Source organism: Cupressus sempervirens, chromosome 2 (assembly GCF_028749045.1).
Source record: "Cupressus sempervirens isolate cs-2001-9-10 chromosome 2, ASM2874904v1, whole genome shotgun sequence".
NCBI classification, from domain to species: Eukaryota; Viridiplantae; Streptophyta; class Pinopsida; order Cupressales; family Cupressaceae; genus Cupressus; species Cupressus sempervirens.
Window position 1 is genome coordinate 762,632,957 of NC_143119.1, and position 72,089 is coordinate 762,705,045.

At 34.1% G+C, this 72,089-nt stretch overlaps 2 long non-coding RNA genes and 1 pseudogene across 8 annotated transcripts; 1 reads left to right on the forward strand and 2 right to left on the reverse strand.

Annotated features, from left to right (window-relative positions):
* Positions 1–7,144: 7,144 nt before the first annotated feature.
* On the reverse strand, positions 7,145–8,272 carry LOC149575680 (uncharacterized). Of its 2 annotated transcripts, XR_016360199.1 has the most exons (3): positions 8,149–8,272; positions 7,814–8,014; positions 7,145–7,652 (listed from the first exon to the last, which is right to left on the reverse strand). It is a non-coding gene; the product is annotated as an uncharacterized LOC149575680 (long non-coding RNA). The 2 variants fall into 2 exon arrangements; XR_016360198.1 differs by lacking the exon at positions 8,149–8,272 and having other exon boundaries at positions 7,814–8,124.
* A 31,652-nt stretch (positions 8,273–39,924) lies between these two features.
* LOC149575681 (homeobox-leucine zipper protein HAT14 pseudogene) lies at positions 39,925–40,637 on the forward strand (annotated as a pseudogene).
* A 14,460-nt stretch (positions 40,638–55,097) lies between these two features.
* LOC149575682 (uncharacterized) lies at positions 55,098–59,962 on the reverse strand. 6 transcript variants are annotated; one of them, XR_016360202.1, is made up of 3 exons: positions 59,595–59,940; positions 56,596–56,890; positions 55,098–55,291 (listed from the first exon to the last, which is right to left on the reverse strand). It is a non-coding gene; the product is annotated as an uncharacterized LOC149575682 (long non-coding RNA). The 6 variants fall into 6 exon arrangements; XR_016360201.1 differs by lacking the exon at positions 55,098–55,291 and adding an exon at positions 55,695–56,010 and having other exon boundaries at positions 59,595–59,937; XR_016360203.1 differs by lacking the exon at positions 55,098–55,291 and adding an exon at positions 56,019–56,255.
* Positions 59,963–72,089: the final 12,127 nt, after the last annotated feature.

A 72,089-nucleotide genomic window follows, 5' to 3' on the forward strand; every position in this document is an offset into this window, starting at 1 on the left:
GTCCTACTGAGCAACAAGTAGCAGACATCTTCACCAAGCCTTTCACAGAGGTCAAGTATATTCATCTCTGAGATCTCTTGGGGGTAAGGGATTTTTCACTAGGGGGGTCACATGATCCTTCTCTGCTATATTGTACATATCTCTCTTTTTGAGGGAGGGTTTTTCCCATGAGGTTTTCCCTCTTTCTCCGATTACAGAGAGATTTCATGCATTTCAAAATTGCATTGTACTTGGGTACCTAACATGGCCTAGTAGTCAGGACACATTATGCATTTCATCATAGCTTTTGTAAGCTTAAGTGTATTCCCCTAAGTTGCACTTAAGGGGGGTGTTAGTGTAAATAATTATCATTTACGCTTTACTTATGTTTACTTAGATAAATGCATTATTTTATTATTTCTTAGGTTAGACACCTTGGAGTTTGAGCACTCATTTGAGTTGTCATGTTGACAACACTGGAGTAAGCAACTCTATTTAGCACATGGTCTCTACAAAACTAGAGTTTGCATAAACAGCTGAGTTGTCATGTTGACAACACAATTGTTCGCACTGTTATTTTAACACATGGTGTATACAACATAATTGTATGTGCTACAACTTTGTAAGCTTATCCTCTCATCATCACACTAACTCATGCTTAATGGAGGATAATCCACACCTAGTGGACAAATGTCTGGTTGTAAGACTTTTCATGTTGCTAACTCCTAGGCATTCTAGATGCATCATAGAGACCTTTATAAACAAGCACCTCTAGTGTACTATACAATGGAATTGAATACCATATTGTTATTCTAATAATACTCTGTTGGTCTTTTGTGCAAGTTATTATGCTTCTTGGTCTTGGGTGAATTCTGCCCCAAGGCAAATTCTTACAATCCCTTCTCTCACTCTCCCATTGTGGAACAATGGTGTATGGATTTTCTTCACATTGATTGGGGTGTTTGGAAAGAAAAATAATAACAAAGTAATCAGAGACAAATTACTTGGCATCTACTTGTCGAAACCATTATTACCTCCATAAAAGAGAACATCAACGGAGTTTTATCTAAAAAGCCTTACCTCAAAGTGTGGGATTCAACAAGGCCTTAAATTGGTCTACTACATATTGGTCTCCCTAGCCCCTAGTTGGTTCAAGATCAATTTTGACAATTCTTCCTCTAGTAATTCAGGACTTGCAAAAGTGGGTGTTGTTATGAGGTTTCATTCATGTTTTCCTTTGATATCAATTTAAGGGTGCATACCTTGAACTATATTGAGGTAGTCAGGATTTACCATGGGATTATTTTAGCAAAGGACAAAGGCCTAGATAAAATCATGTTAAGGGGGATTCTTGAACGTTGTTAATGTGTTGATAAACAGATAAAATCATGTTAAGGGGGATTCTTGAACGTTGTTAATGTGTTGATAAACAAGAAAAACACTAGTTACACTATCTGTGATATGATTATCATGACCCGCAATAACTTATCTTCTTATAGAATCAAAATGTTTGTAATGTGCTTAAAGAAGGAAATCAAACTACAAAATGTCTAAGCTAGCAATGCAAATAAATAATCTCGCCAACTAGGATTATTAGATTTCACATTAAGACCAAGTGAAAAATAAATAAAATATGAGGCTAATTTATCAAACTCATAATTTGAGTCCCCTACCCACTTCTTACTGATGCAGTTTTGTTGTGCTCATTTCGATATATTTGCTATGTTCTTGAAGATCTTTTATCGTTCTCGACATCACAAAGCATTTATTTTCATCATTCTCTCTTGGCTCTAATTATTTACTTGATTCCTGTTTAGAATTGAAGAATTTTTGCTTATTGTTTTTTGCTAAAATGGGTGGAAACCTACTCCAAATTTAACACACGCATTATAGATTATTGATAAGTGGTCTTGAACTATAAAAGAGCCTTATGGCAAATTGTCCTCCCTATATCAAACCTTAGAGTGGTTCAACAAACATTCTTTTCGTGTAGTTTGCTAAATCTTGCAACAATTGTACGGTGATTCTATAAGGTATGTCATTCTTCTTTTTGGTGGTTGTTACTAAGCTACCCATTAATAGAATTCATTTGGTGAAGATGACAAAGGGGGTTATAGAGATGCCATGGAGAGTTAATCAATAGATGGGGAGAAAATAAACTAGCTTCAAAATGGTTTTAATAAGGACCTTCATAGGATCCAAGCTAAAATTGTTGCAATACTAATGATGTATTTTACCCTTAATTGTTGTTGTGAGTGGTTTCAAGATTTCTTTTTCTTATACTCAATTACTTCAAACATAATGCCAACAAAATTTTGCCTTCTAGATAATTCTCATTTCTCAAAAAAAAAATCTATTTAAAAAGTTGTTAATACAAGTAAGATTGCCCTATCTTCTAGGGGTTAATCAAGCTTTTTCGATATAACCTAGTTCTCATCCTTGCGATCAATATCCTTCCCAAAATTATCAATCATGTTATCCTTGCGCAATATAATAGCTCAATTCTCATTATGGACTCCTTTGAAGATTCCTCTTCAATGGCCCTAGTAGCCCCCAATCTTTAGTTGGGCCCACAAATCCCCTATTTGAACTTCAACCCCACTCAATTGGTTGAGGAATGTCCTCCTAAGGAATATTCTATTGTTTGGAGTCCTTGCAACCCTAATTCTAAAGGTAACAAAAGTTTGGTTCACAAACCCCTCATGATGATTTGCATGCCTCCAACTTTGATTTTGATCCTAACTCTTCAACTTGTTTAGCTCCAACTCCCCCTCCCAATTTAGATGGTTCTCTTTGCCCCAACCCTTAATCAGAACCCCCTCCTCAGTCCCCCCAACATCTTATCCCAAGAATCAAACATGATCCCTATGTTTTAGCCTATCAAAACCCAATTCATTCTCTACATCACACGAACCAAAAAAAAAAAAGAGAGAAAAAAGGGCTTTACTACCCACATGGTGGCCCACTCAAACTATGAGGAATAGCAACTCAAAACAATTGAGCTCTATACCAAATGAATGTAAAAACAACATTCTTAATTTCTTACAAGAAAAAGGTTTGTGAAGCATGACAACAAAATTTATAAACTTAATACAGCTTTATATGGACTAGAGCCCCAATAACTTTGTACAACAAAAAAAAATCTTTTGCAAAATTGTTTCACTAGGTGCAACTTTGACATTGTACAAGCAAGGTAAGTTTATAATTTGTCATTTGTTTGATGTTCTCGAGTGATAATCAACTACATTATAGATTTTGGGAGGACTAATTTGGGTTTCATGTACTCAATCATACAATCAAATGATATTTTGAAGAGTGTTAGTATAGTGAATTGCAAACCAACCCCAGGACATATTCTAACAAGTTTTGAAATCATGAATAAATAGATCTAATAAGATCCATCTTCATTTGAAAGACTTAAAGCCTTGCCCATAGTCTCATGTATGTAACCACAAGTCCAAACATAATGTTTGCAATCAGTCTTATTTCAATGTTCAAGTAGTCTCATGCCCACAAGTCCAAACATAATGTTTGCAATAAGTCTTATTTCGATGTTCATGTAGTCTCCTAAAAATACTCTCATTAATAAGAAAGGAAATAGTTATAAAATATATTATTAGAACAAGAAATTATGGAATTCACATAATATATCATTAGGAGAAGAAGTTATGGAGTTCTCTGTTGTCAAATGATTTCAAGTTCATGCGGTACACTAACAATGATTGTGTGGGATCTATTAATAATAGAAAGATGCTTTTTTAAAAAATATATCATAATATCATAAACATCAAAGAAACATTAAATTGTCACCCTCTTGTCTGTTTGAAGCAGAGTATACAGCAATAAGAACATCATCTCACACAATTTGGTTCAAAAAAAGTTTAGGGTTAAAGAATGAACAAAAAGTAACCAAGGTCTTTTGAAAAAACATCAATCTCTAAACATATTGATACGCGATATCATTTTATGAGAGGTCAATTATGGAAAAAACTTTTTGAGATATTGTATGTCATGAAGAAAAACATACACATCTTCCCCTCGGCATCAAGAAAAAATTTGTACATCAAAGACACAGTCCGGATAGTTGGCGGGGCTTGTGATTATGTAAAAGCGTGGAAGATTGTTGGTTTTAAGCACCATCTAACACCATTAATTCTACGTAGAATTCACTCTTTTCCCATTGCCAAATTTTCTCTGCTTAGAGTATAGTATTGAATGAGCATTGATCTCTTCGTCTCTGATATGAGATTTTCCCATTGTAGTTAAAATTGCAGAATTAATTGCACATAATAAATTATCTGTTGTGTTCCTGAAATATACGTTGAATAGAGCAGCATGTTTTTGAGCATATATTCAAGAAAAGTGAATGTTCTGCTGTGGCTATAAAAAGGGGACTTTGTTTTCAGTATATCTGACTGATAAAAAGCCAACAGCTCTGAGAATGGAAGAATTCTTTATCAACCTTTAGTTTATTTTTTAAATATGTGAAGTGTACATTGGTTTTATTATTTGCAGACAGACCAGATTTCCACAATCCATGAGAAATATGTATTTTCTGGATTTGAAAGAGTAAAAATAAGCTATATTTATTTTACTTTCTACATCTAGCCTTCAAGCATGCCGCTATATTTTAGACAGCGAAGTAAGGCCCCAAAACTAACGATGCCTGCTTCATGAGTTGTCACAGCAGTTGAACAAAATCCAAACTTGCGCATATATGTTGGTAGAGAAACTAGTTTGTCAGCATGATTCACACCGTCTAGAACTAGCATAATGCAAAAATGTCTGAAAAGACCCGCTGCAATCCCCCTTTGTACTCATGAACATATAAATTTGTAATTCTTTGATATAATTGTCCTCCAGGAGTTTCATCTAAGTGTTAGGCTGAGCGTATTTGGCTACAGCATCTTGCAACATAAATTAAAAGCTTAACTGTTTTATATGTAAAAGAAAAATATATATATCACTTCAATGCTAATGTCAAAATGGAGGAGCATTTAGTTGTAGTATAATTTGCCATTTGAGGTTTGAAAAATAATCCATCTGAACAATATATATATATTTCAGAATCTTGAACATCATCAATTCAAAACTTGATGTTTGGAAACTTAAAAGCTTTACTGTTTTATATTTAATGGAAAAAAAAAATCACTTAAATGCTAATGTCAAAATGGAGGAGCATTTTGCTGTAGTATAGTATAATTTGCCATTTGAGGTTTGAAAAGCAATCCATCTGAACAATATATAGATATATATATATATATATATATATACCTGCTAGACAGAGATTACTGAGTAAATTTTCAGAATCTTGAACATCATCATCAATTCAAACTTGATGTTTGGATACATCTAATGGAAACATTTTCATTACCTTTAATGCAAAATTCACACCTCTTTAAGAGCCTCCATTCATCATTTAAAATCCAGAATAAAATAAAGAAATGAAACAGATTTTACTTCAGAAAATGTCACCAGAGCACAAAATCTTGCCGGTGGAATGAGATTTAAGATTTGAGGGTTAGGCAGAGCATTCAATTCTCAATTCATGAAACATGTGGCAAAAATGAGATGAGACGTTGTTTATTCCATATTCCAGTTCACAATCATCAAGCTTTCAAATTAATTCGAAGAATTCCAAGACTAGCGTATCAGTGTTAAGCAAATGAAATATTTTTCAGACTGCCTTAGATCAGAATTAGTCAGCTTGGACCATATCTCACCCCCCAAACCACTTGACTGGTCAGGCATCCAAAAATGTCCAATCCTTTACAATTAATTTAGCTGTGAAATGCTTTTAATAAATGCTTCAGTTATTATTCAGTTGATTTAAAGAATCAAAAATACTTAGAAACACCACAGCCTCCGACAGACAATTTAACTTGAATCCATACACCAGCTTAAACGAAACTACCAAAACCTTTATTCAACTAATTAGAGGAATCTGACAAATTTTTCTCTTCAAGCAACACAATGAGTCCTAATTCCAACAATTTAGAAAGTCAAAACTGTTGAGGGATACAATCTTTTCACTGAAAACCAACAGTCAGAAAGTTTATTCCTTTTAAATGCTTCAAACATCATAGTAAACTTGGGCACACCTGAAAACTGAAGAACAAAGCTATTATTAGCCCTCTCTATTGCCAATGAGGCTGCATAGTGGATACTATTGTAGTTTAAAAACCCCAAAGAAAATGTTGATTCGTGGACGTTTTCGGAGCCTTTTAAATATTGATGACTACTGCAAATTAAGAGTAACAGGAGTTATACAATACAAAAAATTAGAAAATATGGTAGATTTAATTTACATTAAAAATAAGTCACCCAAGAATATGCCATTACAGTCTAGCAGTCTCCACAACCAATTTCTGATGATCAAAACCTTTATAGTGGCTAAAGGCTAAAGCAAGCTATAGGGTTTTAACATTTGTTATTTTGTATTTACATACCGATAGATCTATATCTCTTCCCAAAAGGTACACTAATAGATCTATAACTCTTCCCAAAAGATTTAACCATTTGTTTTCTATCTTTATACTGATAGATCTATACTCTTCTCTTTGAAAGATTTAACTATTTGTTATATTATCTTTGCACTCTAATTCTTCTCACTAAAAGGTACAGCCACTTGTTGTTTTGAAACATTCACTTTCATTGTAGCTAGTTCAAACATTAATTATCAGAAACATACAAATAATTAAAAATCTCATAATTTTTCATTCAGTTCATATTTTGATGAAAAGTCTAAGTTGCCAATTAAACAATTTAGCATGCCACATATGGCAGCAGTACAGGTTATCATGTCAACTCAACAACTATGCAAGCCAACAAAACAGAGATTAGCATGACAACTTAAAAGCTAAGCGTGCCAACAAAACATATAAGCATGCTCTTGAAAATGCTTTGGATTCTTCTTATTTGTCAATCTGATCAGGTCGGGAATGAAGATTAGGATGACCAAAGAAGGATAGTACTCACTAAAGAGAAGATAAATATCATCAATAATGTCTCCCAAATCTGCAATCTTAAACTTCACAAACAATTGTGCTATGTATGTCAATAAGTCATCTGTCAAGAAATCATCCCAAGGATCTGAGTTCAGAAGACAATGAAGATTTTGTAGCACTGAATCACCCTAAAACTGATTCTTAGTTTTGGTTCCAAGTTTGAAACATTACGCTTGTATTATATTATTAGACATGTTACATTTGATAGCTTTAGCATGTCAACAAAACAGCTTAGCATGCCAACTAAACAGTTTTGCATGCCAACTGCACGGCGCAGCGTGCCAACAAAATAGCTTAGCATGTCAATTGAACAGTTTTGCATGCCAACTGAACGGCTACGTGTGCCAACAAAACAGCTTAGCATGCCAACAAAACAGCTAAGCGTGCCAACAGAACAGCTTAGCATGCCAACAAAACAGCTAAGCGTGCCAACAAAACAGCTAACACTTATAACAAAAATTCAACCCTACCACATAAGGTAAGAAGAATTTGTATATCTGTATTCCAGATCTATATTTACCAAAACCACCCATCCCATCATAGAGGCATAAGAATGTAAATATGAAAATAGCCCTTCTTTGCATAGATGGCTACCCCCATCAGAAAGCTTCTCATCCCCAAAACTGGAGCCTCTCCAAAATACTCTCCACCAGAAAACACTCGTGACTTCACATGTAAAACAAAATACAACCCACAGAACAAATGAAACAACCAATCAACCCAGAAAGATAAATGAAACAATCAATCAACCTTTAAAAAAAGAGAGATAGCAGAGCAGGAAATTCATATTATGGAGAAAATGGAAAGGCCGAGTAGCTAGGGCTTACCGTGAATGAGATCGAAGGCGTCTGCTGCCATTTTCCCTCTCCCCGCTGAGCATCTGGCCGCAAAAGTTCTAACAGCTTCCTGAGGTATACATTGTTCAAGATTGCCTTCTTGAGGGCGTAAAGATATTAGGTCAAACCAAACCCTAACGCATTGTTCAAGATCGCCTTCCAGGGCGTAAAGATATTAGGTCAAAACGAACCCTAATTTGTGCAGGACAAAAGAGGAAAAAAATTAGCACAAGAAAAGAAATGAAGGCTTGTTAACAAAGGTATTCAAGGTGATCATAAATAATAGATCTATTATCTCTTTACAAATAATTAGACCACCACCTCACCATTAACACCACAATGAATAGAAAGTAGAATGTATGCCATGAAAGGGTTACAATGTCCAAACAAACGAAAAAGAGAGAACACAAAGTATTAAAGAGATGCTTCCTTGCAAGAAAATGAGTCAAAGATGTCGATTTGAAGAATCTCATTCTTCTTTTAGTGTGTCTTGACCCCTTCCTAGGCCCTATTTCTTAGATCCATATATCACCCTTTTCCCCTTTTATGGATCTTTATCTCAGCTTTCTTGCTTCTTTCACATTTAAGCTATAAAAGGAAGCAAAAGTGCAAATTACACTTCTTAAAATGATTCACATATGAAAAGTGGTATGTGTACATATAACTTGATTATATAGCTAGCACTTGTAACCAAAGGAGGTGCAAGGGATATGTCGATAGGTATTGAATTTGAAAGCATAAATGAAGATTTAGATAATAGAAAGGAAATGTAAGTCACAATCTACAAACAAATACCATTGTAGAAAGAAATTGTGTGCATAGCACCATCCATTTTGGATGAATTAAAGTTATAATAGTGTCCTATTGTAAAAATATATTAGGTCGCCCTAAGAAAATATGGCATTGGAGTGCATAGAAAACTATTTTTTAGATTAAAAGACTTAAGCAAAAGCTTCAAAAATCTAAAGTTTTCATACATTTGTATTGCATTAATGAACAAGATTACAAGTAAAAATAATACACAAAAGAAAGACTTTACTACCTTCTTCTTTTTTTATAATTAAGTTTTCAATATATAAGATATGATATGACAATAATACAACTAGTGGAAACTATATAGATACAATAGAATAATAATTATGTGTGTGGCCAAACATAGTGGCCTTAGTCAAATCATAGATGGACAATCTAGAACTCTATATTATTCAAATATCCCAAAATTATGATGTTGTGAAAGATATGGATGGGTGGGACAAAGCAACAATTGAAGATCTTCATGAACAATATCAGTTGGTCCATGAGGAAAGAGATAAAACCTGAAAAAAGGTTTTTCCAAACAAGGGAGCTTATAAGCCTAAAATTAGATCATAACACTACTAAACTATAGGAGACCCAAAACTTTGCAAAAAGCCTATAGATTCCTACCACAGTTTAAGAATTTGAGAAGCATACTATACAATTCTCCATATTCACGTTAATCAATTCTAATCAATGATGAAGCAATAGGATGATAACATTAATTCTCTTTTTGAAACTACAAGGACATCCTTCTAGTAAAACAAACTAGCCCTGAAGACATGCCAAAGTTTTGAATAGTGTGGATAGTGTTGGTGGGGAAAGATGACATGAAGATAAATTTAGAAGTACTTAAAATATAAGATTTAGAATAGAGAATGTAATCTAGGGATTGTATCTAAGGGGCACATCTCATATTGTAAATACAAATACATTGTAAAATATATTCACTAATAGTATGGTGAATAGAAGAAGTTGAGGACTTAGAAGTGAAGATAGTAGTTAACATATGAGTTATAGGGATACATAATAAATAATAATTGAATAATATTGAGTATAAATACTTTTGAGGTTTGATCCATAAGGTTGTGTGTGATATTACTAGTTTGATCTGTAACTAACCTTAGATCTGGATATAATTCCTTGTTGTCTCAAAAATATTGAGTCTGTGATAAGAAGACTACAACACCAAAATCTTAAGTGTACAAACAAATATATTTCCTTGGTGTCTCAATAGTATCGAGTCTATGATAAGAAGACTAAAACACCAAAAAAAAAAAAAAAAAGTATAAAACTCTACTCTGTATCCCTTAGATTTCTTGATAACAAGTATAATTATGGAGACTATTCTTATTAAAAAACATTTCCCTGAGGAGGTAAAGCAATTAGAGGCATTCTTGATAAAAGGTTTTAAGGAGCTAAGATACCAGACCAAAAGAAAATTTATTGGTCATGAAACCATGTAAAAGCTTTTCGACCCCACACTCTATAGGTTGAATCTAATAATTATGCTTGTTATGGTCATATAAGTTTGTACTACCAACAAAATAATTAATAGAGAAAATTGAGAGTACAAAATTTTGATTACATATTAGATATTTAGTTGTGTTTATTCTGTATGGGCATTATTCAAAGGAAAGTGAAAGTGAAAAGATTTCATTTTTGTCTATAGGAAAATAATTTGAGAGAAACTGTTTGTAGGAAAATGAGTTACATAATCTTCAAGTACCTTACACTACTTTCTTAATTTATAGAACATTTTCTTTTATTTATAGTATTCACTACATATTCTGATTTGGATATATATATATATATATATATATATATATATATATATATATATATATATATATATATATATATATATATATATATATATATATACATACATGTATATATGTATGTATATATACATGTATATATGTATGTATATATACATGTATGTATGTATGTATGTATATATACATACATACATATATGTATGTATGTATATACACATACATACATATATGTATGTATATATATACATACATATATCTATGTATATATATATATGTATGTATATATATATGTATATATATATATGTATATATATATATGTATATATATATATGTATATATATATATATATGTATATATATATATATTCTTATTTAAATTATATTTATTGTATTCACTACCTATTGTCATTTTGGTTAAGTAATCTACATATGCTAATTGAAAAACTTGTCTTATAATTTGGATAAATTTAATTAAGATATATATGTTAGTTCTTATAGATTTTTAGTGTATGTTGGTTGGAATAATTGTGGGTTATTTCCTCAATGTGGAGTCCTTTCCTTAAACTATTATTCTTTTCTATTTATTGGAATAAGTAAATTAATGTTCAACAATAAATTGTTTTTTTCTTTGTGAAAAGAGAAGAGAATTTTTTAATAATCCACCATACAAGAGATCTGTATATAAGTCTAAATGAATATAATAAATACAAATTTAAGACCACATGGAACATATCAAACTATTCAAAAAGCATTAAAACAAATGTTATTCATCTTCATGAGTAAGAGTCCACAAGTTGAAGCTTCAAATCAAAACTAGAACAAGAGGAACTTAAAATGGTAGAGATTTGCATTCAAACACACATAGATAACAAAGATTATATAACAACTTTTCTTAGATCATGAGGCAACTGGAATGGACAATATTACATAGGACTTGAAGCATTTAAGTAGATAAGTGTGTTCTATCTCCTTCGGTTGAACACAACATTGTGTCTTTGTTGTTGATGTTTGCGTTGTTGAATTGTGGGACTTTTTTGGGCATTTTTGGGTACGAAATGTACCAAAATCTGATTTTGAAACAAATCTCTTGTGGGCACACACTTGGGATCTATGTTTTTTAAAGCTAAAATGTTTAACAATTCTAGTTTTATCTTTTAGACATTTTTAAGACCTAGATTGTTGATTAGTGAACTCTGAACGTATCTATCATGAGATTTTGGTAAGATCTTTTTGTTAGAGAAACCCAAATTTAAATTAGAATAATGTTTAAAATTTTAAAATTTCTAATGATTTTGTTTGACTTATGTATAGATATATGACATTCTAAACTTTATTTTTTAGTTGTATGTATATATATATATTTGTATGAACGTACCAAAATACACACGATCCCCTACAAAAAATTATGTTGTGCCAACATTTCCTACCCACATACCAATACCCATTCCCATTCATGTTTCAACAAATTAGGTTGCAATGCATTGGTAGGACAAAAGCTACAACCTACCAAGGCTACAACTTGTGATTGGTGTCAATGACACTATTGCCAAGTTGTCATTGTCATACACCTCAATTGTGAAACCATCTAGGTCATGAAAGAAGAGTTGATCTACAATGAGATTTACAAGTTTTTTGTTCATATCTTCAAGTTTTTTTCTCAACTTCCTTCATGTCAACACACTGAGAAGTGAGAAATGAAAAAACATCAAAAACCTCTTTTAGACCTTTTTGGGAGAAATCTTCAAATAATGATACCAAGTACCTAAAAAGAAATGTGATTATCCATGGGATTTATTTAAATACTTGTGGATATTTTTTAGGCTAGATGCTCTAGAATTAATGAATTCATAATCCATACTTGGAAATCCTAAAGAATGCCACACAAAAATAGAACTAGTCATTACTTGAAACACACATTAAACAAATAAATAAAGCAATAATCATTTATCATCCTAATAATGGACCAAAAAGTGATCAATAACATCTCTTTCTATTCTAAGTAGGTTTTCTAGAAGCTTTTGATTTCTAATCACCTAGACTCTAGAAATTTGGAGCTATCAAAGAAAGAAATGTTAGTTTCGACAGTGAGTTAGATGCATCAATGAGACTTATAAGGATGAAAGATTGAGAACCTTAAAATCTTTAGCTCTTAATTTAAAAAATAATTTGATTAAGACTAATGGAATTTTTACTTTCTTAAATTTCGGTTGATTCTCACTCAAATCCAAAGGCCCTTCCAATTAGATACAGAGAGGTAGGGCTAATTAAGGTTTAGAATTTCACCTATCAAGGCATAGAAAATAATAAATTCCATTCAATTAAATAGAAAGCAACAAGATTATTAAGCTTTACTAATACAAAAATTGCCTATCAAAAGTAAACTATACAATTCCATTATTGGTGATCACCAAATGGCCTTCACCTACTTAATAGCTTGATTTGTTTTGCATATAAATAATATTTAGCGAAAACTAGGTATATTCTTTTAATTGAATATCTCCTTTGACTATTTAAGAATTAATTGAGTATGTTTCTTAAACAAGTAGGAATGGATTTGCATAAGAGGGTTCTTGGGATCGTATTTTTATTTTGAGGGTAGTTCCAACCCCATAAAAAAATATATATATATGTATTTTACAAAAAGAAAACTAAGGGTAGTGAAGTTTGAAATTTTTCTCTTCCAATTTTATTATTTTCTTAGAATGAACTTAAGTTCTTATTAATTTCTATTCAAACTTTTATTGAAAATAATTTAAAGAAAAGGAAAACAAAAAACCTTTCTTATGAAACTGCCACTTAGGAATAACCCCAACCAATTAGGATTTGGAGATCTCCTCCAAGCAAGCTAGGATTTAGCATAAATTAAAAGTTATTCTTATGTAAGGTCCACAATTTCTACTTTTCTACTACTTAGTTAAACACAATCTCCCAATACTCTTTTATGGAGGCATCTTCCAAGATAAGGTATGGATATTCTAAAAGTGCAAGGAGTAGATCTACTCCAAATCGACCAACTTTTACTATGATAATCTAAAATAAGCTCTTCCTCATGTTAGGTGTTGTTTTAGTTTATAAACATGTTAAGGATCATCTGCAATTTATAGATTGCAAACCCCACAAATAAGAAGTGACAAAAATATATTATGGGATTTATAAGAAGGTATAGCAAATCAAAGGTAGCGACCTTCTCTATAACAAGCTGGAATGAGAATTTGGTGCTTTTTCCAAGATGAATATCTCATATTTTTAGGTTCCCCATGAAAAGATTTTAGCTACATCAAATAACCCTAACACTAGATTTCCCCAAAAAAGAAAAATCAAATCAAATCAAAATCAAAATACCTAAGAATGAATATCCTACAAATTTTTTCCTCCTCAAATTAAAAAATGAGGACTTAGACCTTTGTCAAAAAACCTCCATGTCACCCACAATAACAAAAAAAAAAAAATTGAAGCAAACCCTAAAATCAACTATGTTATATATCTTATTCCCAAATTACAAAACTAGCATTACCATGCTAATAATATTCACTTGTGATGAATTTACTTCACCATTAAACTTGTAAAATGTGGGATTTTTAGCAAAAATATGGGCATGTGATCCCAACAATCTTTTGATACATTTAGTTGATGAGCCTCCAACACTTGCTTTCTCATCCACTGATTCTACAAAATAACATGAGATTTATTTTCCTCCTTGCATCTAGCCACCATACCCCAACTTAGACTCAAAATTTTCACCCTTGTTGGATATATAAAGAAGGGCTCTAGCATGGGAAGTTGGACAAGTACTCTATCATCAAGTTTGTTGGTCATTATTGTTAGCATGAATGCTGATGGTATTCCTCTAGGGGAGTATCCTAAGCATTAAAGAGCATGTGGCAATATTGACATGTTGCATTCATGACTATGTTTGTCATTGATGTCAACACAGCAGTAATTTTGTAAAGATTAGCATAATAGCAGATAGAGATTGTGGTTGTACAGATAGAGTTTTGATAATCACGTGACGCAAAGTTAAGGACATGTTCCACATTGTGTCCTAATGATAAGGTTAAGTTTGTGTAACGTAAGTCGAAGACATATGACAATTATAAGTGATTTATAGAGAGTTGTGCAGAAATAGAGTACCCGTGAAACAATTTCTTATGAATGTATTATATCTTCTAATAGAGATATTATTTGGATATGCAAAGTTATACAATGGCAAAGGATAGTCTGATGATGACATCAGAAAGTGCGCAAGTCTTAAAGTCACACGTGTGAGAAGTTGTGTAGACTGTGAGTTGACAGTCATATTTTAATTATGAAATAATTAATTATCTTATTGTGGTTTTATTGAAATTAATTGGGAAAGCCTCGAGGCCAACTAAAGGAATTGTTTTGAGGACTTGGTATAAAGGAAAGTATTTTCCTTGTTTTTTAAAGTGTGTGTGAAATGTGAACTATTCAAGGAAGTGCGAACAAGAGAAAACTATTTTGTAAATGCAAGTAAGCGATCCAAGGGATTGTTGGATGTGAAGTTTATGATCTAGTATCAAGATCAGAACAAGTAGAAGTCTAGTTAACAAGACAAAGAAAGAGGAAGGAGTGGAATAGTTCAATTACATTATTTTGCAAGGAATAATACAGAGATCATTTGGATAGTGGGTTCATTGGGCTTTCTCCCAAACCTGTTTGGACAGTGGGTCCATCTGCCTTCTAGAACTCCTAACAAGGATTCAAAGTAGCCTAACAGGGACTGATATGTATTGAATGTTTTTATAGACTCCTAACAGGGTCCATGCTCTAACAAGGAATATTTTATTAGTACATCATCTTGTGGGTATCATCCCCACCAGGTTTTTCCCTCTGATCAACGGTTTCTCTGGTTAACATATCTAGTGTTATTGTGCATGAGTATATTGTTGTGGTTTACGATTATATTTCTCATATGGTTAAGATTTAATTAGGTTGATAATTGTGATAATAGTTAGATAACTAATTCACCCCTCCCCCTCTCAGTTATATTGGTATACAATATATTCTAATAATTGGTATCAAAGCATCTGGTCCTTGAAGAGAAAGCTTAAGAACTTTGGGAGTACAATGGCAAGTCATTTCAGAAAAGATAGTCCCAAGTCAGATAGAGGAAATTTCGACACCCAAAAGATGAGGATTCTTGGTGAGTTATCAAATTTGTGTAAAGAACAGAGCATTTAGTTTCCAGATCCAGAATCCTTTTGCTGAATACAAAAGAATAGAAGCACAAGTAAAGATAGATCTGAATCTAAAGAAGACATAAAGATTAAAGAAGGTATTGATATGCTTATGAAAAGGGATCCATAAGGTATGAAAATTTTCATTTGTTGGACATGCAAGGAGTTTGGTCATTTTTCCATCCAGATGTCCTAAGAGAGTAAGAAAAATTAGAAAGAGTTCACTTTCTGAAGAAGATGAAGAATTTAAAGCAAGTATGGAAAGATTCTTGAATGACTATGATGATAAAGATAATGAGCTTGAATTGGTTAAGAAAGAGGAAGTTACATAAGAGATAGCTTTGGTAACTATCATTGATCCAAAGGCTAACTATGAAAATGTAGAAGTTTTCTTTGAGACTAACAATGATCTGTAGAATGATGTTGAGCAAAGAGGAGAAAGATCTGAACCAAGAGAAGAAGTAAGAGTTGAGTTGGTAACTCCTACCTCTAATAGGAACCCAACAAAGAATCACCCTCCAGAGTAGCTAATTGGAAGCAAAGACAAAGGAGTGATGACAAGAAATAGAGTTAATGATGAATTATGTTTGATTTCTCAAGTTGAACCTAAGTGTGCAGATGAAGCATGTAAAGATGATCATTGGATTCAAACAATGAAGGAAGAATTAGATCAGATTGTGAAGAATGATACATGGAAATTAGTTCCAAGGTCTAAAGACAAGAATGTTATTGGAACGAAATGGGTATTAAAAAACAACATGAATGAACAAGGCAAAGTTGTAAGGAATAAGACTAGACTTACATGCAAAGGATATTCATAACAAGAAGGAATAAATTATGAGGAGACATATGCCCATTCAGCCATAATGAAAGCAGTAAGAATATTCTTAGCATATGCAACAAATAAGAAGTTCAAAGTGTATCATATGGATGCTAAATCAACCTTCCTAAATAGAGAACTTGAATAAGAGGTATACATTGAACAACCTAAAGGTTTCCCTCTGGTAGGAGAGAAAGATATGGTATGCAAATTGAAGAAAGCTTTGTATGGTCTAAAGAAAGCACCTAGAACTTGGTATGCAAGGTTGGACAAGTATTTGGCAAAGCTTGGATTTGCTAAAGGTATGACAAATAGTAATTTATACTTGAAAGAAATTGAGAATGGTTTGTTGATAATAGTATATTTGTTGATGACATAATTTTTGGAAGCAATGATGAAGCAAGTGATAAGTTTGCTGAAGAAATGAAGAATGAGTTTGAAATGAGCATGTTAGGAGAGATGGAGTTCTTTCTAGGTTTGTAGATTGTGCAAAACATTGATGGTATTTTCATTTTACAAGTGAAGTATTTGAAGGACTTGTTGAAGAGATTTGGCTTGAAAAGTTGTAAGCTTGTTGATACACCAATGATAGTTGGTCACAAGTTATCTAGCAAAGATGAGACACCTACAGTTGAGCAGAAGAAGTACAGATCCATGATTGGAGGTTTGTAATATCTGACACACTAGACCAGATATAGAAGATGCAATTGGGATTGTAGCTAGATTTCAAGTTGATCCTAAGGAGTATCACTATGCAATAGTAAATAGGATATTCATATATTTGAAGGGAACATCTGACTATGGAATATGGTATGATAGATCAAATGATTTCACTCTATGTGCTTATACTGATGCAGATTGGGTAGGCAATATGGATGACAGAAAAAACACTAGTGGTGGAGCATTCTTTCTTGGAGGAAGATTGGTTTCTTGGCTAAGAGAGAAACAAGATTGTATTTCGTAGAGTACAACTGGGGTAGAATACGTAGCAGCAACAAATAACTATAATCTAGTTATGTGGATGAAGCAGATGCTAAATGATGTTGGGATAGAATTTTCAAAGCCTGTTATCATATACTGTGACAACGCAAGTATAGTAAGTATGTCTAAGAATCTTGTATTGCATTCTAAGACTAAGCATATATATATATATATATATATATATATATATATATATATATATATATATATATATATATATATATATATAAAGTATTATGTATTGAGAGAGAAGGTGACAAAGAAAGAAATCAGGTTGGAATATGTCAATACTAAAGATCATATTATAGATAACTTTACAAAGCCCTTACCTAAAGATATATTTGAGTACTTGATAGATATGCTAGGGGTTATGCCCCTACCTATTTCAGAGTAGATGATGCAGAGATTGCATCATTCAAGTGGTACAGAGCACTATTGTTTTACTAGACTGAATGTTGATGCTTCCTGTATGGGGAAGTATTTGTGATGGACAAAGTCATTAAGGACTCTTGGTAATTGATCTTGAACAGTGTCTTTGGACACTTGAGCTGGTTGAAGACTTAAAGTAGATGATTGAAATAATGAGGCCTTTGTCATTGATGTCAATGGGGAGAAATGTACATGAAAAACATCCTCTAGGTGAATGGAGATAGACAATTGAATTCTTTATTAGGGAGTTTTAGAAAGTTTGAATAAGTGAAGATATATGATAACTATAAGTGATTTACAGAGAGTAGTGGAAAACCATAATACTTGTGAAATAGTTCCTGATGATTGTATTATATCTTCTAAAAGAGATATAATTTGGATGTGCAAAGTTATACAATGATCGAGGATAGTCTAATGATGACCTCAAAAGTGCACAAGTCCTAAAGTCACACGTGTGAGAAGTTGTGTAGACTGTGACCTAACAGTCCTATTGTAATTACAAAATAATTAATTATCTTATTGTGGTCCTATTATAATTAATTGGGAAAGCCTCAAGACCAACTCAAGGGATTGTTTTGAGGATGTGGTATAAAGGAAAGTGTTTGTTTTCCTTGATTATGAAGTGTGTGTCAAATGCAAAGTGTTCAAGGAAGTGCGAACAAGAGCAGAGTATTTTGTAAATGCGAGTAAGCAATCCAAGGGATTATTGGATGCAAAGTTTGTGAACTGGTATCAAGATAAGAAGAAGTAGAGGTCTAGTTGACAGGACAAAGAAAGAGGAAGGAGCGGTATGGTTCAATTATACTGTTCTACAAGGAATAATATAGAGATCATTTGGACAGTGGGTTCATTGGTCTTGCCCCTGAAGCTGTTTAGACAGTGCATCCATCTACCTTCTACAACTCCTAATAGGGATTCAAAGTCGACTAACAGGGATTGATATGTACTAAATGTTTTCATAGACTCTTAATAGGGTCTACTTCTAACAAGGAATATTTATATTAGTACATCATCTTGCGGGTACCATCCCCACCGAGGTTTTCCCTTTAATCAAGGGTTTCCATAGTTAACATATATGGTGTTATTGTGCATGAGTATTTTTTTGTGGTTTATGATTATATTTCTCATATGGTTAAGATTTAATAAGGTTGATAATTGTGATAATAGTTGGATAACTAGTTCACCCCCTCCCCCTCTTAGTTAAATTGGTGGACCATATATTTTAAAAATTATAGAAAAAATAATGCATGTCTTTCTTCTGCTAAAAAGGAATCCTATGACCTGTTAAAAAATATAGTTACTACCTTTACTTGTCATTTAATGTTTCCATTGCAAGTAAAGAATATGTTGATTAGATGACATAAATAACATGTGAAGGGAGATTGCAATGAAAGGCATCATAAATTAATTGCAAATGGAATATACTTTTTTTACTAAAGAATTGATTTACAATTTACTCCAAACTATGATTAGAAAACAATATACCAACAACCTTTTTTAAGTATGAGACAGATTCCAATTGCATGCAACCTCTTAGGAGAAGATTATTGGCTAATTATAATAAAAATAACACAAATAATTATACAACAAGACATTGTTTTATGCAGGTAAAACTGATGCAAGAGAATCTTGCATGGAAAAATTATTGAAAAAAAAAAAAAAAAATCTAGAAGAGAGAGAAAGTGACGAAAATTAGAGGAGAAATAGTTTTTTTTAAAAATAAAAAGGGGAAAAAAAGGAGAAAAGAAAGGAAAAAGGGATTTCTATTTTCGAGATGCATAGGTGGCATAATAGAAAAAATAAAAAATAAATGGTTGTCATTCCATTTATCGAGGTGTGTGGGAAGAATTCTAGAAAGTTATGAATATTGTAGAAGGTTGTGGAAGTTGTAGAAGGTTGTGGAGGAATTCTAGAAAGTTGTGGATAAGTCATGCATGGGGTGGTAAGTGCCTATTTAAGCAAGGCATATGAGCATTTCTAAATCAAGCTCAAGGAGAAGCTTGAGAAGGAGAAGCTCAAGGGGAAGCTCGAGGAGTAGAAGCTCGAGAAGAAGGTGAAAGCTCAAAGAGAAGCTTGAAAAGTGGAAGCTTGAGAAGTGGAAGCTCGAGAAGGAGAAGCTCGGGAAGGAAAGCTTGGAAAGTTTCAAAGTGTGAAAGAGAAGGAGGAAGTGAAGAGTGAGTTTTCCTTAGTCTGTGGACAGAGCGTCGAATGTGAGGCAGTCTACAGCAGGATTGTGATGGAGTTGTGAGTGTGTAGACAGAGCGTCGAACGTGAGGCAGTTTACACTTGGATCTTGGATTAGGTTTGTGAGAAGAGCTAGTGATTGCGATTTAGAAACAAGGAGGTTGCTTGGTGGCTTGCGAGTACAAGTTGAGATCTTAGAGGTTTCTACCAGAGTGTGGATCTGGACTAGCTTGGGTTTGGATTGGATCTTGAGAGATCTTGTAGAAATGTTATTGTAATTGCTATTGGATTGTCAAGTATAATAAAACTGCTTGGGAAGTATTTTGTCATCTCTTTGTTTCCTTATTGTTGCATTCTGGGTTGTGAATTGGTAGGGTGGTGTGGCCCTTCATCAGTGGTATCAGAGCGTACCTTCATTAGTGGTATCAGAGCATACCTTCATCAGTGGTATCAGAGCAGGAGATCCTGAGTGTACAAGCAGATTGCCAAAGTGTGAGGCAGTTTGTACCAGGACCTTGGTTGGGTAAAGTTTATCAGAGCAGGAGTTCCTGAGTGTACAAGCAGATCGCCGAAGTGTGAGGCAGTTTGTACCAGGAATGGTTGGGCAAATTTTATCAGAGCTGGTGGATTGCAAATCCTTTGTCCTAGACTTGTGATGTGGTTCCTGATTGTTCATGCGAGGTGGCAGGTTGTGATTTGACTTGCAAACAATTTGGTTGTCACAAGGAGCATGGGAAGGATTTGTTGCAGAGAGTTTACGAAGATCTTGGGAGATGGCTCCAAGAGGATTGGACCCTATGATGATTGCGAAAATCCATGATATAGTGGAGAAGAATTTTTCTAAGATGTTTGCTCGATTGGATGCTAGATTGGCTGATCAAGCTAAGAAGGTCAAGGTGGAAGAGGTTGGTTTTGCTGATCAGTTTGTGGAGTCTGATGCAAAACTTGCAGAGCAACTAGAGGTTGTTGCTGAAGATATTCCTAATGTTGTTGATGTTGGGACAGAGGTTGGTTTTCATGATCAGTTGGTTGAGTTTGACATGGAGACTGTAGAGCATTTGGTCATGGATGATCTAGTTGATGTTGGTGGTGAGTTGAATGTTGCAGAGCACTTGGTCATGGATGATCCGGTTGTTGGAGGTGAGTTATGTATTGCAGAGCATCTTGTTGTGAGCAATGAGGTTGCTGGTGTTGAGAGTTTGGCATGTGTTGATGGAAATCTACATGTGGCTGCTGATGTGGAGCTTGTTATTGCTGGTATGGATTCACTAGTTGTTGATGTGAATGGGAGTTCGATAATGAAGAATTATGTTCAGTTTGTTCCTAGGAGTGAGCATGCTAATTGGATGGTTGAGATTCTGGTGTTTGATAGAGTAATGCAGATGTGGAAGATTTGCATGGTGGTTTTCTTGTCCCCGTTGAGGTGGAAACCTTTGGTGAAGATGAAGATGGTGGTAGATCTTTTTTCTGTGGAGTCAAAGTGTGGGACACACTTTTCTATCTACCGGGGGAGTCTGATGTAGGAGCATCTTGCATGGAAAAACTATTGAAAAAAAAAAAAAAAAACTGGAAGAGAGAGAAAGTGACGAAAATTAGAGGAGAAATAATTTTTTTTAAAAATAAAAAGGGGAAAAAAAGGAGAAAAGAAAGGAAAAAGGGATTTCTATTTTTGAGATGCATAGGTGGCATAATAGAAAAAATAAAAAATAAATGGTTGTCATTCCATTTATCGAGGTGTGTGGGAAGATTTCTAGAAAGTTATGAATATTGTAGAAGGTTGTGGAAGTTGTAGAAGGTTGTGGAGGAATTCTAGAAAGTTGTGGATAAGTCATGCATGGGGTGGTAAGTGCCTATTTAAGCAAGGCATATGAACATTTCTAAATCAAGCTCAAGGAGAAGCTTGAGAAGGAGAAGCTCAAGGGGAAGCTCGAGGAGTAGAAGCTCGAGAAGAAGGTGAAAGCTCAAAGAGAAGCTTGAAAAGTGGAAGCTTGAGAAGTGGAAGCTCGAGAAGGAGAAGCTCAGGAAGGAAAGTTTGGAAAGTTTCAAAGTGTGAAAGAGAAGGAGGAAGTGAAGAGTGAGTTTTCCTGAGTCTGTGGACAGAGCACCGAATGTGAGGCAGTCTACAGCAGGATTGTGATGGAGTTGTGAGTGTGTAGATAGAGCGTCGAACGTGAGGCAATTTACACTTGGATCTTGGATTAGGTTTGTGAGAAGAGCTAGTGATTGTGGTTTAGAAACAAGGAGGTTGCTTGGTGGCTTGCGAGCACAAGTTGAGATCTCAGAGGTTTCTACTAGAGTGTGGATCTCGACTAGCTTGGGTTTGGATTGGATCTTGAGAGATTTTGTAGAGATGTTATTGTAATTGCTATTGGATTGTCAAGTATAATAAAATTGCTTGGGAAGTATTTTGTCATCTCTTTGTTTCCTTATTGTTGCATTCTGGGTTGTGAATTGGTAGGGTGGTGTGGCCCTTCATCAGTGGTATCAGAGCGTACCTTCATTAGTGGTATCAGAGCGTACCTTCATCAAAAACTTTTTAAAAAAATCTAAAACAACACAAACAATTATGCAATTAGACGTTGTTTTATGTGGACAAAACTCTCTTAACAATAAAAACATACTCTAAAATAGGCACAACTATCTTACATACAAAACGTATCATTTATCATTTTTTTTTTTAAAACACAATAGATTTTCGTAAAATTTTGGACATTTGTTCTTCATGAAATATTTTGTGTTAGAAAATAATATACTAGTTGTCTACAAATAACAACATAATTTCATACAACTCCACGTGCCCTAAGAAGCCAATTACCACCGTCAATTTCTAAATTAATTTTGGTAACATAATAGTTCGTGCAAATTCACTAAGGCCCCGTTTGGTTGGCGAAGATGAATTTGGCTCAAAACCTTTTTTATCTCATAACCAAGTTTTCAAAAACTTGGTTTTGTGTTTTGGGAAGATAGTTGGACCATTTGGTTGATACGAAAGATGAATATACAAATTCATATTTTGCATTTGGTTGCCAATTTAGAAATTGGAATTGGAACGAAATATGACTAGGAATATCCTTTTCTTGCATTTGGTTTTTCATTTTCGAATTAGAATTAGAATTTGATGCAGTTTTTTTTAATCTTATTTTATTATGAAACATAAGTATTATAAACAGATACCAACATTCAAATTACAATGTGATTCTAGAAAAGTACAAGACACTATTAATTTGATATTTGACTCATTTTATGTAGCTCCTTCGATGCACGAAACTACACAACATCGCAAGCTCGCAACAAGGAGTCTCTTTGCTTCAAACAGTCATGTGATCCTACACAGGCACGAAAATGCACCACAATTTTTGACCTGCGAATGTTGAATGAGTAGAAAGACATTCATTCGATATTTGACTCATTCGATGTATCTCCTTCAACACACAAAACTACACAACATCATGAGATCACTATCAACAGTCATTTCTGGTAATTACTCACCCACTCCATGAAAAATATATTCAAATAAATGATTGTTGTAACTCCTGGCGAAAAACATGTACACACCATCGAATGCTTTACCTCATTATTCCTAATAAGGATCTATTACATTTTTCACTTTTATCGCTATAGAAATATCAGTAACCCTAACACTCATTGTCGTATCCATTTTCCTGTAAAAGAGATCCATGATCAAAATTGCATTATCGCTATAATCTACAGTGATCCTTCTTATAGCCATACTACTTTGTCATCATAACACATAGTGATATACGTCTCTTCATCGCTTATCACTATATCATGTTTACACCAAATGGGTCGCACGATCCTTTTGACCTATCACTATAATATATAGCAACCTATATTGCTTTGTTGTCATAACACATAGTGATACACATGTCTTCATCACTTATCGCTATGTAATGTTTACTCCAAATGGAACGCGTGATCCTTTTGACCCATTGCTATATTATATAGCGACCTATATTGCTTTGTCATCATAACACATAGCGATACTCGTGTCTTCATTGCTTATCACTATGTCATGTTTACTCCAAATGTGACATACAATCCTTTTGACCCATCGCTATATTATATAGATACCTTTTGAGAGATCATACCACCATCGCCATAAGTTATAATGATCATGTATTTTCTATTGTTGATTGCTACAACACAATCCTCCCCTTTCCAATCACCGAAAACACTTATCATTGAGACATATAGTGATATAATATTTTTATCACTCATTGCCAAGATGATTATATTTCATTTACGCTTGTCGATAATCACTAGGTGTTATAGCGAATGTCGAATGAGTAGAAAGATATTCATTCGATATTTGACTCATTCGATGTATCTCCTTTGATGCATGAAACTACACAACATCTTGAGATCACAACAAGGAGACCTTTTACTTCAAACAATCCTGTGATCCTGTGCAGGCACGAAAATGCACCATAGTTGTCAACCTACAAATGTTGAATGAGCAGAAAGATATTCATTCGACGTAGCTCCTTCAATGACAAAACTGCACAATTTTTTCATGCATCCAAGAATTCCCAAAACTGCACAACTGTATATGGTCAAAAAATATGTCAGTTTTTCTTTAGATAAGTATTGTGATTTGAGGTATTTGTTATGCTAATATGTTTTCACATGTTGTATATTGAGAAAACCATGATATACTTTTATTTAAATAATTATTCTTAATGTATTATTATTGTTTTAAACAAATAATCATTTAACATGTTCAATCATATACAAATTTGAAAGAATCTTATTTAATTTTTTAAACTATAAAACAAAATAATTTGAAATTATTTGTAAAGAATAAGAAATAGAAAAGTTCATAGTATCCATAAAAGAAGAATATTGATTTAACATTATATTGAATTTTTTATTAACTGTTGATCTCAGGTTGGTTTTGACAATTGAGTGTCAACACACTTAAGTCATTTACTTAGTTCATGTTGAACTAGTAATGCATGTTGAGTACAACACGTAAATATTAAACCATGTTGAGTAGCAATGAGTGTCGAGTCACTCATATGCCGAGTCACTCAAGTACCGAGCATATAGACCATGCTAAGTGATTCAAGTGCTAAGTAAACAATAGATGCCGAGCACTTTAGGTGCCGAGTCAGAACAGTGTATGCTGAGCATTAGTAACTTCATATGTCGAGCAACACAGATTAGACATAGTTGTTTGTTATGGCACAAACAACTATGTAAATCATTTTTCAGCCAATCTAAGGATAGTTTTCGATCTTTTGGAGATAAGGAAGAATCTATATATGAAATCCCTATGCAAATTACATGCAACCAATCAAAAAATGGGAAGGTTTAAGCAGAAAAATGGATGAATCTCAACCATAGATTCATACCTAACCCTAAGCCACCTCAATCTTCTTAATGAGGACGAAGCCCTAAATTTTAACGAGAGTTGAGAGCATTACAAAGGGGTGAATGATTGAATTGGAGGAGCAAACAAGATAGTTTGCAAAGCATTCAAGGTGACTTAGCAATAAGAGTGAATTGCATAATCAATTAAGTGAAGAATAGAGGATAGAGGATACATCATTGATACATTAGATCGTGAAAGATTAATCAGAGATTGAATAGAGGTGATCTGTTATCAGGCATTCCAAGTGAATGACCTGAAGTCCTTTAACAAGGCACACTTCTAATAGGGCATTGAAATCCTCTAACAAGGTGCGACTTAACAGTCTTTGTAAGCCTTTAATAGGGCAGGCCTTTCACAGGGCAGATCATGATTCACAGTCAAACCATTGTAACCTTAATTGCCTACACTTTACAACTGCAGTAGTGAAGATTTGTGGGTGTCATCCCCACCCCAGTTTTACTTTCTCATTTGGAGGGTTTCTGGGTAATCATATCTGGTGTTAATTATGTGTGTTTGATTACATGTTTACATTATTGATGCATATGCTTTATATGTTATTTCAGTTTATTATGCATGTGATGTATAAAAGATGAAAGTTTTATGGGTCCTAGTTTAAACTCCTGATTCACCCTCCCCCCTCAGAAGTTTACTCCTTTCCCACTTGTAATTCCAACAATTGCTATCAGAGCCAAGTCCTCAGAAAGAGAAGCTTCACAGCTTAGAGGAAAGATCTTGAAATGGAAGTCTACAATTTTAGAAAGACTGTTGAGAACCATGAGTATGAAATGCATCTTATACTACATCAACTGAATGAAGCTAGAGATTCTTTAAAGTGTACCTTTAAGAGAAGGAAAAAAATTGCGATTGTAGAGAATGACAAACTATACAAAGAGATAGACACCACAAAGCTATTTGCAGATGCTAACTCCAGTGAATTTGATGTAGTAGTTGTAGATCTAATGGAAAAGATTAAAGAACAAGCTAAAGAAATTAGAAATCTCAAGTTGGAGCAAGAATCACAAGCTATATTGCTATGTGAGGTGACTGAACAAAAGAAGAAAGCCATGGAAGACAAAGTCATGATTGAAGAAGGCAAAAGAATTCTGGCAAATAGACTGGAACAGAAGTCAATAGAGTTAACCAGGATCTCAAACATGCAATTGGATACCTTGAGCCAAATGATGAATGCTCATCATGAGTTGAATGTCAAGGACATTGAGATAATTACATTGAAGTTGTAGAATGACCTAAAAGAGAAAAAGTAATTGCTGAAAGTTTCAACAAGCCAAATGAAGCCATCAAATACTTTGAGCAATTACTTAAATCCCCTAGATCCAACAATGATGTAGCAGGATTAGGCTCCACAAGCACTGAAGAAGGAGAATCATCAAAAGTTGTCAAAGAAAAGAACATCAAAGGTAACAACTCCAAACCTACTTGTCACTTTTGTGGTAAGAAAGGACATACTGCTAATGTGTGCAAGAGCAAGAATACAAATCAGAATGCTAAGCTTAAGAACGTGACTCATTATCATAAGTGCAACAAACAAGGTCATCAAGCACATGAATGTAGAACCAGAACCATGCATGCACCAAGATTTGAAGGATGTTGCTACAATTGTTAGAAGTATGTACATAGAGCCTTTGAATGCAGATCCAAGTCCACGTGGTCATCAAACAAGCCAAAAAAGGTAAGAAGCTACGAAAACTCTTCTAATTGGGTTTATAATACAAGATGTAGTTGCCACTATTGTCAAGAAAATGGACATATACCTAATAATTGTATTAGGACTCACTTCAATGGTAACAACAAAAGGTGGTTAAGTCAAACCACATGCTTTAGCTGTTTGAAGACTAGTCATATTAGTAAGCATTTTCCAACTAGGTCAAAGGCACCAAGTTGTGAATTTGATAAAGGCAAAGGCAAGGTAGATGTTGAACACATCAGGAATGAGATGAATAAGACATGGGAGAAGAAAGATGGTTGTAGTACATCAAATGGAGAAGGGACCACTTCACCGAATGGGTCAGGGGTCACACCTCATCAAACTAAGCAAACACAAGGTATGTAGGACTAATATTTAAAGTATTATATCATACATCAGTTCCAAAAGACCATAGTACTGAAAGAACTATAGTAGCATGAATGAAGATGCAAGATGCTATTGAAAATTCAAGATTAAATTTTTAATTTTTCATGTTGTTGCCAAGCATGAAAAGTTTTCAATGGATGTTGAGTGGAATGCTAGTTGATGTCGAGCTGCCAGATTAGCTAAATTGATGTCGAGCTTGTATTAGCTGTCGAGTGATGGTAATATCAATGGATGTCGAATGATTCTGAAATCAAGTTAATGTCGAGTTTAAATTTGTACAAGCACTAAGCATTAATTGCAAGGGTTTTTGAAGGGTATATGGTTGTTGTTCACTCATTTTTCATCATTTTGAATTTGAGCAAGAGCGAATAGAGTAGAAGGTGATTCATAAATTTGTTTGAAGCATTCGCAAAAGATCCTAGCGACGATTTCACTCCAGTTCTTCAAATTTTTAAAAGGTATTTATCATAAGTAGAGCTACGCAGTTTGCATTTATGAAAAGCCCTAGTTTATCACAATGGTGTCCAGCTTAAGAAATGTAGAAGGGAAAGAGGTCTTGAATGTCCAATTAGTTTGTAACGAGGTGAAACAGCCAAATTTTAAAGCAATTCTAGATGTAGCTTACAAACAAGATCCTTCAAATGCGTTGTCCATGATTCCCCCAAATGTCATTATGGTTCAAGATGTCAAAAAATGCTACAACTATAAGATATGAGGAATAGGTGACATGGAAATAAGGGAAGCCTATGATAGATTATGTGAAAACAACATCTTGAAAGAAGAATTCAAAATTGTTGAAAGGAAGGGTTTGACGCATGCCCTAGAATTTCCTAGTGTATTCAAGACAGAATGGATAAGAATAGTATTGAGTCGAATACACGATGGATCCTTATGGTTGGAAGGTGCACCAATAAAGATCACCAAAAGAATAATCCATAGGGTTACTGCTTTCCCAACCCTAGATTGGCCAAAGACTCTAAGGAGTGATTCCAAAGAGGTAATAAAGAAGAATACTGGAGCAAATAAACAAACGAGGAATGACAATAGATACTATAACATATCCACTTATAAACTTTGCAATAAGGGTTATCTCACACAAGTTTTATCAATCTAATAGTGTACCCTATATTGTAGTAGATGTTGGTTACAAAATTGTGAAGAAAGATCATACTTATGATCTAGTTGAGCTTCAACTGCAACAATTAATGGAAAACCTTGGAGCAGTAAGGAAGACTAAGAGTGCACAGTGCAAATTTGGATCAATTCTAGTTTGTATATTTTTCTATGTACAGAATACATTCCTATCTTTTGGCACTATAGGATGGAAGACAAATAGGCCAGTTGTTGTTTAGATAAATGAGTACATTGAGAAAGACGAGAGAAAATTTTGAAACTATCATGACAAGCTATTTTGAAGACTTTAAGAAATCTATGAAGCAAAGGATAAGGATAACTGTTTCTTTGGTTAAACAATATTACAATGATATATGTTTTCTTGTAGACATTGATTACACATATGTATTGATTGCCACACCTGTGGTAAGAAGGCTAAGACCCTTAGGTTATGAGATCAATGTTGATGAAGTCTCAGCAACCATCACTACACTTCTACGAGAGGAAGTGGACAAAACAGCAAAAATCTTTGGAAACTATGATGTAATGAAGCCAAATGTAGAAATGGAATTGAAGATAGCCTTTACACTAAAGAAGAAGGAAAAACTAGTGAAGAAACTTAAAGTTAAATTTGGTGAAGGTGTTGAAGAGGAAGAAGAGGAAGGAGATGAAGAGGATGAAGATGAAGAACAAGAACAAACCCCAAAACCTCTTGCATTAACCCAAGGCATGGGTGAGGATAAAGAAGAAGAGGAAATAGAGGGTGTCAAGGAAGAAGAAGTTGAGGAAGCACCAACACATGCCGAGCCAAAGAAGAGAAAGGCCAAGGCACAACCTATGGCTAAAGCAAAGAAAGTTGCTAAACCAAGCCCAACAAAGCCAACAACGCCTATCACTAGAGTGAGCACACGAGTTACCACACAAAAGGCCAAGGAGAAAACCAAGCAAATAGAAGGAGGCCAAGTGTAAAAGAAGCATGGAAGGAAATATATTGCACAACCTGACTCAGATGAAGAGAGAAATGAATTAGATGATCTAAGCCAGTTCAAAATGGTAAGTCATACACCACTTTCTGATCTTGAAAATTTATGTGAAAATATAAAAAATAATGTAGATCTATCTAGCCTTAAACATGTAAATTTTGATGATTTGGGAAAAGAGGAGAAAAAGTTAGTAGAAGAAGCCCTATATGCAATAATGTCTAAATTTAAGACTACACCATTAGAATTTGCTAACTTGGTACGCAAAAAATTATATGATTTAGTTGAGTAAAAATGGCATTATTGTTTAATTTTGGAAAAGCAAATAAGGAAAACTACTTTGGCCCAAGTAATGCCAGAACTGACACAAGGGAAAATTGCTAAGGCAAACAAGAAATATGGAGGAAGGTTCACGCCAAAGTATAGAGCCTTCAACATTCTCCAAAACAACATTGAAGATATTATTAATAAATCCACTCAAATGTGGAAATTAATCTATGGATTAACTACTGTGAAGCAAGGAGGGAAGGACCCCTTTGAGGGAAAAAATGATGATAAAGAAGAAGATGACAAAGGAGACAACAATGAAGAAAGAAATATAGTTGAGGAGGAGACTAAGAAGATGGATACTAACACGAAAACAACTGAATAAGAGCAAGAGGACCAGAGTGTGCAACACACAAATGTTGAGTGTCAGTCCTCCTCATGACATTAGTACAACTGCATAAACTATTATTGTCAAGGATGTCTCTGATGCATCAGCTCAAAACATCAATCCATTGACTACAAAAGATTTGAAGAAGATTCTAGATCAATCTACATTGCAAGCACAACTATGTGTAAATCCTATTTTGATCAATGTAGAAGAACTTCAAAAGGCAGTAACTGAAGTCCCGAGGGATAAGGTGAATACACAAGAACCTCCTTTTGTCATCCCTTTAGTTACTAGTGATCAACCTCTGATTCAAATAACTATAGACAAATCTATTAAGATTGACACACGTGTTAAAGTAGACATAGTTGAGCAGAGGTAGACTGCCAAAGCAGAAAAAGAAACAACGATAGAGAAAACAGGACAGATAGATTCATCTGTACCTGAAGCACAAACACAAGGTCCATGACAAGTCATTGTCATAGATCAAGATAACCCAGAAGACCAGGAGCAATCACTGAAGGTAAAGGAACAAGAGATCATCCAAGCATTGGTAACTTTACCAACATCTGACTCTTCACCTACAAAAGCTCTTCAGAAGCCAAGCATAGAAGTTATACCCCTACAAATCTCAGTGCTCGGCTCAAGCTCTTCTAAGGTTGAAAAGGTAATTCACTATGGTGATATTACTTTAGATGAAGAGATAGTGATTCCTAAATTTGACTATGCAACAATGACACTAGAGCAAATAAGCATTTTACAACAAGCCTTAGATAAAAAGAAGCATCAAGAACTGTTTAGGAAAGAATATAGGTAAAAGCAAGCACTGCAAGAAATTAAAGACATCTTTTTAGATGCATCTAGCTTGCCACCTCTTGAAGAAACCAAGCCACTATTGGAACAACTGTCAGATATTGTGGAAAAGGTTAATAATGAAGACCTAGATACAAATACAAATGCTAAACTTTTAGAATGGTCTGAAAGAAAGTTTCAAGGGAAAGTAAATGAAAAGATATCTGGTGACATAACACTGACTCAAGTTGCATTGGCAACCAAGGTTGAGGGTGTGAAGATGGTACTTGAGAATATCTTCTCATTGTACACCAAATTGTTGATCCCACACTCTTCACCCAAGAGATCAGACATAGAATTCTGAGCTTGGCGAGGAATCTAGGCATATCAGGCACACATCTACCTAAGAACCTAGCTCAGAGTGAGAAGCATTTCTATACATTGCTTCAATCACAGAGTCAATTAGTTGTGTTAACAGCAAAAGAGGCTAACATGTCAAATTGACAAATATTTAGGCGTCTATCACCCCACACATGGAAATCCTCCATAAAGAACTAGATCATGCAGAAACTCTACTAAAGAAAGACTCCAATATTTCTACTCTAGATGGCCTAGTACACTTTGCAGCAAAGCTAGCTATCCAAATAAAGTCATTGGATGTTGCATGTGACAACTAGCACTACTACATTTGACCTCGTTTTTCTACCAAAATTTTTTACCATCAATTAAAAAGGTTTAGGTTGGTCGGACTGTAGAAGGAAAAAATTCTTATTTTTTAAATCTAAGCCCACGTTGGTCAAAATTTTGACCAACACGAGCTTAACTTTAAAATGAAAAAACATTTTCGATTTCATTAATGTTTGATGGAGTATGCAAAGGAGCTAGATGGAGTATGGTGTAAGGGTTTCCTTGAATTTTCCTAAGATATTCAAAATCTCTACGCTTGAATCCTCAGCATACTTACCAGTATCCTGAATTGATTTGATTAGTATAAAAGGTTACTAAAGTCTTACCTATGTATCTTCTTCAATTGTTTAAATTTGACTTGTGCAGCGAACGCTCCATCAAAAAGATTCAGAGAGGATACCATTTCAGATTGGTTTACAAGATCTAGATTGACTTGTTCGTAGGCCAATTTCAATGAAAGATCATCATTACTGAAGAATAGAAATAAAAATCTCTATTTGGACACCCTTGATTACCAAACTGGGTATATGTTTCAGCACCCCACAAATTTGAGCTCCTTGGGCTATCGGTCTAAAATGAGGAGGGTATTCTATTTTCTCTCCTAAAGTTCATTGTATGTGATACATACATGTTATTCTTATTAATTCAAATATTTTAGAACCTTAGATATTTTAATACAATAAAAATTAAGTTTAGGGTTTAAAATTTTGATGGTTGACTATTTGCATTTCCTGTAATTTACAATCTCTAAGATTTCAAGGCCTTTATTGATGATTCAGAAAGCAATGTTCATGAGCATTTAGATCCTTAAATAATATTGGGTTTGATCCCCTCAGCACAAATACTTGTAGAGAAAGTGTTAAATCAAATGTGTTTTATCAGTGGGGTGAATCAAGGAAAGTAAAAGTTGAGGGAAAGGCTAGGCATTTGATGCCCCTTCAAGTATCAATTTTCAGGGTCATCAGAAAAAAAGTAAGTGGCAATTAGGAGTACAAGAACAACTAGCTTTACAACTACAAGTAGATATAAATCTGTTCACATATGACATATGAATCTAATTGTTTGCATGTTGTTTATCAAACATTATTTTCTTGTGTTTCATGATGCATTTATATATTTTTTAATTAATGTAGCTACAAATAGGAATATCAGCACAGAAAATAGATAAACTTCAAAGATTCTATCCAGCTGAAGAAGGAGAGAAGAGCAACAACTTATCTCTTTCATTTTATTTTTCTCTGCATTTGTTGGTCCTTATTTTATGCTTATGCATTTTTCAGTCCTTATTGGAGTATCTACTATTTGTTAAGGCTTAAGCACATCTACTATTTGGTGCAAATTAATTAGTGTATTATGGCCAACACTTTAGGATAATTATATTGTGTAACTTAGTTTAACCTATTATGCTGGAGGACTACCTAGGATCCATTGGGTCATGTTGCAGCCACTGGGACACTTTCTAGAGAATGTTGGGAGGGGTAATTAATGTTGCACAGAAGAATGCACTCTTTTATCAAAATTCAATTGTTGGAACTGAATTAAATTAAATCATATATATTCAATAACGACCAATCTAAGCCAACAAGATTATGAATTACAAAAATACATCACGAGGAAGTATGCCTACCTTAGTAGATTTTTTTCTATAGAGTTTGGCATTAAGGTAAGTTAAATTCTTAAAAATAGCAAAGAGAAGGGCATGGTGGAGCTCCAACAGTGGCTGTTGATGTAGTCAACTAGAGAATTGTTTTGGATGAATGAAATAATACCAGCTTTCTAAAGAGAGCTTTTTATGCTTTTGCTTAAGATAACAAAATGTCCCAATCCAAGACATCATCCAATACCATTAGAATTGTATTGGCTTAGATCAAGAGTCTTTTGGGAAATTTATCGTTGATGCGTGGAAATTTTGTTTTCTAGGCTTGATAACTTTTACGTTATTATCTTTAACACACTGCAACCTTTAAGTTTGGAGTTGTTAAAGCAGTAATAAAATATACACTGTATCCAAAAAATATCTATCTATAAGGAAACATGATTCATGTGGCCAGAATTAAGGAGCACACTCTAGTGGTCATAACCCCACCTCTTTGTTGTTTTTCCATTTAAGTTGTAATTATAATATTTTTGACAACTGTCTCATATTCACCTCAACATCATATCTGAAAGTTCCTTTGCTGCATTATAAGAAGGCATATGAAGGTGCAGGTTTCCTCAAGAGTAGCCAAACTATGCATCTGACCATTCACCATAGCAATGGCTTGTTGCAAAATGGGAGCCTCATGAGTAGCCAAACTGTGCATCTGAACATTCACAGTAGCAATGACTTATTGCAAAATGGCTTGGGAACATAAAATTGATTTAAACATTAAGGGTTTTGTAATTGTGTCAGATATTGCTGGAAATTCTATTTGACATGTATGAAAATTGTAGTTGCAAAGACAACGCACATGAAATGTTGTAAAAAAATGCTCCAAAGAAATTTGTTCTAACGGAATGCCTTGCTTGCTGGGTATTCACTAAATGGATATGTCAAAACTTGAAAGGGCTTTAGGATTCTATAAGAAAATACAATTGATAGGTTTGAAAGATGAACACTACAACCTTTGTCTTCCTCTTAGTAGCCTGTGGATGGAATAGGGTATGGACATTTTGTGCATAGTCTTGTGTGGGCTGAACTTATAAGGAAATGCAATTATTGACTGGTGTAAAAAATGAACTTTAGAACCTTTTTCTACTTTCTTGTAGTTTGTGGAGAACGGAAGCTTTGGAACAGGGTATGGATGTTTTGTACACCAATTGGCACAACCGCACTCAAATTACTTGTATTAATGTAGGCCTTGTGTGGGCTGAACAAGCAAATGTGATTATTGATTGGTGTAAAAGATGAACTCTACAACCTTTGTCTACTTTCTTGCAGGTTGTGGAGAGCGGAAGCTTTGGAGCAGGATATGGATGTGTTGTGCACCAATTGGTACAACTATGTGCTCAAATTGCTTGTATTAATGTAGCACTATAGAATATATACCACAATTATAAGAATTGTATGTGTTTTATGTGTATTCAACCATTCAAGTTTAGAGGGTGAGGATTGTTATTTAAATCACATGAAATGGCCTTAATTGCAACCCTACAATGCATGACCTTTATCCAACGACCTTTATTTAGCTTCTTGCCTATGATGAGTAACTCAAAGGACATCCTTACCTTAATCATCAAGATGCTAATCAAACCCGTGGTAGTTGGGGTTGAGCTTCTTACCCATGATGCGTAACTTATAGGACATCTTAAACTTAATCATTAAGATGCTAGTGAACTTGTGGTTAGTTACATGGGTGTGCTTATAGGTTTATGAGTATTTGGCATTGCCTTATTTGGGTAGGTGGTGTAAGGTTCAAATGCTATATTATTACATCCACAAGCATAAGAGGATTAATGTTTAAAGGATGAGGGTTGCTATTTAAATCACACATGAAATGACCTCTATTGCATGACCCCTACAACTGATCATTGTGTGCATGGCTGAGCTTCTTGCCTATGCTGAGCAACTCAAAGGACATCCTAAACAAAATCAATAAGAAGCTAATCAAACCTATGTGGTAGTTGACGTGGTTGAGCTTCTTGCCTATGCTAAGTACTCAAAGGACATCCTAAGCTTAATCATTAAGATGTTAATCAAACCCGTGGAAATGGGGGTTGAGCTTCTTGCTTATGTGAAGTAACTCAAAGGACATCTTTAACTTAATCATTAATATGCTATTCAAACTTGTGGTTGTTGCACGCCATGTTTTTTAGGTTTTTGAGTATTTGGCATTGCTTAATTGGGCAGGTGATGTAAGGTTCAAATGCTAAATCATTACGTCCACAAGCACAAGAGGGTTCATGTTTAGAGGACAAGGGTTGGTATTTAAATCACACATGAAATTACCTTTATTGCATGGCCCCTATGTCAAGTAACTCATTGTGTGCATGGTTGTGAATGGCCCCTATGCTAAGTAACTCATTGTGTGCACAGTTGTGTTTTTTGCCTACGCTGAGTAACTCAAAGGGACATCCTAAACTTCATCAGTAAGATGTGTGATCAAATATGTCGTAGTTACGGGGGTTGAGCTTCTTGTGTTTACTGAGTAACTCAAATGACATCGTAAACTTCTAATCAAATATGTGGTAGTTGTGAGGGTTGAGCTTCTTGAATATGCTAACTCAAATGACATCTTAAACTTAAATCATTAAGATGCTAATCAAATTTGTGGTAGTTGTGGGGGTGTTTTTAGGTTTCTGAGTATTTTACCAACCTTAGCTGGGTAGGTGAGGTAAGGTTAAATGATATTATTACATCCATAAGCACAAGCAAGCTATGATATATTACTAAGAGATTAACTGGGCATATGAAAGTAGGGTATTTCTAGATTGAGGACATTTGCGTAGCAGTGCTGAGTAGCAAAAATGTTTTTTTCCTTTACTACCATAGATGACATTTTTTCACTTGATTACACATCCATAAGCTAACTGCCACATTGCAATAAAAATAATCTCCATAACTTTTGCAAGAGGATTGGTTGAGAAAAATGTAAACACTTCTGTCATTTTAAAAAGGGAAAATATTTTTTTGAATATTATTGGAGAATAAATGAGGTAACTCAAATTTCTAGAAAGCTAAATCTGGTTGTGTTTTTGTTTTTGGTTTTAATAATAGCAACATTTTTTCATAAACCTGTTGTAGGTAATCATGCTTAGGGTCGTTAATGTGCCATCTATCCATGTGATTTTTCACTCAAATTTTTTTGACCTATATAAGCATATACCTAGGCCAGTACACCTTATGATTGGCCTTGAACATATATCAAGATGGTTGTTGAATAGTGAATGCACATAACCTTGTACATTCAGACATATTGATTTTTGAATTGTGAATGATAATATATTGAGACACATTTTGCATGCTTTTTGCTAGTCTCATTACTAGACTATATTTCAACGATTCCATTTTTAGTTCATGATCCATTTAATGAATATATTTCAAGTGTTGGAAGTGGCTTGATCTCAATAGGGCCTAAGGGATTATTATAGGCTTATAAATCATTTGATATGATAGACAGATCCAAAACCAATCATAGTCCAAAGTTTGGTTTTTTAGAATGCTTGTAAAAGCAATTAAATAAGAGTTAGAAATTCAAATTTTAGAAATCTAATGACTAGTTCATGATTATGAGGGAAACTTGATTTCAGGCCTTTAATGAGTTTGTAATAAATTGAAACCCGCATGGACTGGTTAGGACAATTGAGAGATACTTAACATTATGTGGTCAAGGAATGGGATGAAGGGAAGTGCATATTGGATTGGAATTCAAATGCAATATAGCAATTGATTTTTGAAAGGCATGGGAAGAAGGGGAGTGCAGATTGGACTGGGATTCAAATGCTATAAAGCAGTTGATTTTTGCATTTTTCCTTTGTGATTTTGATTGCTCATTTGTTTCTTATGAACTTCTAATGATTAAGGAACACCAGTAGACTTTCCTAGAAGCATTGCATGATTTGAAGACACTTTAAAAGCATTTTCCTTTCACTTGTTGTTGATAGGGTTAAAAGCATTGCGTTTTTATAATTTTTTTGAGTTTTTATAGAAAGCAATCATTCCATGATTGTATTGATATGTTTGTCATGGAATGATCATAAAATGACATGTATGATATGATACTAATTAAGTTTTGCAAAGTAGTGTTGAAAGTTGGTGATCACTATATGTTTTAAAAATTTGAAGTTCACATGTAGTCAGGAAATTCATTGTGATATGGACCCTTATAGGGGTTAAAATGCAGTACCCCAGAGTCTTAGTTGAGTGGTTATGAAAAATTGTTTTTGTTGAGATAATCCTCATAAAAGCTCCTTTTTAATACCATTTATCGATGTTCTATAAGCCATTTGTAGATCCATATGCAGATCACTAGGTATTGTGAACTATAAAAGATTCTTTCTTTTTAATCCCTACAATTTATTATGGCAGTAAATATTCGATAAATGTAATATTTGAATCTTTTTGCATATACAGAGGCATGAACCATCAAGTATGTCATTTGCTTCTGATTCAACACTTGCATATCCACAATTTCTCTAGTCAGAGTGGACATGGATGCAAATAGGCTTGTCTTGCAATATGGAGGAACCTAGAGAAAATGCCCTGAAAAAATAATAAATGAACACTTGGCCCCTGCTAAAGGCCGTGGAGAAGCCAATTCTCGGGTACCTTAAATCACTTTACTACAACCATGTTAATCTTATCAGATTTCCACATTTCGTTTGAAATATTATTTTTTGTTTCTGGATTTGATTGTGTATGTCCATAAGTCATTCATGAAAATTAAAATCTATTTAATCCAAACAATAAATAAATTGAACTCAATATGAGACTTCGTATTCTAACTCAAAACTATACAATTGAATTTCATAAAACTAGTGGGCTTTGAAAGTCCAGGCTTTGGACACAACCTCAATCATTCAAAAATCCCAATATCTGAAAAGAACATGTTGGAGATTGTTGCCCAACATTCTTAATATGCTTGATAGTTGGGAGACCTGGATATTTCTATGGATTATATATTAATCTTTCTAAGTTTATGTTTATGGTAAGTTGCCATAGATAGATAAGAAAATAGGCAAATGATCAATTTGTGGACCATACTAGCAAATTTTTGCTACACATTCAACTATATTATCATGCTTTGGTGGTGGCCCAAACAATACACATCTAACTAGACATAATATTAATCAAAGAGCGGCTAACAAACGAGATCAGTCAAAATGTTACATAGCCAAAATGCACTATGTTTTGTAAGGATCTGCAAGAACTCAAAGCTCTGTTATGAGGTTGCTTATCAACTATGCCTAATCTAAATTTCTCAAGAATTTCACCATATTTAAACAATACTTTGATATTCATTAGGTTTGCACCTTGTTAATTTGTAGAGTAATAATATAGATGGTGATATCTTAGTTTATTGTGTTTCCATACAACCATTTACGAATGAATTAGAATGATATTTCTTCATATCTTTGTTATTCATATAAACATAAATTCTAGTAATTCAATCCTTCTCTCAAACATTGAGAATTTTGTTTTAATTATGTTAATTTAACTTGATTTAAATATTGATTGAACACTGAAATCAAAGACATAATAGAATGAGAATGGTGAGCCTTCATGTCTCATGTCTACAAGGCAACCGGTTGGAAGAGGCTAATGTCATGATCAAGCAAAATTATAGACAGTTTCCATTGGACTCGCCAATATCTAAGACCATTAAACTATGGTATGAATTTGGGGTTCAATTGGTTATAATTCTTCCAATTTATTTTTTCTCATCTCAAAAGCTAAAGGGGTGATTCACGTATTTCTTTATATTCACTCAATCACAATCTTAAGTGCGTGTTGTCTATGATATCAAGAATACTTTCACTATTTTGACATTCTAAGTGTGTTCATAGGTAGTCCTCTAGCATAATTGCCGATAGGCTTTCACTTGTGGGTGAGAGCCCCTAGAAATTCCACACATTGCTTGTGACAGACGGGAGAATTGGTTTGCGGCACTGATTTCTTGCCTGTTCCATATGCATTACACTAACTTGCTTATAGTGGTTTTGAATGATAGAGCAACCAACACAGGACAGAGAGCTACTTTTTCATCAGAGGGAGCTGTCAGGAGTCTTTCGTTCGCAAGTGGGATGTTGTCGATACTTATTATAAGAACTTCAGGAATGGGGGCACTAATGTGTTGATGAAGAAATAGATGGAGTGTGAGGAATCAGGGATTTTGGTTGATAGGGATGATCAAGTTGTGCTCCTGCAACACGCAGTGAAAGTCACATCTAACACGTTTGGGGTCAGCTATCTCTACTATCACTCAACAAAAATCTCAAGTTAGAAACATTGGAATTCTGCTAAACTCCATTAAATATCTCCTCTTCCTCTTTGATCTGAGCTTCCCTACTGGGTGAATACGAGGCCAGCCTCCATGGATAGCTATGGTCCTGGACAACATTCTCTGGTGTGTTTTTGCATTTCTATTGCATTTATTTAGGGTTATTCAGTGAAATCCTCTAGTTATTTGGTGAAATTATCTAGTTATTTAGAGAAATTATAGGGTTTTCTGAGTTTTTTTTTGTATGGCATTATGTAGGGAGGAGGGAGAGGTAGAGCATTGATATGAACCAGATATCCTTGCCCAAATATGATGAAGAGGCCACCATGTCTTCTCCTAATAGCACTGTTTTGTCCTTTCACATGGAAAAGGGTGGGCTTTGTTGCAATGGAAAAAACAAAAGGGAGAGCGGCAGGGCGTCCTAGAGAGGTAGTGATGAAGAGGAAGGAAATAATAGCAAGAAGAAGCTCCACCTTTCCAAAGATCAATCGACTCTCCTAGAAGGAAGCTTTAAAAAGCACAATGCACTCAATCCGATAAATATTTGCTCAAATCCTTTCGAATAAGTGCTCAAATCCTTCAAGCACATTCTTTAAATAACTGCTCAAATTCTTTCTATAATTGCTCAAAACCTTTAAATAAGTGCTCAAATCCTTGAAATAAATGTTAAATAAATCTAAATAACTGCTCAAATCCTACTCAAACTCTTTAAATAAGTGCTCAAATAAATTTATGGCGCATAAGCAAAAAATTGCCCTGGCAAAGCAGCACAACCTTCATCCATGGTAGGTTGGAGTCTGGTTCTAGAACATACTGCTTACAAATGGCGTGAAGCAGACATAAATGGAGTGCAAATTTCTAAAGTGGTGGTATGAAAATCTGACAGAAGAGAATAGGCAGTTTGGTTTCAACTCCATTGTACATGCAACTTCCAGCGGAAACCCTCACCATGTGTTCCTCCTGCAAAAGAGTGGGAAGTCTCATCCATAAGAGATGAATGGAGTCACATCAACTACCTTCAGAATAATTTGAAGGAATTAACAGTTTTCATATATTTTACAAATGTTATTGTCTTATGATTATAATTTATAGGTTTAAAATGTGTAAGCTTTTTTTAATAAGATCAAAATCTTTTATAACAATTTAAGAAAGATTCAGAGTGTTCTTTGGGTAAAATTCAATTAGTATAAAATATCCCAAAAATGGTGCGCAAAAGCCTGGAGTTCTTTTCCCACCTCTAAAAAGGCTGGAAATAAAATCATACAAGCTGATCATCAGTAAAATTCAGAGAAGCCTACAATGGATTTAAATATACATCATTTCATTATCATAATTAGCCAAGTGAAATTGATTATAGGAATATGAAGGCACTTCCACCATTAGCATGTTTGTTTGAGAATATGAAGAAATATACTATTTGGAAACTTGTATTTGTCTATGGCATCTTTTCTCTGAGGTTCTCTAGTATTTCTCTTAAATTATCTATGCTTTCCTTTAAATACATCCATGCAACAAGAGATTTTGTTCAACTCTTATAAGTTTTTGTTTTGAGATTATTAGCAGAAAACTAACACGAAGGAAAAGCTATACATTGGATGCTTCAAACAACCATCAATCTCAAACATATCAATACTAGATATGGAAGTTCTGTGGAGTTCAATTTATCATGATTTATGACCCCTTGCTGAATTTATTGTAGGCAATGGAGAGAAAGGCAAAATTATCTGTTCATGTTCCACATATAGTATATGACTTGAAAGGGAATGTAGCTGATAAGAAAAGAACAAGGGGATGGAAGGCATCACCTTTCATTATAGATATAGTAGACTAGCACATTCTGAAATCAAAGCAATGCTTGGTTTCAAGTAACATCTACAATTTCATTTATTATTATTATTTATTCATTTGTTAAGTGTTAAGCATTATGTTTGAGTAGACTTGTGACAAGTAACATCTATAGTTTCATTTATCATTATTATTTATTCATTTGTTAAGTGTTATGTTTGAGTAGACTTGATACAAGACTTTTCAAATAAGATACTTATAATTTACCGTTGCGTCTTGTCTTTATGTAGAACATTAAAAAAATGACAGTAAGTTTAATCTTTTTTGTGTGGATTAACAATTTAGCACTTCCCCAACAACATAATCTTTACATGGTCTCTCAAATTTCTTTTTGTGTAGATTAATAGTTTAGCACTCCCTCAACAACATAATCTTTATATGGTCTCTCATTTTTTTGAGTTTTGAATTGTGATTTAATTACTTTGAATGTGTTGTCAATCTATACAGTTTTAATGGCCCTGTCCTCTAAATGTGTTTTTACTCAAATTAGATGAAATGATATTGATGTTTAATTCATGTGATACTTTGTAGTGAATGAGGTGGCTGAAAGGCTTGCATACTATTCAGTTGTTGTGAACATGTTCTCATATGTGATAATAGAGATGCATGAGAGCGTACCAAATGTTGCTAAATTTTTTATAGACTAGATAGGTGTTGCTTTTGTGCTCACACTACTTGGGGCCTTCCTTGCTGATGCATATCTGGGACGCTCTCCTATTGCCTGGTATCAAATCATATAAAACATTTTGTCATAAACGGTCTTTTTTCACCTCCACTATAATCACACTAGCATGGATGAAATATTCAGCTATACACTTCAACCCCAAGCCTATTGGTTGTACTCTTGCACCCTGTTGGGGTACAAGCACTAGCAGGTTAAACTGACTTACACAATATAATTATCCTAAAGTGTCGGCCAGAATACAGTAATTAATTTGCACCAAATAGTAGATGTGCTTAAGCCTTAACAAATAGTAGATACTCCAACCATCGTTAAAATAGTCCTTAATATTTAAGACCATTGATGAGCATTAATGAACAACTAGAATCCTTTTGTTGATGTACGGGAGTAAAAAAACACTTTAGCAACTTTGAATACTTTGAGCCACAAAAAAGACTTCAACTGAGAAGGTGGTAAATACTTCTTGTAAGTTAGCTTAGATCCTGCTTTGTACTCCACTACAACTTAGAATCTTATATGGATTAGCACTGCTTTTAAAGTGTTGCTTCAAATCAGTTGGTTCTCCTACAATAGTGATGCTAAAACTTATTAATCCTCATTTCAGGCCTTCTACAACCAATGGAATTGTATCCCTCCTCTTCTGTAATTATTAGATGTTATGCTCATGCTCCACTAATTACACTGCAGTACTATATTATGTTGAAAGACTCGAATCATCTTCATGGATACTTCAGCCAAACACAGTATTTTTCAAACTTGATGAAGGTTGACAGATTGAAGTTAGTCCATACATGAAATTTAGAACTCAAATCCTAAGGAACTAAATTCTAGAACTTGGTACCACCAGATCTTCGTATGGATCATCCCATCCTAGGTCCATTAATAGTGAGCTCGATCATCCAATCTATGGATTAGTCTACCAAACCCAAGCAGAAACCCAACACACTCTAACTGACACTCAATGAAAGAACTCGTGAGGAATTTGGGACATTTTGTCTTAAATTTTTTGTTTTTTTTATCAACTCAACCCCCTAGCCCTAAAATTAACAAATAGGCCAGTAACTTTTGAAAATTGTGATGTGAATATCAGGATTTAACTGTGTGATTTTTGAGTCAAACTCGATGACCCATGTTTCATGAGTAGTGATTCAACATGAATCCATCTCTCATGAGAATAAATGGAACACTTAGCACTCATTGGATCTAGGTGATGCTCACAGGGGTGAAGCACCGGGACTTCCCGGGAGGTCACCCATCCCAGTACTACTCCAGCCTAAGCGCGCTTAACTACGTAGTTTCCTCCACAGTTAAACCCAAAGCTTGCAACCCCATTTGCAAAACCTTCACCAAGTGTTGTGCCTTATGAACCATTCATTAGAAATTCCCTTAAGCTCATCAATTGATAAGTAGGAGATGATTTCCACAGCTAGTCAAATTGTGATGTGAATATCAGGATTTAACTGTGTGATTTTTGAGTCAAACTCGATGACCCATGTTTCATGACTGAATCACTGCTCATGAAACATGGGTCATCGAGTTTGACTCAAAAATCACACAGTTAAATCCTGATATTCACATCACAATGTTGAATCACTACTCATGAAACATGGGTCATCGAGTTTGACTCAAAAATCACACAGTTAAATCCTGATATTCACATCACAATTTGATTAGCTATGGAAATCATCTCCTACTTATCAATTGATGAGCTTAAGGGGCTTTCTAATGAATGGTTCATAAGACACAACACTTGGTGAAGGTTTTGCAAATGGGGTTGCAAGCTTTGGGTTTAACTGTGGAGGAAACTCCGTAGTTAAGCACGCTCAGGCTGGAGTAGTACTGGGATGGGTGACCTCCCGGGAAGTCCCGATGCTTCACCCCTGTGAGCATCACCTAGATCCAATGAGTGCTAAGTGTTCCATTTATTCTCATGAGAGATGGATTCATGTTGAATCACTACTCATGAAACATGGGTCATCGAGTTTGACTCAAAAATCACACAGTTAAATCCTGATATTCACATCACAATTTGACTAGTTGTGGAAATCATCTCCTACTTATCAACTTTTGAAAAGTTTTTGCTTTACTATTAATCCAACTGCTCATTCTAATTCAAACCTAATAGGCATTGAATCTGTTTCTCATCCCACAGCTTCTGTATTTCTGGTTCATGTGCTATTGAATTGCTTTCTGGTTCACGTGCTATTGAATTGCTCTAAGGGTGAAGCTTGTCTTAGGTATGTCAACCATATGCTTGTACTCATTTTCATCTTCAATTTTACCTTGAGATTTTTTATGCATTGCTGCAATGACAGAATCCTTCTCTCCAAATGAAAGAGTTAAGCGATACCTATCAAAAACTAAAACAAGAAATGGGTTGTTTTTTTGCAGCAAATAGATGCATTGCCAAATCGCTTGAAATTGGGGATGGATGTAGAGTTGTGTTTAAGAAAAACCCACAAAGAAGAAAGTGCAAGGCTAGAAGAAGAAACCAACAACCTATTTCCTCCTAGGGCTATACATGTAATAGTTAAAGAGGATGAAATGCTACCCCTAATTGGACATTGAAGAATTACCCAATCCATAGCCCTTAAATCAACAATGTTGACCAAGTCGAGATTAGAAACCTTATTCAACATGCTTTCACTTAGTTTTTCTACTTCAGCTTCTACATCAACACTCACATAGGGGATAGGAGCCCACAACAAAGATGAAGACCGTCGGTCTGTGGTGCAAGTTAATCAGTGATGAAACAGAGAATGAAGAAATGCCCTCTCCACAGCCCTTACAACCACAATGTCAGCCTCGTGGAGATTAGAAACCTTATATTAATTGTTGGCTTTGACTCCAAAAAATTCGGCTACATCTGCATCACTCACATAATTGATGGTGCCTTATGCATAAATGTCCATTTGTTCCATGTTGTATCAAGCAATTGTTTCTTATCCAAGCCATTGAGATAATGGAATGGACACTTTACAATCAGAGGACACCTTTGAGAAGAAAAATTATCCTGCTCCAACTTTATCTTTGCAGAGATTTAAAAGGTTGCAAATTAAAAGGCTTGGATAAAAAACAATTGCTTGATACAATATAAAAAATAAATATGACCAAACATTGGTGGAAATTTCAACCAATTCTTGATAGTTTTCTAACAAGAATTGGTTGAAGTTTCCACCAATTATATATTAAAAAAATGACCAAACATTGGTGGAAATTTTGACCAATTCTTGATAGTTTTCTACCAAGAATTGGCTGAAATTTCCACTAATTCTTAAAAAAAATTGACCAAACATTGGTGGCAATTTTGACCAACAATGACAAATCAGAGCTAGCAAAAATTAAAATTTTTCAACGAATGTATTGGTCAAAATTTCGACAAGAAAATTTACCATGAACTGCTTGGTCAAAATCTTGACCAACCTGGGTTGAAATTTTGACCAAAATTTGTCAAAAATTGAGTCCAAATTTACTAGTGTGGGATGTATCTCTTAAAATCATCATGGAAGTCCATAAATCCTTTTTGGACAAATAAACTATAAGTGTATAGCTCATTTGACATAAGTGTCAAAAAGGGGGAGTAAGTAAGCAAGAAGGGGGAGTAAGCAAGCATGGGGGAGAGATACAAATGGAAAATTATGGAGAAAGGGGGAGAAAGCAAAAAGGGAGAGCAACAAAATGCAGAGATAACAATAGAGCAGCATAAAGAGTATAACTGCATTGATGCCAAAGAGTATCAGTTAGTAGAGACAAGTCTAATCAGAATAGAGAACAGATTTTGGATATGGCACAGACACATTAACTCAAGGGGAGTTATACATTTTGAGGTACATAGGTTATTGCAAAATTTTGAAATTTTGAAGTTTTGTATAAAAGCTGAGTCATGGATATGTTATACTCGAGAAGATTAGATTGATTATGTACATTCAAGTGTTTTTGATAGTCATGTCAAAGGGGGAGACTATTGATCTCAGATTGGTTTTGACAATTGAGTGTCAACACACTTAAGTCATTTACTTAGTTCATGTCGAACTAGTAATGCATGTCGAATACAACATATAAATATTAAACCATGCTGAGTTGCAATGAGTGTTGAGTCATTCATATGCCGAGTCATTCAAGAGTTGAGTAGATAGACCATGCTGAGTGATTCAAGTGCTGAGTAAACAGTAGATGCCGAGCAGTTCAGGTGTCGAGTCAGAACAGCGTATGTCGAGCATCAATAACTTCATGTGCTAACACAGATTGGACATATTTGTTTGTTATGGCACAAACAACTATGTAAATCATTTTTTAGCTGACCTAAGGATAGTTTTCGATCTTTTGGAGAAAAAGACGAATCTATATGCGGAATCCCTATGCAAATTACATGCAGCCAATCAAAAATGGGAAGGTTTAAGTGGTGAAATGGATGAATCTCAACCGTAGATTCATACCTAACCCTAAGCCACCTCAGTCTTCTTAAGGAGGATGAAGCCCTAAATTTTAAAGAGAGTTGAGAGCATTGCAAAGGGGTGAATAATCAAATTGGAGAAGCAAACAAGACAGTTTGTAGAGCATTCAAGGTGACTTAGCAGTAAGAGTGAATTGTATAATTAGTTAAGTGAAGAACAAAAGATAGAGGATACAACATTGATACATTAGATCGTGAAGGATTAATCAAAGATTGGATAGAAGTGATATGTTATCAGACAAGCAAGTGTCAACCACAAGATCTACGCTGAGACATTTTTACAAATGATTTCAGTTAAATCTCCTAGGAGGAGTAGTCCTAACAGGCTTTACCAAATCCTTTAATAGGGTGACATTCCAAGTGAATGACCTAAAGTCCTTTAACAAGGCACACTTCTAATAGGGTGTTGAAATCCTCTAACAAGGTGGGACTTAACAGTCTTTGTAAGCCTTTAATAGGGCAGGCCTTTCACAGGGAAAATCATGATTCATGGTCAAACCATTGTAACCTTAATTGGATACACTTTACAACTGCAGCAGTGAAGATTTGTTGGTGTCATCCCCACCCCAGTTTTACCTTCTCATTTGGAGGGTTTCTAGGTAATCATATCTGGTGTTAAGTGTGTGTGTGTTTGATTACATGTGTACATGTTTGATGCATATGCTTTATATGTTATTTCAATTTATTATGCATGTGATGTATGAAAGATGAAAGTTTTATGGGCCCTAGTTTAAACTCTTGATTCTAGTTTAGTGCTATGAGAGATCAATGCAATACCACTAAACAGGGCCAAGTCATAAACTGGAATTACTTCATATGCCAATCATGCCAATGCCAATGAAATGAACAACTAAACTATATAACAATTTAGTGATGTAATGAGTTCTAGTTTAGTGTTGTGAGAGATCAATCCAATACTACTAAATAGAGCCAAGTCATAAACTTGAATTACATGAGATGCCAATCATGTCAATGCCAATTAAATGAACAACTAAACTATGTCTTGATCAATGCCAATCATGCTAATGAAATGAACAACTAAACTATGTAATAACAATGCCAATCATGCCAATGAAAAGAACAACTAAACTATGGATAGATCAAGTATGCATAGATCCATGCCAATCTTGGCTCTTATCTATACATAGTTCATCTACACATAATAGTTTATGATATCATAAACTATATATAGATCAATGCTTTCATGTCATTACTTCCGATTACCTATATATATCATAGTTAAAGCTCTGATTATCTATACAATAACAATGAAATATACAACTATAGTAATAGTTTATGAGGTCATAAATAGAGCCAACTCATAAATTGAAATTTCTTCATATGCTAATCATACCAATGTCAATGAAATGAACAACTAAACTATGTATTGATCAATGCCAATCATGCCAATGAAATAAACAACTAAACTATGGATAGATCAAGTATGTATAGATTCATGCAATACCATTTAACAAAGGCAACTCATAAACAAGAATTACTTCATATGCCAATCATGTCAATGCCAATAAAATGAACAACTAAACTATGTAATAGTCTGTTGCCAGTCTGCTTAGCAAAATAGTTAATATGTGCTCAGTAATGAGTTCCATTTTAGTGCTATCATAGATTAATGCAAAACCATTAAACATAGGCAACCCATAAACAAGAATTACTTCAGTTGTCAATCATGCCAATGCCAATGAAATGAACAACTAAACTACGTATTGATCAATGTCAATCACTGAAAGTAGCAGTTATTAGCTGAAATAGCTAAATTGAACCAAATGTCATTGCAATCCAGTCCACTCTCTCCGCCCATTATCATCAAGAACCCTTTGGCTCTTTCACGTTGAAGCGCAAAGGTATCGTGTGCTTTAAGGAAAACACCTAGACTCAGTTTAGGGACGGCTTTAAGAGCGAAATAGGCGGCACTCAAAACATTATCCACTTCAAATTTATCCATTTTTACAATTTGAGGCTTACCAAGGCCATCTTTGAGTTCATTTATAGTTTTGCATATCACATCCAATGATGCAGTCAGAGTTGTCTTCTCTTTCCCCTCCTTGATGATGATGGTGGAGGATTTCCTCTACCACTTGCACTCGACTAATTGGAATGATAAAACTCTTCATCCAGATCGGGTTGGTTGTTAAAAGGTGTACCGCAACTAGTATCATCTTCATCAAGTGGGTGGAATGCATTGTTCATAGGGTGCCCTTCTTCAGCATCAAGGGGCATTGTAGCTGCATACCCTTCAGCAATGTCATTGCCAACAATTACAACCAGCTCATTGAAATATTTGAAGGGTGACCTCTTATACATTTTTGCATTTTTGAATTCTCTCCTCTACATGTAAGCATAAATAAATGGATTAGGTTGTTAGTCTTTAATTATTAAAATAAGAAGGCAATATTTTTTCAACCAAAAGAATACAAAGATCATCCTACCTTCAAAAGGTCATCCCACACAGAATCCTCAACATCCATAGTTTGAGTTGTTTCATTCCAAGCAAACCAACTTGTATTTTTCAAGTCTTTCATTACTCTATATCCTACTTTCCATGATTTCAACTTATTCTTAAAATGATCTCGTGATAGATTCAAGTTCATCTATACATTGCATGTCCTCTCTATGGTAGTCCACACTTCATCTCTGCGTTGAATGTCCTCTCTATAGCAATCCACACTTCTTTTTTAAAGCCATCTTCACCTTTTTGTCCAAGATGAACTTGTTTGAAGAGCAAGTCTATAAACTTGTGCTCCATCTGTTTTGTCCACATTATCTTCTTTGAAGAAGAAAATGATTTGTTGCTCGCACCGAGGGATCCATACATATCGCTAAAACTAATGGGAGAATACCTCTGGCTCACACTAACAGGTTCGTTCATGCTCTTCATGAGCTCAGTATATGCCATATTCTACAATTTATGTTCCCAAAGTATATATTCATTGTTTTAAATGTATTACAAGTTAAACTAATCATATGATTGAAATTGAAAGTTAATGTTGTTTAAATTAAAATGGAATGCAACAAGGACTAACATCAAAAAAAAAGATTTTCAATGAATTCGTTGTTGTCTTGTTAATAGTGGGCTTATAATCTTCATCATTGGTACTCCCTGTTGTATTTCATTTAGAATTGAAGATGATAAACTTTAAATTTCAATTTTTAATACATCCTAATGCAACGAGGCTAACATATTCAATAGGTATAAACGTATTACAATTTAAACTAATCATATGATTGAAACTGAAAGTTAATGTTGTTTAAATTTAAATGGAATGCAACAAGAACTAACATTAGAAAAATGGGATTTTCAGTGAATTCGTTGTTCTCTTGTTAATAGTGGGCTTAAAATCTTCATCGTTTGGTACTTCTTGTTATATTTCATTTTAAAATTGAAGATGATGAACTTTAAATTGAAATTTTTAATACATTCTAATGCAACGAGGCTAAAGTATTCAATAGGTATAAACGTATTACAATTAAACTAATAATATTATTGAAATTGAAAGTTAATGCTCTTTAAATTTAATCGGAATGCAACAAGGACTAACATCAAAAAAGGGAAATCATCCATCATTGTAAATGCATACATTACTTTAATCAAATAAAACACATTGTCCCATAAAAGTTCAATTATTCTCGGAATCTATAATCTTCTCACATCCTACTTGCTATATCTTCTCGAAAATGTGCCCACTCATTTCTATCCTCTTGAGACAACCCATATATCTCAAGCACCGGTACCTCTATCCCATCACGATCATCTTCCTCTTCAATAGCTACTTCTGATGGAAGGCCATCCTCTATCGTAATGAAATTGTGAAGTATGCAACATGCTAAAACAATATAAGATTGTATCATGATACCATAAGATGTTGCATGTCTCAGGATTGGAAAACACTACTTCAAAATACCAAATGTACGTTCTATTTCATTTCTAAGAGAGGAGTGTCGATAGTTGAACAAGTCATGTGCAAAGTTTATTGAGTTTTCTCTTGACCACTCTTTCAAGTGGTAGCATGTACACTGATAAGGAGTGAGAAATCCAAATTCGTTTGGATATCCAACATCCACTAGAAAATATTTTCCTACATAAAGAAAGTATATTGTCAATACTTGAAACATTTAGCATACCCTTGAGTATATTAAAATGTGATTTGGCTTACCAGGGGGAACTATGAGTGGATTTACTCTGTGAGACTAGAACATGACTATCTACAACAGAGCCTTCCCAACTAGCAAGGTAGTACTGAAACTTACAATCAAAGGAGCAAACACACATAACATTTTGCGACAGGTTCCCTTTTCTATCATGATATTTACCTTGTACATTGATATCAACTCTCACTAGAATATGGATTCCATCAATAGCCCCAACACAATCCTATGAGATATGATACACTGATCAAATGTATGCTCAAGCAATAATAAGTTAAGGATAACAATCCAGACAATAAACTTGTAACAATGCACAATTTACTTTGAAGAATCGATCAAAACAATCCTTCCCACTAATTTTGGGAGGAGTGCCTAGACCAAGTGGTATCAAGTAATCCTTATGAAGGGCTAAGACAACTGTCAACACCTTGTGGAAGTACCGACTGACTGTCTCTCTTGAGTGTCCAAAGTTATGTGCAATCTTGTGATTCCTCAAATTGTGCCCAAGGGTGTGGACGAACATCACTAGTTGTTACTCTAACTTCAAGTGGATCATATCTCTTAAGCTTCCTTTTAGCCTGAGAATACAAGCTAGACAAAAGAAGGCTGCCCTACTCATCCAAATCTGATCATGACAATCCACCTCATTGGAATGAATAATGTCTCTACAAAAGGAATTTCCTTTTCTTATTAGTTTACCCATTTGACTGCCTTCTCGAGCTACTAGTACTTTGGCTATGGCAACAAAAGCAAAAAGAACTGTGAGGATGCGGGTGTATGTGGTCTTCCTAACTATGTGTCCTTGAACTTCTATGTTGTCTATAAGATCCATCAGTGATTTGGAACATGGACAAATTATACACTATCAGTTATGAGATATCAACTATCACCTATCGAGATACAACATGATTATTTGCTAGCCTCCTTGCATTAAGAAGTCAATTATTTATTCAAGTACAACAAGGAGTACCAACCGATGAGGATCATAAGTCCATAATGAACAATGCAACAATAACATGTCATTCTACTCCATGTAATTTGTCTATAGCAATGAGTGCATATTACTGATTCCATTTGTCTATATGTACACACAGACATGTATATATAAACACAAACACATGTATATGCAAACAAAGACACATGTATATATGTACACACACACACACACACATATAAAAATGTACACACACACATGTACAAATTATATTCTAAATTTGGGTATTTATGAATGCATTTTAATAAACTGTTGGGCCCGTCGAAACTAAGGCTCATCTTTTAGAAGATGAAAAGGAGAATCATTGGCATGTGGAATAGGGTTTCTCTCTGTATTGATCTATACATAGTCTAGTTGCTCATTTCATTCGCATGATTTGCATTGATCTCATTACTGAGCAGATATTGACTACTTTGGTAAGCATATTCGAAACAAATTGTTACAACATATATTAATTGTTTTGCTAAGCAAATAGAAACAGAGCCATGATAAACTATGTATAGATAAAAATTATGATTGTCATTGATCTATACGTAGTTGATCCATACATAGTTTATGAGTTGGTTGTGTTTAATGGAATTGCATTGATCTATACATTTTATGACCTCATAAACTATGTGTATACGAACTATGTATAGATCAAATTCAAGATTAACATTGATCTATACATAGTTTATGACCTCATAAACCATGTATAGACAAAAGCTATGATTGGCATTGATCTATACATAGTTTATGACCTCATAAACCATGTATAGATAAAAGCCATGATTGGCATTGATCTATACATAGTTGATCCATACATAGTTTATGACTTGGCTCTGTTTAGTGGTATTGCATTGATCTCTTACAACACTAAACTAGAACTCATTACAATAACAAATTGTTACATAGTTTAATTGTTCATTTCATTGGCATTGGCATGATTGGCATTTGAAGTAATTCTAGTTTATGAGTTGCCTTTGTTTAATGGTATTGCATGGATCTATACATACTTGATCTATACATAGTTTATGACCTGGTAAACTATTGATATAGTTGTACATTTCATTGTTATTGGTACAGATAATCAGAGCTTCAACTATGTTATATACAGGTAATCAAAAGTAATGACATGAGCACATACTGGAACTCATTACCGAGCACATATTGAATATTTTCCTAAGCAGACTAGCAACAAACTAGTATCATTTTGAAATGATTTATGTCTTGAATGTAAAGAAAAAATCCAAAATACATTGTTAGCCTTAGATTGAATAAAAGAGGCTTTTGAACAAAAAACCAAAATGCAAAGGTGGGTGGGAGAAAAGAATTGTGCGCACAAAGATTGGTGGGAGAAGAGAACCATGTTCAAAGCCATCGCCATCGTCCAAAGAAGAGAAACCCCACAACCGTCATCCAAAGCCAAAGAAACCCCATAGCCATAGTTGTCGGCCAAGAACAAGCCAAATAAACCCCATAGTCATAACCGTCAACAAAGAACAAGTTGAACAAACTCCACAGCCACAACCAGAGAAACCCCAAACTCGGCCAAAAACAATGGCGCTAGAAACCTCAAAAACTCGCATATGAACAATGTTGCCTCCTATTCCCAAATGCCTCTTTCATCTTCCAAAAAACCTAACCACGGTTTTCGCAGACCCTAAGGTTTTATCAAAAAGTGTTCATAATCTACAATAATCAAGTTTTAATTTTGAATTCCACCGTTTCGTTGGAAGATGCATCTTCCAATATTGATCAAAAAAGAAGATGAAAGTGAAAATCAAGTCATGAATTTTGATGAACCAAACGCCCAATTTTAACTCCAAAACCAAGTTTTTACTCTTGTATCCCTATTCCGCCACTCATCTCCTTGCAACCAAATGGAGCCTAAATGTCAAATGCTTTTACCTATTTTTCTTTAAGTTCAGATACTCCTCACATGTGCTCACTTTCCACCTCACTACAATAGAACCGTTTTTGACTGTTTTGAAAGCATTATCACAAAAGAAAAGGCGATTCTCCCTTGATAACTTTGAATTTGTACTCTTATTTCCTCCTCTTTTTAAAGGAAAAGAATTTCTGCTTTATTCAGCAATGCACAAGATGAGTAAGCAGCTCAACAGATTCGCTTGTTCACGAGGACTCGATCGTCGATAACAATGGTGGATGATCATTCTTTAATGGTTTACTGTTCACTATTCATAATCGACGCTACATTTCTAGGGCATTTTGCGAGAGAATAATGACTTCAAATATATTTCCCTGATGCCAAAATTCATATTGAAGGCCTTGTTTCATTGGATCTAATTAGTGATCCGCAAGAATTTAACGAGTTTCCCGCGGACGGTGAATTATTTTGTGCACAATTAGCCTTCTGGAAAGTAAAGTATTCACGATAATATTCTTGTAAATTCATTTGATTCCTTGCACAATTGATAATTCGTTAATTTTACTAACATTCTGTGAGTTAATCGCAGCAAATTGGGATGCGTCAGGGGAATAAATTCAATTTGCACTGCTCTAACAATCAATCAAAGACAAAAACAGTAGCCAAAATTACGTACCTGAAAAGGTAGGCTAATTAGGGTCAGGACCCTGTAAAGGATTCAAACTTATCATATGCAACTTAAAGGGAAAATTGATTCTACCAGATCAAGACTGGAAATTTAGAGGGGCCTTCATAGAGCCTATACATATGCTCATTAAGTATTTTTTCTGCTTTTCTGAAACCAGCAAGGGCAAATTCTATATTCGAAAAGTCGGGGTCAACTAGGGTTAGGAATTTATAAAGGGTCAACTAGCGTTCATAATCTAAAGAATAAAGTGATATTCTATTAATCACAACTTGGAATCTAGTGGAAGATTTCATTGAACTTCTAGACAATATTCTTGTATAAATTTCTTTGATTCCTGCACAGGTGATAATCCAGTAGTTTTAATCACATTCTGGATTAATTGGCGAAGTGAACTCTACTGTATTTTCGTGCTCTCCTTCCAAAAATTAATGGTGAATCGAGGGAGGAATTTTAAGGAGTTAACGGCATAAAAAATAGGAGGTAAAACATTAATTCACACTGCTCGACCAATCAAATACTACAAAAAACAGTAGGGCAAACTCTGTATATGAAAAGGTCGGTCGGTCAGGGTTAAGTTTTGTAAATGATAGAACGTGATATTTTACCAATGAAGACACGAATTTTGGAGGAGCCTTCATAGAAATTATACATATGTTCATTGATGTTTTTTTGCTTTTGTGAAAACATTAGGGCGAATTCTGTGTTTTTAGAATCAGGACATTTTGAAGTATAGAGTAGTTTCCCCTTATTTACAACCTAAAGATAAAAAGGTGATGTTTTATTTGAAATGACCCGGAATACAAAGGGGATTTATTGAACCTCTAAATACAGGCATGACATCCTTCCCGCTTTTGTGGGAAATGACATCCCACTGAAGGATAAAAATCAATCCCTTCATCTCTTCACATTCTGATGTAAGATTGTCGAGAGTGATTCAAAATGTCGATACAATAACCTACACACGATCACAACCAGAAACTTTTATCTCTATCTCTTCCTTTCATAGAATCAAATTTGCAGAGTTTGCAATAATCTAGTAGATACATTCTTGTCACAGATAGATACCTAAACAAAAACAAAACTAATACCATGAACTGAAAATGAGGTCTAATTCTACTCTGGTTTCATTCAGACCAAGAACTTAATGCATGTGAAATGGTTGAAAATGGCATTCATTCACTTATTCTGTGACAGAAGGTAAAACACAGAAACACAAATTAGCCACAAAATTATGGGAACTCCATACATTTTAGTTCTAATAAGCCAAAACATAACTATTTCAAGGGAATAGTTCTTTCAGATCCTTATTCTTCCAAAAAGCCCTATCAGCCAACCAAAAACATAACAGAACACAACAATTTCCCATCATTGAAATTCATTATATTTGCAAGTAACTATGGAAAATAGCATAACTTCATTTTCCATTGTCCAATATCCGAATAAACATCACTGAGATAAATAAACAGCTAACAATTAGTAACATTAGCTTAGCATTTGAGTTGGATAGCCGATCCTTTCTTCTCGGTCATATATCATAAACATGGTGATTGTACAAACAGATATTAGAGATTGAAAAGAGGTCAAGTTTATTGGCTGTATAACTCCCTTTTTTGACACCACTTTTCTTTTTCCAAACATTTCAAGGAAATCCTTTAATTCCTCTAGTGAATCGAGCTGTCAGAAAAAAATACAGCAACTTAGTTGCACTTTATAAATGAATAAGCTACCCAAGATCTGAGATACTCAATCCATTAGCTGTGACAATAATAAAGCTATACAATCCAAGGGAGATTCATCATGGGAAGCAAAGCATCTAGTTGGTCTCATTGTCCACATCATCCAGAACTAACAGCAGACAGGCAGACAAACAGATCTCAAAAGACTTGCATTAATGTATCATTCTGATGATGGATGGTGATCTGAAATGTAATGTTGATGTTAAAAAACATACACAATCAAATTTAGAAATAAAATATATTATTAATGTGTGTTGTCGAATGGGGATGTATCATTTTGATGATGGATGATGATCGGAAATGTAATGTTGATGCTAAAAAAAATACACAGTCAGATCCACAGATAAAATATACTATAGTGTATGTTATTAAATAGAGATATATCATTTTGATGATGAACGATATTCTGAAATGTAATATTAATGCTAAAAAACATACACAATCAAATTCAGAAATAAAATATACTATTAATGTATGTTGTTAAATGGAGAAAAAGTATGGTATGAAGGTCCTTCCAAGTTACCTGCTAGTTATTTGTGTGTTTTTGGCTGTAGCACCATGCACAGAGACAGAAAAAAATGAAACTGTAGAGATAGAGAAGCATCTTCTATCGTATAGTGCTTTTAGCGGAGTGTTGTTTTACCACAATATCTCATGCCCACAATTTGTACATTCTGCCCACTCTGCAGAGATCGTATTGTGGGAGTTTTAAAGCCTCTTACCGCTTCATTGAGACAAAGAGGATTTGGCTAACTTTGAATGAAACCCTTTAAGTCATCTTTAATGCAAAATTCACAATACTCTTCATCAGTCTCCACCTATTAGTAAAAATTTACAGCAAAATGAGAAACAAATAAAATAAAGATCACTTGGTATAGCAAAAAATAGATCACACAGCAAGTGAACCAAATGCAAAACTGATAGGTCAGGATGGTAGAATACTGGATATTTATACATCATTAAGCATGTCGAAAAATTTAAATGAAACAATTGCGTGGCGACATTTTCCATTTATCAAGTGTTCTTCAAGAAATGGGAAATTTTCAAGTCTTGAATAAATCTCTTCAGAAGATAATACCTTGAATATTTGTGTCTCACTTTCATCAAGAAGTCTAGTCCCAATTTGACCCAAAAACCAACGGTGAGTTGATGAAATATTTTTGTTGAAGAGTTCACTCCTGACAATACTACTTTTGGATAATCTAAAAGATTGAGAATCTATGAACTGCCTTCGTGAAGATTTTACAATTGTGTGAAGCAAGAAATGCTAGATGATTCAAGCACAATATATTTACAAGTGTGTCAAGCTTTCGAGTGGCGGACCGCTTATGCTCAGCAATCTGTTTATTGTCTATTCTAAGCCTCATGATGGATCACAGAGTGTGATCCAAAATATTGATATAAAAAAACTCGACACATCATTTTCAGAAACAACAGCTTACTATTTGATTGATTGTGAAAAACTTATATCTTATTTTCCTAACATACTCAAAAATTCCAAAGTTGGAATGCTCCTCAAGAAGAGGATCTTTCATTTTAGAAATTGGACTTTACTTCGTTCACCAATGTTCGCTGGTACATCCCTGATCTTGATCTCATCAAGAAGGAGCCTTTTCAAGAGTATTTGATTTGTGAATTAATGACAACTCTTGAGATTTCCAACATTTCAAAAACTTCAGCTTCTTGTCTAATGTGAAAATGTAAACATGACCTTTAAAGAATACCATAAACGAAGATATAGCAGGAATATTAGAGACATCTTAAATTCCATCAAGCTGGACAAATCAATATACCACAGGTTTGCATATCCTTGAACAGATATGTACTAAATGATGGCATTTTAACTCTGGAAGCTAAAACAATTTGAGTAAACAGCTATTTCAAAGTCTCCAAATGGGAAACTCCGATGCTCCATGAATCTTGATGCTCCATGAATCTTGCTTTTTCAGTTTTTTTTTTTTTCCTGATTTTTATTAATGCTACCTACTTCAAAGAAATTGGGACTCTATCCAGTTGGATTAATCTATTTGCTGCAAGTTTGTTAAATCTTTGATAGAGTTAGGTATGAAGATAGCATTTTTAACTAGAGGTACTCCAGCTATTTCAGAAGACAATAAGTTCTCGTGGTAGCCTAATCACAGGAAATTAATAGGTTGAATTAATTTTTTTTTTAAAATCAAATACCTTGGAAATATTATTAAAATTGAAAAATATTGGAAACTAGGACTGCGAGAAATGGCAGTCTCCATTGCAAAGGAGCATACAACCAATTTTCATTAACTCTACAGAAAGAATGACCAATTTTTACAGGAAGCTAGAAGAGAAAATAGTAGCATGTGTATTAGTCTTGCATACTTTTTTATGCCAAGAATGTGATATAGATCTGAAAGTATGAATAATGTAAAACAAAATCATAAAACCTGTTAATATTCTACATTAATGACTAGTGGTAGATCACATTCTATCAAAGTAAATTTCAGCCTTAACTCCAGTAGTATTTGAATGACATCATCCTTAATCCAACAATTATGTTTTATTCAAAATTTATCTTTCCAAATTGCAGAGAAAAAATGATCATGCATTCTTATGCGGTGTTTTGCAAATATAATTGGAGCAACATAAAGTGCAAGTGTCTCGATACATGGGCTTTAGCCTTCAAAATGAAAAGACTAAGTTGTTACTCTAACCAGCCAATTATCCACCAACTCCCTCGGTCCTTGAGCAAGAAGTCATTTTGGAATGTTGTCTTAAATAGTGTCTGGATGTGCCATGGTCATGCATTCTTATGCGGTGATCATGCATTCTTATCCGGTGATCGAGCATTCCCATGCTGTGATTGTGCATTCTTATCCGATGATCATGCATCCTTATGCTGTGATCACTATTGAAGTTCAAGAGAAACACTTTTAAACAAGTGTTTCCCAAGTATACAGACCACTTACAATTCTTGCAGAATTGACCTGGCCAAACATACTTTCAAATATCATTTTATAAATAAATTGCCAAACTCTTTGCTTTTCAATAAAAAAGCAAGCTATGTCTAGAATAATCTCCAAGTATTTTCGGTAAACATCTCACCCTGAATGAGGCATATAAGATTTTAACCTAGCATGCCAACAGAAGAGTTCCTTGATATGAAAGAGATTCAACCCTCTCATATCAAAAGTGCATCCATAAATACATGAGATTTCAATGATACCCAATAGTTTGACAAGTGTAATTTTACCAAAACCGCCCATCCCTACCAAATCTACATTGATTGCAATCTAACCATTACAAATATTCTTCTACACGCTCCATCACGTCTAGTTACTTCTGATGAACTCATTTTCATGAGCTCTATGGCAGAAAAATCCATAATACTCTTCAACAAACTGCACTCATCACTTTACAACACAATAGAAAACAAATCAAGCAAGCAATCAGTATAAAACAGAGCAGATGGGTTGCTGATAGAATCATAAATGAGATAGAGATCTTAGATTTTAAAAAGATTGAGAAGCAAGAGTATTTGAAACTCACCGTGTATTTGAGGAGCGACATATCCCGATATTTCAATCAGGAAGCTTGTGGGTGTATCCACCTGGTAAGGAAAATGCACTATTGCACTATTAGGCGATCAGATAAGGAGACGAGGTAAAGTTGTATTCAGGTGTAAGATGCAGGAACCAAAGGTATTAGGTTATGGAACCGATCGACGGCATCGGAGCTACTGATGGCACACATCCTTTGTAACTCATCCGACCAATCAGAGCAAGCCAGGTGTCTCTAGGGTTTCTTGGTTTAAAAGAGCATTTAATGTTGTGTTGACTTGGTTTATTCATTACGCAGAAGGCGTTCCCCGTATGAGATGGAGGAGCTGAGTTCTGCTTGCTTGTTCAAGCCGCTTTGTTAGGTTTTCTCTATTGTTCTATAAAATAATTAAACCTAAAAATATTATTTAAATTTATTAAAAGTTATTTATAATAAATATTAATTTTTTTTAGTCTTTCAAATATCTATATTAATATTTTAAAAATTGAATAATTAACAAGTTAGAGATAAGAGATAATTTTATGTCTTTTTTTGTTTAATTAGAAAATGTTTTTTCAATATAATGGAAGGAATTGTTTCCTATATGATAGGAATTTCTTTTTATATGTGATTGGAATTTCTTATTAATTTTTAAATCATTAATAGATTTATAAAACTTAAACACAAATTATCTCTAACTTAATATGTTTGATAACCACATTATTTTTCATTTCTTCTTACCATTTTCAATCTTGTTTCTTAAAAAATAGACATTATTATAGTCTATAATTTTTATTTAATTCTTATATTTTAACTTTACTTTTTTTTAATATAAAAATACAATTAAAGCTTTGACATATATAATTAATTTGGCAAAGTTGCTAGGGTTAGTTATTGAATTTGATATAAAATATTTAGCCCTTTAGCTAAATTAAGTTAGAATAGTTATATTATAGATTTCATTCCATAAATTTGTTCATTGAGAGAGAATCTTTAAAATAATTTCATATAAGTTAGATAATGATGTTCAAGCTCCTTCTTAGCTCATTAGATTGATCAAGTATAAATGTGTAGCTTTTCATGTCATTCTCTACATTAATCATTTTTACTCACCTCTTTCAAAACCTCTCTCTTTCCTCTCTCTTCAATCTCTTTATATTCCTGTCTACCTATCTTTAAAATTTGTTGTCACTTCCTCATTCATTACAAGCGTCAAAATGATTTACAAGAGCAATCCTTTGCTAAATGGACCAATATCAAAATGTAGATAGATAGATAGATAAAAATTTAACGTCCACGAGGCTAAAAATAGCCTATGGGACAACAAAACAACTCAAGCAAACTTAAGTAGCATTGTTCGCTTCTTGTGCAGGATGATGATGAGTCCACCCAATTGCTCAATGTACTCTTCGTTGAATAAGTTATGCCAAGAACTGTCACATATAGTATCCGCGAATTTATCTCTGCTACTCTTGTAGGCCTCACATTCTAAAATAAAGTGTTGTTCAGTTTCCACTTTCCCAGAATTGCAGACTCTGCAAATTCTCTCTTCCCAAGCCTCCTTTGGCCTCTTCCAACGCCCGATCTCACACCGAAGTTGGTGAGAGTTGGTTCTCAGCTAAGCAATAAGAATTTTAGCCCTCCAAGAAATGTTGGCTCCTATGTATGCTTTTTGGAGTTGATCACAAGTGGGGTTGAACTCATTTATATAATATAGTTTCTTCCTCCCGATCTCGCTTCCCCAATTTCTCTTGTAGAATTTCTCTATAACAAAGACCTTTATTTCTTTATAATTTGTGGGGCACATATTGAATTGAATATTCCATTTACTCATCCATTTGATGTTTTGTTGCATCCATGTCCTTTTTCGCTTACATAGTGTGTCACAAAAGACAACTTTAAGCCATCTATCCTCTTCCATTTTTTCGATTCTTTTTAAATAGCTTAGAAGGCGAGCCATAGCAAGTGGCCTCAATAGGAGCAGCCCCCATTTCACTTAGCATGATATCGTATGGAATAGTGCTTTTGATTTTAAACTTGCTTGTGATCAAGTGCTTTTGGATTCCTTCGATTTGTTTCCATTGTGTTATAGTAGTGTTGCTGGCCCAAAATTCACACTCGTAAAGAACAACTGGCAGCACAAGAAGACAATAAAATATTTCAAAAAGTATTTGCACAACTAGGAATGGAACATGTGTGGAGTGGGGATGTGGTTGGAAGATTAGCTTATTTCTCATGTAGCAGCTCCTCAACTATTTTAGGCATATTTTGAGGAGCTAATAGGCTTGTGCATGAAATATTTGTAAATATTATTTAAAACTATATTTTTAATTGTATATTTTAGAAAAAATCAAGAAGTTAAGTTGGAACAAAATAAATAGGAGATCAAAAAAATTGATAAGACATGTAAAATAGGAAAAAATACTAAAATATTATTTCCCTATAATTGGAAAATTGCATGGCGACACTTTGAAAAACAATGGTGAAGGATCAAACATGATAGAAAAAAAAATTTGAATTAGAAAAGATAACTAATACTTATATTAAAAGGAGGTACAATGTTTATGTCAATAGACAATATGTGTTGAACAATATAGTTATAAGACATACAATATAAGTAAAATATTAGATTGTTCTTATGAGTCTCATAAGGATCCACACATGATTGAATTTTTTTTTTTCTAAACTATAGTTATAAGACAAACAATATAATTAAAAGAATTTGGATTGTTCTTATAAGTCTAATAAGGATCTTAGCTTTGAAAAAAAAATTCATAACTAGCACTTCCTCGAAAAAGAGGTGCAATGGTTACATTGATAGTCACTATATGTTGAATAACATATTATAGGGCATACACTATAAATGAACTATTGAGATTAAACTCATAAGTCTCATAAGGTGGTGATTATGGTCCTAGTTAGGATTGTAGATAGAACCCCAAACATAAGCCAATTCCTAGCCTAATATAGCACATATTAACTCTGACCATAATATTAACCCTTTCTAATACTAGTTTAACCCTAATCCAAACACGATCTTTAATCTAAGTTATATCTAAAGAGCTATAAATTCAATTCAATTTTAATTGAACCCTATTGTTAATTTTGACCCAAAATCAATTGTAATCCTAAACCACAAACTTTATGTTACAATGGAAATTCTATTTTAGATTTTTTTAGCCAAATATATTTAAATAATTTGAAATTTGATGTTTTTAAATGTTAACAAGGACACAAAGTGTCAAAGTTCATGCCTAAGTATAGTTTTTGCATATGACAAGTAGCAATTTAGATAATGTTTTATACATTGGATATGCAATATGATAAAGCATGTGATGTAATTTGCCACTGTATTTCAATAATAGTTTACATTAGCAAAGCATCTACTCAATCATGTTATACAACTTGATAGAGCAAGAGTATGTCTCATAGCATATCAATGCATATACATTATTTCATTATACATATATTACAAAGAGAGTGTACTTGGATATGAGACTCATGCATATACATTATTTGATTACATGTCTTATTTTATACTGACCGGTATCTTTTGTAACTAGCATTAATTATAGCTTGATATGCCATTATAGCTATCCATGATACCTACAAATTCCATTTTGTGCATGTTAGTATCTTGTAATTATGTCTCATAATAACTTGCTTTTCATAGTTTGAATAAATGTTAATTTGTGATTAGTCATATTTACCATTTGCTATGAGCAATTGTTCAATCTCCATTTGTTACAACATGATTGATGGCATTGTTCTAGTTCAATGTGAATTGCCATCTTTGAGTTCCTAAATAGTTTTGCATATCACATCCAATGATGCAGCCAAAGTTGTCTTCTTCCTCTTTCCCCTCCTTGATGATGATGGTGGAGGATTTTCTCTACGACTTGCACTCAACTAATTGGAATGATAAAACTCTTCATCCAAATCTGGTTAGTTGTCAAGAGGTGTATCGCAACCAGTATCATCTTCATCAAGTGGGTGGAATGCATCATTCATAGGGTGCCCTTCTTCACCATCAAGGGGCATTGTAGTTGTGTACCCTTTAGCAATTTCATTGCCGACAATTACAACCAACTCATTCAAATTTTGGAAAGGTGACCTCTTATACATTTTTGCATTTTTGGATTCTCTCCTCTATATGTAAGCATAAATAAATGGATTAGGTTGTTAGTCTTTCATTGTTAAAGTAAGAAGGCAATATTTTTCTAAACCAACAGAGTACAAAGAGCATCCTACCTTCAAAAGGTCATCCCACACAGAATCCTCAACATCCACAGTTTGATTTGCTTCATTCCAAGCAAACCCACTTGTATTTTTCAAGTCCTTCATTACTCTATATCCTACTTTCCATGATTTTAGCTTATTCTTAAAATGATCCCGTGATAGATTCAAGTTCATCTTTGCATTGAATGTCCTCTTTATGGAAGTCTACATTTCTTTTTTAAAGCCACCTTCACCTTTTCATCTGAGATGAACTTGTTCGAGGAGCAAGTCTATAAACTTGTGTTCCATCTATTTTCTCCACGTTACCTTCTTTCAAGAAGAAAAGGATTTGTTGCTCACACTGAGGGATCCATCCATATCGCTCAAACTAATGGTAGAATACATCTAGCTCACACTAATGGGTCCGTTCATGCTATTCATGAGCTCAATATATGCCATATTCTACAATTTCTATTCACAAACTATATATTGTTGTCATTGTTTTTAACGTATTACAATTTAACCTAATCATATGATTGAAATTGAAAGTTAATGTTGTTTAAATTTAAATCGAATGCAACATTGTTGTCTTGTTAATAGTGGGCTTATAATCTTCATCATTTGGTACTTCTTGTTGTATTTCATTTAAAATTGAAGATGATAAACTTTGAATTTCAATTTTTAATACATCCTAATGCAACAAGGCTAACATATTCAATAGGTATAAACATATTACAACTTAAACTAATCATATGATCGAAATTGAAAGTTAATGTTGTCTAAATTTAAATGGAACGCAACAAGGACTAACATTAGAAAAATAGGATTTTCGAAGAATTTGTTGTTCCCTTGTTAATAGTGGGTTTATAATCTTCATCATTTGGTACTCCTTTTTGTATTTCATTTAAAATTGAAGATGATGAACTTTAAATTGCAATTTTTAATACATCCTAATGCAACGATGCTAACATATTCAACAGGTATAAACGTATTACAATTTAAACTAATAATATTATTGAAATTGAAAGTTAATGCTCTTTAAATTTAATTGGAATGCAACAAGGACTAACATCAAAAAAAGGGAAATCATCCATCACTGTATATGCATACATCACTTTAATCAAATAAAACACATTGTCCCATAAAAGTTCAATTATTCTCGAGATTTGTAATCTTCCCACATCCTACTTGCTATATCTTCTCAAAATTGTGCTGACTCATTTCTATCCTCCTAAGCCAACCCATATGTCTCAAGCACTGGTACCTCTATCCCATCACAATCATCTTCCTCTTCAATAGCTACTTTTGATGGAAGGTCATCGTCTATTGTAATGAAATTGTGAAGTATGCAACATGCTAAAACAATATAAGATTGTGTCATGATACCATAAGACGTTGTATGTCGAAAAACTACTTCAAAATACCAAATGTACGTTCTACTGCATTTCTAAGAGAGGAGTGTCAATGGTTGAACAAGTCATGTGCAGAGTTTATTGGGTTTTCTCTTGACCACTCTTTCAAGTGGTAGCGTGTACACTAATAAGGAGCGAGAAATCCAAGGACATTTGGATATCCAACATCCACTAGAAAATATTTTCCTACATAAAGAAAGTATTTTGTCGATACTTGAAACATTTAGCATACCCTTGAGTATATTAAAATGTCATTTGGCTTACCAGGGAGAACTACAAGTGGATCTGCTCTAGACAGAGCTGAGACTAGAACATGATTGTCTACAAAAAAGCCTTCCCAACTAGCAAGGTAGTATTGAAACTTACAATCAAAGGAGCAGACACCGATAACATTTTGCGACAAGTTCCCTTTTCTAACACGATATTTACCCTGTATGTCAACATCTACTCGCACTGAAATATGGGTTCCATCAATAGCTCCAACGCAATCCTATGGGATATGATACACTAATCAAATGTATGCTCAAGCAATAATAAGATAAGGATAACAATCCATACAATAAACTTGTAACAATGCACAATTTACCTTGAAGAATGGATCAAAATGGTCCTTCCCACTAATTTTGGGAGGAGTGCATAGACCAAGTGGTATGAAGTAATCCCTATGAAGGACTAAGACAATCGTCAACACCTTGTTGAAGTACCGACTAACTGTCTCTCCTGAGTGCCCAAAGTTATGTGCAATCTTGTGGTTCCTCAAATTGTGCCCAAGGGTGTGGAGGAATATCACTAGTTGTTCCTCTAACTTTAAGTGGATTGTATCTCTCAAGCTTCCTTTCAACCTAAGAATACGAGCTAGACAAAAGAAGGCTGCCCTACTCATCTGAACCTGATCATGACAATCCACCTCATTGGAATGAATAATGTCTCTACAAAATAAATTTTCATTTCTTATTCGTTTACCCATTTGATTTTCTTCTTAGGCTACTAGTACTTTGGCTATGGCAATAAAAGCAAAAAGAACTGTGAGAATGCGGGTGTATGTGGTCTTCCTAACTATGCATCCTTGAACCTCTATGTTGTCTATAGGATCCATCAGTGGCTTGAAACGTGGACAAATTATACACTATCAATTATGAGATATCAACTATCACCTATCGAGATACAACATGATTATTTGCTAGCCTCCTTACATTAAGAAGTCAATTATTTATTCAAGTACAACAAGGAGTACCAACTGGTGAGGATCATAAGCCCATAATGAACAATGGAACAATAACGTGCCATTCTACTCCATGTAATCTATCTGTAGCAATGAATGCATAGTACTGATTCCATTTGTCTATATGTACACACAGACATGTATATATGAACACAAACACATGTATATGCATACAGAGACACATGTATATATGTACACACACGTGTATGTATATATGTATACACAGACATGTATAAATGTACGCACACACATGTATGTATGTACACACGCATGTACAAATTATAAGTTGAATTTGGGTTTTTATGAATGCATTTTAATAAACTGTCAGGCCCATCAAAACTAAGGTTCATCTTTTAGAAGATGAAAAGGACAATCACTGAAATGTGGAATAGGGTTTCTCTTTGTATTGATCTATACATAGTTTAGTTGCTCATTTCATTGGCATGATTTGCATTGATCTCAAAACTGAGCACATATTGACTACTTTGCTAAGTATACTCAAAACAAACTGTTACAATATATATTAACTGTTTTGCTAAGCAGATAGAAACAGAGCCATGATAAACTATGTATAGGTCAACTATGTATAGATAAAAGCTATGATTGCCATTGATGTATACGTAGTTGATCCATACATAGTTTATGAGTTGGCTATGTTTAATGGAATTGCATTGATCTATACATAGTTTATGACCTCATAAACCATGTATAGATAAAAACCATGACTGTTATTGATCTATACATAGTTGATCCATACATAGTTTATGACTTGGCTCTATTTAGTGGTATTGCATTGATCTCTCGCAATACTAAACTAGAACTCATTGCAAGAACAAATTGTTACATAGTTAAGTTGTTCATTTAATTAGCATTAGAGTGATTGGCATCTGAAGTAATTCCAGTTTATGAGTTGTCTTTGTTTAATGGTATTGCATGGATCTATACATAGTTTATGACCTTGTAAACTATTGATATAGTTGTACATTTCATTGTTATTGGTACACATAATCAGAGCTTTAACTATGATATATACAGGTAATCAGAGGTAATGACATGAGCACATACTGGAACTCATTACTGAGCACATATTGAATATTTTCCTAAGCAGACTGGCAACAAACTGTTATCATTTTTAACTGATTTATGTCTTGAATGTAAAGAAAAAAAACCCAAAATGCATTGTTAGCCTTAGATTGAATAAAAGAGGCTTTTGAACAAAAAACCCAAAATGCAAAGGTGGGTGGGAGAAGAGAATCGTGTGTGCAAAGATTGGTGGGAGAAGAGAACTGTGTTCAAAGCCATCGTCATCATCCAAAGAAGAGAAACCCCACAGTCATCGTCCAAAGCCAAATAAACCTCACATCCATAATCGTCAACCAAGAACAAGTCAAATAAACTCCACAGTCATAATCGTCAGCCAAGAACAAGCCAGACAAACTCCACGGCCACGACCATGACCATAACCAGAGAAACCTCAAACTCACCCAAGAACAATGGTGCCAGAAATGCCAAAAACTCTTGTATGAACAATGTTGCCTCCTATTCCCAAATTCTTCTTTCATCTTTTAAAAACCTAACCACAATTTTCACAGACCCTATAGTTTTATTAAAACACATTCATAATCTACAATAATCAGGTTTTAATTTCGATTTCCACCTTTTCGTTGGAAGGTGCATCTTCCAATATTGGTCAAAAAATGGAAGATGAAAGTGAAAATCAAGTTCTGAGTTTTAATGAACCAAACGCCCGATTTTAACTCCAAAACCAGATTTTTACCTTTGTATTCTTATTCGGCCCCTCATCTTCCTGCAACCAAATGGGGCCTAAATGTCAAATATTTTTACCCATTTTTCTTTAAGTTCAGATAGTCCTCACATGTGCTCACTTTCCACCTCACTACAATAGAACTATTTTTGCCTATTTTGAAAGCATTATCACAAAAGAAAAGGCAACTCTCCCTTGATTAATTTTATTTTGTACTCTTATTTCTTCTTCTATTTAAAGGAAAAGAATTTGTACTTTATTAAATGCAATAGATGAGTAAGCAACTCGATAGATTTTCTTGTTCACGAGGATTCGATCGTCTATAACAATGGTGGATGATCATTCTTTAATGGTGTTAGTGAACAGATTGTCTTTTCCTACTATAACAACAATTCAATCTATGCCCAAGGCTCAGAAAATACAATAAAGTTCATAACAGTTGGGAAAACATCGAGTTATTCGTTTCCCTCTAAATTTCACAAGTACAACTTCTTTTTGCAAAAGATTTATCAATAAATTCAAAGACCGAAATTGACTAAAGGCTCACTTTTGCCAGAAAGTGCATAAGGAATACTCATTGTACTCTTAGGTACTGAGGTAATAACTTGCATACTCAAAGATTTAATGGATGAAAATTTCATAGTCTTTCCACAAATTAACAAAATTTAACTAAGAAATGGAACTTTACCACAAATTCAAACTGAAACTAGAAGAAAATAAATGAGAATCATCAACAAGAAACATCAATAGATGTTATACAGAACCAATCACCACAGCTCACAACGTAACTATGATTGAACCACTTTAAGCGCTAAGTTTTATAGCACAACAAAATGTGATAAATATATATTCAAAAAGATTTCTTTAGCACCAAGTCATTTAAGAAAGTATTTCCAAACATATGGCTATCTATCTATCGCTACTTCCAAATAACTAACTTAAAATAGTACTAACTTTATCAGAGTATATTTTTTGGCTACTAAAAATCTAACCCCTAACAAGCTAAATGCTCCAACATTTATAGTTCATTACAAATCCGAAAAGGCCTCCATTAAAGCCCAACCTTTCGGTTAGAAACAGTTGCAAAAATGAGAAACAATTTTTAAAATAGCTTGGAAAATAAAATAGAAAATAACTACTCCTAACTAAACACTGTTGTCAGTATTCCCTCCATCTGCCATAGTCTGCTTCACCAATTTCTAGTACCTGAAGGCATTTTTGAACTCCTGCATTGCATGGGAGTGAGGATTCTTCAAACTAAGCAACTTTAATTTGCAAGCATCCTTTTGCCATTTTAGCTCCTTGATTCTTCGGCTTTGCCTCGGCATGAGATTCATGTTTAGAGATTACATTGATTCGATGTTTGCTAGGGTAGTGAAGTCTCCAAGTGTAGGTGTGTCATTTTCTTTGATTTCTGTCATAGCATCATTGACGTTCTTGGTCAACACCTCAAAGTCCATATTACCATCTTCAAATTGCAGGATTCCAGTAGGATTGACAACCTGTATGTCCTTTACGAGTTCTTTGTGCATTCTTGCAATTTTGGCTTCTACTAATCACATTTCTTCAATGGCTTCTTTATAAATTGACTCCTTCTATCCCATATTGCTCTTAAGAATAAAAAGCATGCATGAATCCACGCTCTTCATGGGATTTTCGTTTAGAAACTCCAATACCTTGTATCTCTCAACTTCATGAACCTGGAATACAATGGCTTGTCAGCTATTTTTGTTGGCTTCCCAAACTGGCACAAGGGTTTGAATTTTGCCCAAAAGTACTTCTCCTTCAGCAAATGTGGTAGTAAAATCTAAAATGAATTTATTGCCTTCCTTCATTATGGATGTCACACATTCCTGTATTGTGTTTGAGAGCAGTTTACCCCTATGCATCTGCTTAACCAACTGTTGGTTGTTTGGGGAATTAGGGTCGAAAGACTGTGGGGTCTGGACCAATGGAAGGGCACCTAAGTTCTTCAGTTAATCTATATAAACTGCCATGGTGATTACCAATGCTTTCAATTCTTTCTTTTCCTTGGTGTCCCTTTTTTATTGTGTTAGCATATGGTCAGTAGAGAATTTGAAGAAGTGATTACCAGTGTCTCTGGTAATAACCCCTAATTCCATAGTGGTGACCTTAAAGCCCTCGACATCAATTTCTCCAGATTCCTCTTTCTGTTTGTTTGTGGCCACTTATGTTGTTACTCTTCCGGTCACTGGATCTTTGATCAGTTGCACATCACTCTTTATCTTTTTACTTTTAGAACCACAAGCTGCATACTTGGTGACAATATATTTGACAAGTGTAGACACGAGTTGCAGGGTTCGCTTCTTGCTAACAAAACTAGACAACCATGATGGTATAGTAGGAGTAGCAATCATCCCTTTACTTCCCCTAAGAGGAGTCATAAACTTATGTTGATCCAAACTAGGAGTCTCTACTAACTGCACGTCACCATCCTGAGTGTCTGAGAAGCTGAGTTCTTCTCCCAAACCTTGTCCCTAAGACATCATTTTCTCTTTTTGAATCTCCTACTGCATGAGTACCTCGGACTTAGTCTTCAACTTGGTTCTAGGGGTTGTGCTTTGCTTAGGGGATGGTGTTCTTTTCTACTTACTAGGAGCCGAAGTACCACCTGCAACATGAGAGGAAATTGATCACAAGTGAAGCTTTACAAGTGTGTCAAGCTTTTGAGTGGTGGACCGCTTATGCTCTCATGATGGATCACAGAATGTGATCCAAAATATTAATGTAAAAAAACTCTTTTACAGAATCATTTTCAGAAACAAGATTATGAAAAACTTATATCTTAAATTCCAACACACTCAAAAATTCCAAAGTTGGAATGCTCCTCAAGAAGAGGATCTTTCATTTTACAAATTGCACTTTACTTCATTCACCATTGTTCGTTGGTACATCCCCAATCTTGATCTCATCAAGAAGGAGCTTTTTCAAGAGTATTGGATTTGTGAATTAATGACAACTCTTGAGATTCCCAACATTTCAAAAACTTCAGCTTCTTGTACGATATTTTTCAAAAAGTCAAAATGTAAACATGACCTTTAAAGAATACCATAAATTTAGATATAGCAGGAATATTTGAGAAATCTTAAATTCCATCAAGCTAGACAAATCAATATACCACAAGTTTGCATATCCTTGAACAGATATGTACTAAATGATGGCATTTTAGCTCTGGAAGCTAAAACAATTTGAGTAAACAACTATTTCAAAGTCTCAAAATGGGAAACTTCGATGCTCCATGAATCAGGTTTTTTTTCTGATTTTTATTAATGCTAGCTACTTCAAAGAAATTGAGACTCTATCCAGTTGGACTAATCTATTTGCTGCAAGTTTGTTAAATCTTTGATAGAGTTAGGTATGAAGATAGCATTTTTAACTAGAGCTACTCCAGCTATTTCAGAAGATATAAGTTCTCGTGGTAGCCTAATCACAGGAAATTAATATGTTGAATTAATTAAAAAAATAAAATCAAATACCTTGGAAATATTATTAAATTTGAAAAATATTGGAAACTAGGACTACAAGAAATGGTGATCTCCATTGCAGAGGAGCATACAACCAATTTTCATTCACTCGACAGAAAGAATGACCAATTTTTACAGGAAGCTAGAAGAGAAAATAGTAGCATGTGTATTAGTCTTGCATACTTTTTTATGCAAAGAATGTGATATAGATCTGAAAGTATGAATAATGTAAAACAAAATCATAAAATCTATTAATATTCTACATTAATGACTAGTGGCAGATCACATTCTATCAAATTAAATTTCAGCCTTAACTCCAGTAGTATTTGAATGACATCATCCATAATCTAACAATTATGTTTTATTCAAAATTTATCTTTCCAAATTGCAGAGAAAAAATGA